General features: G+C 43.7%; 1 long non-coding RNA gene across 1 annotated transcript; it reads left to right on the top strand.

Moving 5' to 3' along the window:
• The first annotated feature begins 9,096 nt into the window (after window positions 1–9,096).
• On the top strand, window positions 9,097–36,902 carry LOC138651422 (uncharacterized). The gene is made up of 4 exons (XR_011315484.1): window positions 9,097–9,186; window positions 17,084–17,101; window positions 19,692–19,772; window positions 36,866–36,902. It is a non-coding gene; the product is annotated as an uncharacterized lncRNA (long non-coding RNA).
• Window positions 36,903–60,948: the final 24,046 nt, after the last annotated feature.

The raw sequence follows: 60,948 nt of genomic DNA, 5'->3' as shown, positions 1-60,948 counted from the left end.
CCACACTTGGAATTTTTTTCCCATTTTCCAGAACATGACATGGTAAAACCAATGGTATCGTTCAAAAGTAAAACTCGCCTTGCAAAAAATAAGTCCTCACATGGCCATATTGACAGAAAAATAATAACGTTATGGCTCTGGGAAGGAGGGGAGCAAAAACGCAAAACCGAAAATAGGTCCAGGGTTAAGGGATTAAAAAGTTTTTTAATCCCATATGACATGCTATCCCATCGAGGTGGGGTGGGCCCGTATGACCACCGACGGGATAGTACGTCATATGCGATGGGCCGCGCTCACGGGGGGAGAGCGGCCGATCGCAGCCAGGTGTCAGCTGACTATCGCAGCTGACATCCGACACTATGTGCCAGGAGCTGTCACAGACCGCTCCTGGCACATTAACCCCTGGAACACTGTGATCAAACATGATCCCAGCGTTCCGGGGGCATGGGGAAGCATCGCGCAGCGAGGGGGCTCCCTGCGTGCTTCCCTGAGACCCTCGGTACAAGGCGATGTGCTCACCTTGTATCGAGCGTCTCCTCCTTGCAGGCCCCGGATCCAAAATGGCCGCGGGGCTACTTCTGGGTCCTGCAGGGAGGTGGCTTACCAGCACCTGCTCAGAGCAAGCACTGGTAAGCCTGCAGCCCTGGATGTCAGATCGCTGATCTGACACAGTGCTCTGCAAAGTGTCAGATCAGCGATCTGTCACTATACAGTGATGTCCCCCCAGGGCAATGTTATAAGGTAAAAAAAAATATTCACATGTGTACAAAAAAAAATAAAAAAAAAATTATATATATATATATATATATATATATATATATATATATATATATATATATATATATATATATACACTAGATGGTGGCCCGCATCGGGTATTCTAGAATATGCATGTCCACGTAGTATATTGCCCAGCCACGTAGTATATTGCCCAACCACGTAGTATATTGCCCAGCCACGTAGTATATTGCCCAGCCACGTAGTATATTGCCCAGTTACGTAGTATATTGCCCAGCCACGTAGTATATTGCCCAGCCACGTAGTATACCGCACAGAGCCACGTAGTATATTGCACAGCGACGTAGTATATTGGCCAGCCATGTAGTATACAGCACAGAGCCACGTAGTATATTGCATAGCGACGTAGTATATTGCCCAGCCACGTAGTATACAGCACAGAGCCACGTAGTATATTGTCCAGCCACGTAGTATACAGCACAGAGCCACGTAGTATATTGCTCAGCCACGTAGTATATTGCACAGCGACGTAGTATATTGCCCAGCCTTGTAGTATACAGCACAGAGCCACGTATGATATTGTCCAGTGACGTAGTATATTACCAAGCCACGTATGTCACAGGTTAAAAAAATAAAAAATAAACATACTCACCTAACGATCCGAGGGCCCCTTGTAGTTTAACATACTCACCATTCTGGTCGCTGCTCCTCAGCGTCCCGTCTCTCCGCCTCCTGGGATCCAACGCTGTGCAGATGGGCGCGCGTTCCCAGGATGCTTCGCGAAATTACCCATATGACTTAGCGGTCTTGCGATACCGCTAGGTCTTCTGGGTAATTTCGCAAAGCATCGCTGGGAAAGGAAGATGGCGGCAGGCGCGAGCGCCTCAGTGGACAACGGAGGGTGAGTATAGCTGGTTTTTTGTTTTTTTACTATTTTTAACATAACTTTTTTTTACTATTGATGCCGCATAGGCAGCATCAATAGTAAAAGGTTGGGGACACACAGGGTTAATAGCGGCGGTAACGGAATGCGTTACCCGCGGCATAACGCGGTTCGTTACCGCCATCATTAACCCTGTGTTAGCGGTGACCGGAGGGGAGTATGGAGCGGGCGCCGGGGACACTGACTGCGGGGAGCGGAGCGCCGGGGACACTGACTGCGGGAGCGGAGCGCCGGGGACCATGACTGCAGGGAGCAGAGCGCCGGGGACAGTGACTGCGGGGAGCGGAGCGCCGGGGACACTGACTGCGGGGAGTATGGAGCGGGTGCCGGCCACTGACTGCGAGGAGTATGGAGCGGCCATTTTCTTCCGGACTGTGCCCGTCGCTGATTGGTCGTGGCTGTTTTGCGGCGACCAATCAGCGACTTGGAATTCCATGATAGACAAAGGCCAAGGCCACGACCAATGAATATCCGTGACAGACAGACAGACAGGACAGGACAGATGGAAGTACCCCTTAGACAATTATATAGTAGATATATATATATATATATATATATATTGTTCCCATAAATACATTTCTTTATCTAAATAATACCAAAAACAATAAAAGTACACATATTTAGTATCACCGCGTCCGTAACGACTCGACCTATAAGGCTGCCGTCACACTATCAGTATTTGGTCAGTATTTTACATCAGTATTTGTAAGCCAAAACCAGGAGTGGGTGATAAATGCAGAAGTGGTGCATATGTTTCTATTAGGCCGCCGTCACACATGCGAGTTTTACGGACGTAAGAGCGCAGAATCTACGTCCGTAAAACTCGCAAAAAATACGGCACAATTATTCTCTATGCCCCTGCTCCTATTTGCCGTATTTTACTGATCAGTATTATACGGCTTTCTACGGCCGTACAAAATCGCAGCATGCTGCGTTTGTCACCGTACTGCGCAAGAAATACGCCAATGAAAGTCTATGGAAGCGTGAAAAATACGGATTACACACGGACAAGCAGTGTGACTTGCGAGAAATACGCAGCGCTGTTAGAGAGAAAAGCCGGTAATTCAGTGCGGTGTACAGTAAAATCACACTGACAGCTTCCAGTCCAATAGATATAATAAATGTGTACACATAGAATAGGTATATATATATATATATGTCAGTGAGACACATATATGTATATATATTAATATTTATTCCAGCGCTATACAGCTTGAAAGCCGGTAATTCAATTACCGGCTTTTTCTTTCTCCTTCATAAAACCCGACATGATTTGAGACATGGTTTACATACAGTAAACCATGTCTTCTCTCCATTTTTTTTTGCAGATTCCACACTACTAATGTCAGTAGTGTGTTTCTGCAAAATTTGGCCGTTCTAGCTCTTAAAATAAAGGGTTAACTGGCGGAAAAAATTGGCGTGGGCTCCCGCGCAATTTTCTCCGCCAGAGTAGTAAAGCCAGTGACTGAGGGCAGATATTAATAGCCTGGAGAGGGTCCACGGTTATTGGCCCCCCCCTGGCTAAAAATATCTGCCCCCAGCCACCCCAGAACAGGCACATCTGGAAGATGCGCCTATTCTGGCACTTGGCCACTCTCTTCCCATTCCCGTGTAGCGGTGGGATATGGGGTAATGAAGGGTTAATGCCACCTTGCTATTGTAAGGTGACATTAAGCCTAATTAATAATGGAGAGGCGTCAATTATGACACCTATCCATTATTAATCCAATTGTAGTGAAGGGTTAAATAAAACACAAACACATTCTTTAAAATTATTTTAATGAAATAAAAACAATGGTTGTTGTAGTATTTTATTCAACGCCCAATCCAGTCACTGAAGACCCTCGTTCTGTGAGTAAAGAAACATAATAAACCAACAATATACTTACCCTCCGCAGATCTGTAACGTCCAACGATGTAAATCCTTCTGAAGGGGTTAAAACATTTTGCAGCCGTGGACCCTCTCCAGGCTATTAATATCTGCCCTCAGTCACTGGCTTTACTACTCTGGCGGAGAAAATTGCGCGGGAGCCCACGCCAATTTTTTCCGCCAGTTAACCCTTTATTTTAAGAGCTAGAACGGCCAAATTTTGCAGATACACACTACTGACATTAGTAGTGTGGAATCTGCAAAAAAAATGGAGAGAAGACATGGTTTACTGTATGTAAACCATGTCTCAAATCATGTCGGGTTTTATGAAGGAGAAAGAAAAAGCCGGTAATTGAATTACCGGCTTTCAAGCTGTATAGCGCTGGAATAAGTATTAATATATATACATATATGTGTCTACTGACATATATATATATATATATATATATATATATATATATATATATATATATATATATATATATATATATATATTCTTTTCTTTTTGGGACACATGGATCACTTCTATAGCGGTATGTTGGTTTTGCAAGCCTGCGAGAAAACCACGCAGTACGGATGCCATACGGATTACATACGGAGGATGCCATGCGCAAAAAACGCTGACACAGCCTGCCTACGGAGGAGCAACGGACCATTTTTTGGGGGACTTTTCAGCGTATTACGGCCGTAATATACGGACCGTATTGTTTTACGCTGTGTGTGACGCCGGCCTTATACTTTTCCTCTATTTGTTTCTCTCCTGGTTTTGGCTAACAAATACTGATGTTAAATACTGACCAAACACTGCTAGTGTGACGGCAGCCTAAAACTATCCTGCTAGTTAACCCCTTCAGTGAACGCGGTAAAAAAAAAAAAGGCAAAAAACAACGCTTTATTATCATACAGCTGAACAAAAAGTGGAATAACACGCGATCAAAAAGACGGATATAAATAACCATGGTACCACTGAAAACATCATCTTGTCCCGCAAAAAACTAGCTGCCATACAGCATCATCAGCGAAAAAATAAAAAAGTTATAGTCCTCAAAATAAAGCGATGCAAAAATAATTATTTTTTCTATAAAATAGTTTTTATCGTATAAAAGCGCTAAAACATAAAAAATGATATAAATGAGGTATAGCTGTAATCCTACTGACCCGAAGAATAAAACTGCTTTATCAATTTTACCAAACGTGGAACGGTATAAATGCCCCCCAAAAGAATTTCATGAATAGCTGGTTTTTGGTCGTTCTGCCTCACAAAAATCGGAATAAAAAGCGATCAAAAAATGTAACGTGCCCAAAAATGTTACCAATAAAAATGTCAACTCGTCCTGCAAAAAACAAGACCTCACATAACTCTGTGGACCAAAATATGGATAAATTATAGCTCTCAAAATGTGGAGATGCAAAATCTATTTTTTGCAATAAAAAGCGTCTTTCAGTGTGTGACGGCTGCCAATCATAAAAATCCGCTAAAAAACCCGCTATAAAAGTAAATCAAACCCCCCTTCATCACCCCCTTAGTTAGGGAAAAATAATAAAATTAAAAAAATGTATTTATTTTCTTTTTCCCATTAGGGGTAGGGTTAGGGCTAGGGTTAGGGTTTCAGTTAGAATTGGGAATTTCCACTGTTTAGGCACATCAGGGGCTCTCCAAACACGACATGGCGTCCGATCTCAATTCCAGCCAATTCTGCGTTGAAAAAGTAAAACAGTGCTTCTTCCCTTCCGAGCTCTCCCGTGTGCCCAAACAGTGGTTTACCCCAACATATGGGGTATCAGCGTACTCAGGACAAATTGGACAACGACTTTTGGGGTCCAATTTCTCTTGTTACCCTTGGAAAAATAAAAATTTGGTGGGCTAAAAAAACATTTTTGTGGGAAAAAAATCATTTTTTATTTTCACGGCTCTGCATTATAAACTATAGTGAAACACTTGGGGGTTCAAAGTTCTCACAACACATCTAGATAAGTTCCTTTGGGGGTCTAGTTTCTAATATAGGTCACTTGTGGGGGATTTCTACTATTTAGGTGCATCAGGGGCTCTGCAAACGCAATGTGAAGTCTGCAGACCAATCCATCTAAGTCTGCATTCCAAATGGCGCTCCTTCCCTTCCGAGCTCTGCCATGCACCCAAACGGTGGTTCCCCCCACATATGGGGAATCAGCGTACTCAGGACAAATTGGACAAGAATTTTTGGGGTCCAATTTCTCCTGTTACCCTTGGGAAAATACAAAACTGGGGGCTAAAAATTATTTTTGTGGGAAAAAAAATAAATTTTATTTTCACGGCTCTGCGTTATAAACTGTAGTGAAACACTTGGGGGTTCAAAGCTCTCACAACACATCTAGATAAGTTCCTTAGGGGTCTACGTTCCAAAATTGTGTCAATTTTGGGGGTTTCAATGTTTAGGCACATCAGGGGCTCTCCAAACGCAACATGGCGTCCCATCTCAATTCCAGTCAATTTTGCATTGAAAAGTCAAATGGCGCTCCTTCCTTTCCGAGCTCTGCCATGCGCCCAAACAGTGGTTTACCCCCACATATGGGGTATCGGCATACTCAGAACAAATGGCACAACAACTTTTGGGGTCCGTTTTCTCCTGTTACCCTTGGTAAAATAAAACAAATTGGAGCTGAAGTAAATTTTGTGTGGAAAAAAAAGTTAAATGTTCATTTTTATTTAAACATTCCAAAAATCCCTGTGAAACACCTGAAGGGTTAATAAACTTCTTGAATGTGGTTTTGAGTACCTTGAGGGGTGCAGTTTTTAGAATGGTGTCACACTTGGTTATTTTCTATCATATAGACCTCTCAAAATTACTTCAAATGAGATGTGGTCCCTAAAAAACAAAATGGTGTTGTAAAAATGAGAAATTGCTGGTTAACTTTTAACCCTTATAACTCCCTAACAAAAAAAATGTTGGTTCCAAAATTGTGCTGATGTAAAGTAAAATAAGTAAAAATGTTACTTATTAAGTATTTTGTGTGACATATCTCTGTGATTTAAGGGCATAAAAATTCAAAGTTGGAAAATTGCAAAATTTTCTAAATTTTTGCCAAATTTCTGTTTTTTTCACAAATAAACACAAGTCTTATCGAATAAATGTTACCACTATCATGAAGTACAATATGTCACGAGAAAATAATGTCAGAATCATCAGGATCCGTTGAAGCGTTCCAGAGTTATAACCTCATAAAGGGACAGTGGTCAGAATTGTAAAAATTGGCCCGGTCATTAATGTGCAAACCCCCCTTAGGGGTAAAGGGGTTAAGGGATTACATGTTCACATAGTAAGTGACACATCCCTGTAATCAGGATATTATGCTTCTCTCAGATTAAATAGCAGAAATCTGCTGACAGATTCCCTTTAATTGTTTAACACAAGTTTCCCTTCTTGAGAAACATTCTGTGCTCAAGTAATCAGTAATCGTTGGAGCTCCCAAAGAAATACACGAGGAGAACTAGGCATGCTTGGCCCCTCTCTATTCCCTGTCGAGCCCACTCTCCCTAAATACACAGGTCCCAGCAGTGAAGCCTGTTGATATGCCAGAAAAGTCCCAGGTAGGACATCTCTTAATGGAGAGGCAGATACAGTTAGGGCCAGAAATATTTGGACAGTGACACAATTTTCGCGAGTTGGGCTCTGCATGCCACCACATTGGATTTGAAATGAAACCTCTACAACAGAATTCAAGTGCAGATTGTAACGTTTAATTTGAAGGGTTGAACAAAAATATCTGATAGAAAATGTAGGAATTGTACACATTTCTTTACAAACACTCCACATTTTAGGAGGTAAAAAGTGATTGGACAAATAAACATAACCCAAACAAAATATTTTTATTTTCAATATTTTGTTGCAAATCCTTTGGAGGCAATCACTGCCTTAAGTCTGGAACCCATGGACATCACCAAACGCTGGGTTTCCTCCTTCTTAATGCTTTGCCAGGCCTTTACAGCCGCAGCCTTCAGGTCTTGCTTGTTTGTGGGTCTTTCCGTCTTAAGTCTGGATTTGAGCAAGTGAAATGCATGCTCAATTGGGTTTAGATCTGGAGATTGACTTGGCCATTGCAGAATGTTCCACTTTTTGGCACTCATGAACTCCTGGGTAGCTTTGGCTGTATGCTTGGGGTCATTGTCCATCTGTACTATGAAGCGCCGTCCAATCAACTTTGCAGCATTTGGCTGAATCTGGGCTGAAAGTATATCCCGGTACACTTCAGAATTCATCCGGCTACTCTTGTCTGCTCTTATGTCATCAATAAACACAAGTGACCCAGTGCCATTGAAAGCCATGCATGCCCATGCCATCACGTTGCCTCCACCATGTTTTACAGAGGATGTGGTGTGCCTTGGATCATGTGCCGTTCCCTTTCTTCTCCAAACTTTTTTCTTCCCATCATTCTGGTACAGGTTGATCTTTGTCTCATCTGTCCATAGAATACTTTTCCAGAACTGAGCTGGCTTCTTGAGGTGTTTTTCTGCAAATTTAACTCTGGCCTGTCTATTTTTGGTATTGATGAATGGTTTGCATCTAGATGTGAACCCTTTGTATTTACTGGCATGGAGTCTTCTCTTTACTGTTGACTTAGAGACAGATACACCTACTTCACTGAGAGTGTTCTGGACTTCAGTTGATGTTGTGAACGGGTTCTTCTTCACCAAATTAAGTATACGGCGATCATCCACCACTGTTGTCATCCGTGGACGCCCAGGCCTTTTTGAGTTCCCAAGCTCACCAGTCAATTCCTTTTTTCTCAGAATGTACCCAACTGTTGATTTTGCTACTCCAAGCATGTCTGCTATCTTTCTGATGGATTTTTTCTTTTTTTTCAGCCTCAGGATGTTCTGCTTCACCTCAATTGAGAGTTCCTTTGACCGCATGTTGTCTGCTCACAGCAACAGCTTCCAAATGCAAAACCACACACCTGGAATCCACCCCTGACCTTTTAACTACTTCATTGATTACAGGTTAACGAGGGAGACGCCTTCAGAGTTAATTGCAGCCCTTAGAGTCCATTGTCCAATTACTTTTGGTCCCTTGAAAAAGAGGACGCTATGCATTACAGAGCTATGATTCCTAAACCCTTTCTCTGATTTGGATGTGGAAACTATCATATTGCAGCTGGGAGTGTGCACTTTCAGCCCATATTATATATATAATTGTATTTCTGAACATGTTTTTGTAAACAGCTAAAATAACAAAACTTGTGTTACTGTCCATATATTTCTGGCCCTAACTGTATTTCACTGGTTCAGCCTGTACAGCCACACTGGGGCCCAGGAGGTAATGGGGGCCACATCCAGCTCCAAATGAGCTTCTGGACGGCAAAGGACCCATATGCTGTTCTTGCAGAGGGACCCTCTTCTGTCATTGATGAGTAAAAGTATACACGTTCAATGTCCCAAACCTAATTGTAAAATATGATTGTATAGTGGTTTCCACACAGAGGAGTCATCTGCTGGATGTGTCCTCGATCCCACATTAGTATAATCAGACGTTTAGCAATGTGTCGATAATCTGTTTTCTTACTTTAGGAGTGGACATGTTCATGGAGAATATAAGGACACACAAAGAGGAAATAATGTGGCAGATGAAACAGTCATTGGAGAAGTTTGCTGATTTAGGTAAAATGGAAACTCTCCTGTTATTTAAGGGGTTGTCCAGGGCTTGTGATTGATGGGGGTCCACACCCGGCACTAGTGATGATGAGCAAAGCTAGTGAGAATTTCTTATTTACTTCTTTACCGATATTCTACAAATCAATAACATTTTTTTTGCTGGATTAGTACCAGGTCCATGACTAGTACCAGGTCCATGACAAAGACCAGGTAAAAGTAGGCCGTCATTCAACTATAAATATTAATTGTAAGGGAGCGCAGTTTATTGAGGAAAATAAGTCTCTCTACATTTCTCATCCTGCTCCTCTGCCCAGTACTGAGCAGCTAGTCATATAGTGAAAACGTGGCTGATGTTATGAGAGTTTCCTTTGCACTAACAAGAAGCGCTCATTGGTTGTAGAGGAGTCTGTAACTTGTGACAGGCACCTCCTAAAACCAATCAGATTCTTCTCCTTTAAAGAAGAGGGAGGAGCCTAGTCTGCAAATAAAGGAGCCAATCCTTGTTGAATACAGTGTACACATCTCACATATTACACACATAACACACACTGCTCGCATATTACACTGCTCACATATTACACACATAACACACACTGCTCGCATATTACACTGCTCACATATTACACACATAACACACACTGCTCGCATATTACACTGCTCACATATTACACACATAACACACACTGCTCGCATATTACACTGCTCGCATATTACACACATAACACACACTGCTCGCATATTACACTGCTCACATATTACACACATAACACACACTGCTCGCATATTACACTGCTCACATATTACACTGCTCACATATTACACACATAACACACACTGCTCACATATTACACACATAACACACTGCTCACATATTACACACAACACACTGCTCACATATTACACACAACACACTGCTCACATATTACACACAACACACTGCTCACATATTACACACAACACACACTGCTCACATATTACACACATAACACACTGCTCACATATTACACACATAACACACTGCTCACATATTACACACATAACACACTGCTCACATATTACACACAACACACTGCTCACATATTACACACAACACACTGCTCACATATTACACACAACACACACTGCTCGCATATTACACACAACACACACTGCTCGCATATTACACACAACACACTGCTCACATATTACACACATAACACACTGCTCACATATTACACACATAACACACTGCTCACATATTACACACATAACACACTGCTCACATATTACACACAACACACTGCTCACATATTACACACATAACACACTGCTCACATATTACACACAACACACTGCTCACATATTACACACAACACACTGCTCACATATTACACACAACACACACTGCTCGCATATTACACACATAACACACTGCTCACATATTACACACAACACACTGCTCACATATTACACACAACACACTGCTCACATATTACACACAACACACACTGCTCACATATTACACACAACACACTGCTCACATATTACACACAACACACACTGCTCACATATTACACACATAACACACTGCTCACATATTACACACAACACACTGCTCACATATTACACACAACACACTGCTCACATATTACACACAACACACTGCTCACATATTACACACAACACACTGCTCACATATTACACACATAACACACACTGCTCACATATTACACTGCTCGCATATTACACACAACACACACACTACTCGCATATTACACACAACACACACTGCTCACATATTACACTGCTCACATATTACACACAACACACACTGCTCACATATTACACACATAACACACACTGCTCACATATTACACTGCTCGCATATTACACACAACACACACACTACTCGCATATTACACACAACACACACTGCTCACATATTACACTGCACATATTACACACAACACACACTACTCACATATTACACTGCTCACATATTACACACATAACACACACACTGCTCGCATATTACACACACAACACACACTGCTCACATATTACACTGCTCACATATTACACACAACACACACACTGCTTGCATATTACACTGCTCACATATTACACACAACACACTGCTCACATATTACACACAACACACTGCTCACATATTACACACAACACACTGCTCACATATTACACACAACACACTGCTCACATATTACACACAACACACTGCTCACATATTACACACAACACACACTGCTCGCATATTACACACATAACACACACTGCTCGCATATTACACACATAACACACATAACACACACTGCTCGCATATTACCCACATAACACACACTACTCGCATATTACACACATAACACACACTGCTCGCATATTACACACATAACACACACTGCTCACATATTACACACATAACACACACATTACACACATAACACACACTGCTCACATATTACACACATACACATATTACACACATAACACACACTGCTCACATATTACACACATAACACACACTGCTCGCATATTACACACATAACACACATAACACACACTGCTCGCATATTACCCACATAACACACACTACTCGCATATTACACACATAACACACACTGCTCGCATATTACACACATAACACACACTGCTCGCATATTACACACATAACACACACTGCTCACATATTACACACATAACACACACTGCTCACATATTACACACATACACATATTACACACATAACACACACTGCTCACATATTACACACATAACACACACTACTCGCATATTACACACATAACACACACTGCTCGCATATTACACACATAACACACACTGCTCACATATTACACACAATACACACTGCTCACATATTACACACATACACATATTACACACATAACACACACTGCTCGCATATTACACACATAACACACACTGCTCACATATTACACACATAACACACACTGCTCACATATTACACACATAACACACACTGCTCACATATTACACACATACACATATTACACACATAACACACACTGCTCACATATTACACACAACACACACTGCTCACATATTACACACATAACACACACTGCTCACATATTACACACATAACACACACTGCTCACATATTACACACATACACACTGCTCGCATATTACACACATAACACACACTGCTCGCATATTACACACATAACACACACTGCTCGCATATTACACACATAACACACACTGCTCGCATATTACACACAACACACACTGCTCGCATATTACACACATAACACACACTGCTCACATATTACACACATACACACTGCTCACATATTACACACATAACACATACACTGCTCGCATATTACACACATAACACACACTGCTCACATATTACACACATAACACACACTGCTCGCATATTACACACATAACACACTGCTCTCATATTGCACACACACCGCTCACATATTAGATGAAAACAGTACACATACCTCTCACATATTACACACATAGCACACAAACTGCTTATGTATTAGATTAATATATTGCACACACCTTTCACATATTAGATTAATACAGTACACATACCTCTCACATATTACATCTATACCACACACTGCTCACATATTAGATATACACAGTACACACCTCTCACATATTACACACAGCGCACAAACTGCTCGCGTATTAAATGAATACAGTACACACCTCTCACCTATTACACACAGCATTCACACCGCTCACATATTAGATAAATACAGTACACACACTTTTCACATATTACACACAGCACACAAACCGCTCACGTATTAGATTAATACAGTACACACCACTCACATATTACACATAGAGCACACCATTCACATATTAGATGAATACAGTACACACACCTCTCACACATTATTCACATAGCACACACACCGCTCACACATCAGATGAATACAGTGCACACACCGCTCACATATTACACACACAGCACACACACCGCTAACATCTTGGACAAATATAGTGCACTCATAACTCACATATTGGACACATACAGTACCCTCACTGCTCACATATTATATACATACAGTACCCTCACTGCTCACATATTATATACATACAGTACCCTCACTGCTCACATATTGGACACATACAGTACCCTCACTGCTCACATATTATATACATACAGTACCCTCACTGCTCACATATTATATACATACAGTACACTCACTGTTCACATGTTGGATGAATACAGTACATGCACCAATCACATCACACACAGCACACACTGCGTACATATTAGACATATACAGTACACGATGCATTGTATGATCACATATTAGATATATACTCACATTTTAGATAAATACTACACTCCTATATTACACACAACACTCACATATTAGATGACTGCAGTACACTCACTGCTCACATATTACACATATACCGCTCACATATTCAACAAATACAGTATACACTGCTGATATATTAGATGTATACAATGCTTACATAGTATACATATATGAAAACCACAACTTCATGAGAAGCATGCCCATATAACAGTTGAAAAATAAATAAAATGTAATCCAAAATTATGAATGGGCCAAAAAGGACATATCTATGGGATAATCGCTACCAAAAGATAAACAACCATAGAAAACAAACGAAAAACCACCCAACAAAATAATCATAGAAAATATAAATACTTTATTAAACATGAATAAAAAACGATATTAAATGAGGCCAGGGAGGGAAGAAGGAAAAAACTCAGGTCACTATGTGCACCATGAAACGGCCAGGGGTACAGGCATGCAGACCATATAAGTAATACCAGTCAATGGCTGAGTCCTAAATGGGAATTACTAGAGATGGCCATAGCAGGAAAACAATATCCAAATTGAAAGTGCATCTGGACATTACAACAGCAATAATTGCTATACGGATCCATCATAATTACCTGCACAGGCACAACAAATACCCTGGTCCACAGCGTGTACCCACCCCCACCCAGGGTGTGCACGCTGTGGACCAGGGTATTTGTTGTGCCTGTGCAGGTAATTATGATGGATCCGTATAGCAATTATTGCTGTTGTAATGTCCAGATGCACTTTCAATTTGGATATTGTTTTCCTGCTATGGCCATCTCTAGTAATTCCCATTTAGGACTCAGCCATTGACTGGTATTACTTATATGGTCTGCATGCCTGTACCCCTGGCCGTTTCATGGTGCACATAGTGACCTGAGTTTTTTCCTTCTTCCCTCCCTGGCCTCATTTAATATCGTTTTTTATTCATGTTTAATAAAGTATTTATATTTTCTATGATTATTTTGTTGGGTGGTTTTTCGTTTGTTTTCTATGGTTGTTTATAGTATACATATAGCATACATACTGCTGATACATAAGCCACATGGTGACCACCAAAACACTTTTGCCCAGGTTTGCATTAGAAGCATCTTGCACTCCATCATAACTATTTCCTAATACTACCCCTAACCATTGGGTCCATGATGGAAGCTACTGCTCTGATACTTTTTTCTTGCAGCTAATAATGGCATTATGTTTCTAACCTGGTTTTATCGATATACCTTGTATATATTTTCATTAATTTGTGTTTTCCCTAATTTGACCCCAACCAAACTAGTCCCAGAATGGGAGTCAATGCTCCCTTGGGAGTTATTGCTCCACTTAATTTAGAATATATTTTCTACTCATATTTTTCATATGACCCTTTTGGTGCAATCCATTTTAATTACTGCTATGTATCTATTCAATATCAGTATCCTGCAAATGAGTGCAATAACCATTTGTATCACTTGTCTCAGTACCCCTGAACCTAACAGAATCCCTAAACCTAAAGAAAGTGCAGCACTCTAAATCATAATTTAAAGGGATTATGCACCACATGGACAATCATTTTTTAAATGCTATAGTCCCCCAAATAAAATGTAAAAAAATGTCCTCGTTGCCTGCTGCATTGGCGCAGTTCCAGTGATGTCAGAGCAGGAACTGCTAGCGCTCATATAACATTGTTACAGGTTCTTCTCACAATATTAAAATATCAAAAAGTTAATTAATTTCAGTTCTTCAATACAAAAGTGAAACTCATATATTATATAGAGTCATTACACACAGAGTGATTTATTTCATGTGTTCATTTATGTTAATCTTGATGAATATGGCTTACAGCCAATGAAAACCCAAAAGTCATTATCTCAGTAAATTAGATTAATTCACGAAAAACACCTGCAAAGGATTCAGAAATGTTTAAAAAGGTCCCTTAGTCTGTGTCAGTAGCTCCACAATCATGGGGAAGACTGCTGACTTGACAGATGTCCACAAGGCAGTCACTGACACACTCCACAAGGAAAGTAAATTTTGCTTTTCATTTGGAAATCAAGGTCCCAGAGTCTGGAGGAACAGTGGAGGCCACAATCCAAGCTGCTTGAGATCTAGTGTGAAGTTTCCACAATCAGTGATGGTTTGGGGAGCCATGTCATCTGCTGGTGTAGGCCCACTGTGTTTTATCAAGACCAAAGCCAGCGCAGCCGTATACCAGGAAACTTTAGAGCACTTCATGCTTCCCTCTGCCGACAAGCTTTTTGGAGATGGAAATTTCATCCTCCAGCAGGACTTGGCACCTGTCCACACTGCCAAAAGTACCAATACCTGGTTTACAAACAACAGTATCACTGTGCTTGATTGGCCAGCAAACTCACCTGACCTTAACCTCATAGAGAATCTATGGGGTATTGTCAAGGGGAAGATGAGAGACACCAAACCCAACAATGCAGACAAGGTGAAGGCTGCTATCAAAGCAACCTGGGCTTCCATAACACCTCAGCAGTGCCACAGACTGATCGCCTCCATGCCACTCCTCATTGATGCAGTAATTGATGCAAAAGGAGCCCCAACCAAGGATTGAGTGCATTTACTGAACATACATTTCAGTAGGCCAACATTTCAGAGTTTACAATCATTTTTTAAGCTAGTGTTATAAAGTATTCTAATTTACTGAGATAATGACTTTGGGGTTTTCATTGGCTGTAAGCCATAATCATCATCATGAACAGAAATAAACACTTGAAATAGATCACTCTGTGTGTAATGACTATATAATAGATGAGTTTCACTTTTTGTAGTGAAGAACTGAAATAAATTAACTTTTCGATGATGTTCTAATTTTGTGAGAAGTACCTGTATGTCACGTGAGTGCTTGCATGTGTAGATCCTCAATCAGTAAATCCCAGACAACCCATTTAATTACCAATGTTGCTGTCTAATCCTCCTTGTATTGGTCTCATTATGCTTTCTCTCTCATTCCTAATTGTCTATTAATTTTTCTGTTTTGGATACTGATTACCTATATTTCCCTATCTATGATAACGTCTGCATGTCTCCTTTAGGTCACAGTAAAAACTGCCGCAGTGCTTCCAACACAGCATGATGCTACCAGAATGGTCCCAACATAGAATGATGCCCACACAGTGTCCCCAATACAGTATAGTGTGCACGCAGTAATAACCACCCATTATAACAGTGCCACAATACCCTCAACACAGTGTGATGTCCTCACAGCACCCCTAGCAAGTATAATGCCTCCTGTAGATCTCCAACACAGTATAATGTCCATAAAGTATACCCCCACAGTATGATGTCCCCATAGTGCCCCGAGCACAGTATAATGCCACCCATAGCCCCCAGCGCAATATAATGTCCCTAAACTACCCTTAAGCTGCATGATGTCCCTACAGTGCCCCCAGCACAGTATAATGCCCCTTTTGCGCTACACAGACAGGCTGGTTTCTTACATAGACTTTTCTGTAATATCTGCCAGTGGTTTGGAAAGTGAGTGCTTTTAGATTTGATTTAGTTTGTTGTACGATGAAGCTTAATGTCACATATGTTCTCTTGCAGCTTGTTCTGAGGATTGCTGTAAGTAACCGTTTTTATATATTGTTTCTGTGTAGACTTTCTTTTCTGACTTAAGAGATGAATGATACCCGGGCATACTTATCCAGCTAAAATGAATGTAGAGTTATGTAGTCACATATATATTCATAGAACTAATAAGTCAGGACATAATGTGCATCAAAGATTACCTACTGTAAAGGACAGGACAAGCAAACATGTTTCCAGTATCAACCAATACATATATTGTCACGTAGTGACAAGGGACTGTGGTCACCTACCCAGTCCTTCAAACTAAAGGTTCCCTAGTCTATCCCTGTCCCCCACATTACCCTAAATGGTGGAGACGCCGGGGTCTCGTACATAGCTATGCTTCTAATTTAACCCTTATCTAATCCCTCCACCACCCAGGGAGGTGAGGGCCCGAAGTGTATTCGAAAATACTAACCAGACAGACAGGGGTAAACAGACAAAGATAAAAGAAAACTACAATCACACAAATACACTCACAAAACAGAGTGGGAAACAGGAGAGGTATAGGAAGGGGAAACAAAATGTGAGAGGATAAGGATAAACACCCAAACCAACTCCATGCAGCAGTCTCCAGAAAAACTCTGAAACCGCCTGCTCCAAACAATGAACTTAATCATTCACCACCAAACCACGAAGTAGAACTATCACTGGCAAATCCCATATACTAGTGACCAGCATATATACCAGAGGGGAGTGACCTACACAGAACAGCTGAGATAATTCAGGATGGAGAGCTCCAGTAGATCAACTGAACTGATTTACCCTTGCCATGGCAGAGCAAGGAAAACCTGCACTGTTTAATAGGATAGTGAAGCAGTTCTAATACGTGCAGGAGTTTGTGTAACCAGACGCCGTGATCTTCTGGCCCCTCTCTGTTGCTATATTCCATACAGATGTGTGTTTTTCACATAAGAGTTTTATCTTTGTTCTTCTTGGATAGAATGTGTACCCATTATACACTATGGGGCTGTAAACATGTCTGAGAATTATGCCGACAGAGGAGCACCGAGATGCCATCCTACTTGCATCCTAGTGCTGTTCGTCTGTCATGATTGTGTTAAATATGCTTATTTCGCACATTTATTTAATCAGGACTCTTTACCAGATGTCTCATATATAATGTAGTGATTTATTGGATTGTCCACCAAAAAGCATCATTGCAGCAAAACATAAAAATAGGTGAAATAGTTACAAAGAGATTGTCCATTTGTCCATATCAAAGTTTATTCCCCATCTTTCCTGAGATTCTGAGTGATAAATGGCATCTGTCTCTGTCATGGAGTAGATGTCATCAAGAAGCACATGGCTACCAGCTGTTCATCCTATCTGTGTGAAATCTGTAGTCCATAGAGAGTGAAAGAGGAGGCCCAAAGTGACAGCCCCCAAGTGAAAGCCCCCCCCAAGAGCCGTGGCTATGTATGTCCCATAGAGCACGTGTTCTCTCTATATGGTGTTAACTTTTACTCTGAGCTAAATATACAGGAATAGCTTTTTATGTCAGCGAAAGGCAATGTGCTCAGTACAAAATTCAGTATAATAATAATTGAATAATTTATATTTAAGAGATTGTTTGTTAGAAGTTTGGAAATCTCTATAAGTTTTTAGTTTTGTAAGAGTAAAAAATTGATGAAACATCAATTGTAAAAACAGACTCTGACCAAACTCTGCTGAAATCACAATCCAAACCCTGATGATAAGCTGTCTATTTTTTTGGTTTGAAGAAAACTTCTTGACGTCTGAATGAAGTCTTGACATGAACGTATTTCTGGAGTGTTCATGTGGAGTAGTAATAATTGGTCACAGCCGTTATCTGCCATGATATCGCTATGAATGGCGCATGTCAGAGTGGGTGTCTGCCGTAACACATACATAATGATTAGCTGCAATATTATAGATTCAGAGCTTGGATCCAAGACATCTAAACCTTTTAAGACTTGGTCAATCCAAGTGGTTATTACAGAGATAAAAGGCTTTCTCAGTGGCTAGCAATCGGTTGCCATGTCTATATGCCTAATAGATTGCATAATACATTAAATTAGTTGATCGATTGCTTAATTCCATGGTCTTCTAGTGGTACTTAAAAATGTGTCCAAATTGTATATTTTCCTAATATCCGCTTACAATGCAAACTTGTAAAAATATTTAACTCAAAATAGTGCAGCGCAAAGATCTAATACATTTGGCAAAAACATACACCTTTATGTAGCTACATTGCCTTGGAAAATAAAGCTACAGCTTTGAAATGATAAAAATTCACATCTGTAAAAATGACACGTGCACTACCACTTCATCCACACAGAGGACTCTTGTGATCAGGGGAACCCGGAAGTCAGAACCCCAGAAATGATATATTTATCATAATAATAAATACACTTAATGTGTAAATGCAGTTAAAGGGTCAAAAAATTAAGAAAACCGTTTCTTAAATCAAAATAAATTTGGATTATACAAATAAAAAAGAATTTTCCCTTTATATAAAAAAATCATCTATAAAATGGAATGTGCTGTACAGGCACATATTAGCTAAGAAGATGTGAAACTGTTAGTATGTGTTTGTGAAATGTACCAACTGTGTTTCTAGCTGTAATCGAGGGACCGGTCCTTGACAGTAAGACGTGTCTTCGAATCAGAGCTCAGTGCTTCAAGGGATCTGTATGTGGAGGTAAGCTTCATTTTTTTTACTAGTTTTGGGTTATTCAGGTAATACATTATTGTTCCTTACATACAAATGCCCCGTTTTAGTAAAATGTTATTACTCACCAATTTACCATTAATAAAATGATGCTGAAGGCACATGATCTGGAAGTTCACATGACTACCGTGGGCATGAAAAGGTAATACTTGTTCAGCTCATCCTATCTCACCATGAACATGTACATTTATAGGGTTATTTACAAAATAACAAGTTATCCCCTACTTATGCATGCTGATCTCTTGGAGTCTGAGCACTGGGACCACCAGCATATACATCACACCAGTAATAATAATAATAATAATATTTTTTATTTATATAGCGCCAACAAATTCCGCAGCACTTTACAATTAAGCGGGGACATGTACAGACAACAAATTCAGTACAAGTTAAGACAAATTAAACAGTGACATTAGGGGTGAGGTCCCTGCTCGCAAGCTTACAATCTACAAGGAAATGGGGGGACACAATAGGTGAAAAGCGCTTGTTATTTCAGGTCTGGCAATTATAATAAATAGGGATTTTCATATGAAGCTGCATGATCCGGACATCAGCTCATGTGTTTAAGTGCAATAGTCAAGTATCAAGTGCAGTTATCATGTGCATGGAGGGTGTGGAGACAGATGAATAGTAGGGTGCAGATTCACATACAGATAATATTTGGAAGGAGGGAACAGGACAAAGTTAGTTTACGGAGTAGTTGATGTGGTAGGCTTGTTTGAAGAGATGGGTTTTTAAAGCGTGCTTGAATAGGTCGGGGTTAAGTATCAGTCTCATCGTCTGGGGAAGTGCATTCCAGAGAGCTGGCGCAGCACGAGAGAAGTCTTGGAGACGGAGGTGCGAGATTCGGATTATGGGGGATATTAGTCTTAGGTCATTTGTAGAACGGAGGGCACGTGTAGGGCGATAGACAGAGCTGAGAGAGGAGATACAAGGCGGTGCAGAACTGTGGAGAGCTTTGTGGGTGAGAGAGATGAGTTTATACTGGACCCTGTAGCGAATGGGTGGGTAGCCAGTGTAATGACTGACACAAGATGGAGGCATCGGTGAAGCAGCTGGACAGAAATATGACCCTGGCTGCCGCATTCAAGATGGATTGGAGAGGAGAAAGTTTGGAAAGAGGGAGACCAGAAGAGAGTTGCAGTAGTCCAGATGAGAATGAATAAGAGCGACAATAAGAGTCTTAGCAGTTTCAAAGGTGAGAAAAGGTCGAATTCTGGAGATGTTTTTAAGATGCAGATGACAGGAGCGAGTGAGTGATCGGATATAGGGAGTAAAGGAAAGTTCGGTGTCGAATTTGACCCCAAGACAGCGGGCATGCTGCTGGGGAGTTATGGTTGAACCCTCCAGGGTAATTTCGATGTTGGGTAGAGTGAGGTTAGTAGAAGGGAGAAACACAAGAAGTTCAGTTTTGGAGAGATTGTTTCAGATAGAGGGAGGATGTGATGTTAGAGACAGCAGACAGACAATCCTTGGTATTTTGAATTAGGGTAGGGGTGATGTCGGGGGAAGAAGTGTATAATTGGGTGTCATCAGCATAGAGATGAGACTGGAACCCAAATCTGCTGATTGTTTGTCCAATAGGGGCAGTGTATAGAGAGAAGAAGAGGGGGCCCAGGACTGAGCCCTGCGGAACCCTGATAGTAGGGGGACGAGGAGAGGAAGAGGAGCCGGCGAAAGATACAGTGAAGGAGCGGTCAGAGAGGTAGGAGGAGAACCAGGAGAGGGCTGTGTCCTTGAGGCCTATGGAGCGGAGCATGGTGAGAAGGAGCTGGTGATCCACAGTGTCAAATGCGGCAGAGAGATCCAGGAGAATCAGCAGGGAGCAATGAGTAGGGAGTACTATCCATTGTGTTATCAGATAGTACACCACCGGGGCGAGTGCTATGGGGTGGTGCTGATCTGATTTTTTTTTCCATGCCTATTCAGTATGAGAAAATAATCATAGCTGCTGAGAGTGGATCCACTAATCACATGACTCGCACCCATACAAGTCTATGGGTGCGTGTAAAAAATTGGACTGTACTCAGAAGTCATTCAGACTGATTTCCACAGACTCAGACAGTCTGCCAGACATCATCTCCTCAATGTGCTCTAGTTTTATCTTCCAAGAGAATCGGGTCAAAAATTGACACTTTGATTAACCCCTTCATGACCGTGGGATTTTTCGTTTTTCCGTGTTCGTTTTTCACTCCCCTCCTTCCCAGAGCCATAACTTTTTTATTTTTCCGTCAATTTGGCCATGTGAGGGCTTATTTTTTGCGGGACGAGTTGTACTTTTGAACGACATCATTGGTTTTAGCATGTCGTGTACTAGAAAACGGCAAAAAAATTCCAAGTGCGGTGAAATTGCAAAAAAAGTGCAGTTTTTGTTGGCTTTTTTGCTAGGTTCACTAAATGCTAAAACTGACCTGACATTATGATTCTCCAGGTCAGTACGAGTTCGTAGACACCTAACATGACTAGGTTATTTTTTATCTAAGTGGTGAAAAAAAATTCCAAACTTTGCTAAAAAAAAACAAAAAAAAAAACAAATTGCGCCATTTTCCGATACTCGTAGCGTCTCCATTTTTCGTGATCTGGGGTCGGTTAAGGGCTTTTTTTTTGCGTGTTGAGATGACGTTTTTAATGATAGCATTTCGGTGCAGATACGTTCTTTTGATCGCCCGTTATTGCATTTTAATGCAATGTCGCGGCGACCAAAAAAACGTAATTGTGGTGTTTCGAATTTTTTTCCCGCTACACTGTTTAGCGATCAGGTTAATGCTTTTTTTTAATTGATAGATCGGGTGATTCTGAGCGCGGCGATACCAAATATGTGTAGATTTGATATTTTTTTTATTGATTTATTTTGATTGGGGCGAAAGGGGGGTGACTTAAACTTTTACATTTTTTTTATTTTTTTTAACATTTTTTTCAACTTTTTTTTTTTACTTTTGCCATGCTTCAATAGCCTTCATGGGAGGCTACAAGCAGGCACAGCACGATCGGCTCTGCTACATAGCAGCGATCTGCTGATCACTGCTATGTAGCAGAAATGCAGGTGTGCTGTGACCGCCGACCACAGGGTGGCGCTCACAGCCACCGGCGATCAGTAACCATAGAGGTCTCAAGGACCTCTATGGCTACAATGGAGACGCATCGCCGACCCCCGATCATGTGACGGGGGTCGGCGATGACGTCATTTCCGGCCGCCCGGCCAGAAGCGGTAGTTAAATGCCGCTGTCTGCGTTTGACAGCGGCATTTAACTAGTTAATAGGTGCGGGCAGATCGCGATTCTGCTCACGCCTATTACGGGCACATGTCAGCTGTTCAAAACAGCTGACATGTCCCGGCTTTGGTGCGGGCTCACCGCGGAGCCCTGCATCAAAGCAGGGGATCTGACCTCGGACGTACTATCCCGTCCAAGGTCAGAAAGGGGTTAAACTCTGATCAGAGTTTAATCAAAGTGTCAGTAACATAATCAATCTGGTTCTGTCACATGAGAGAAAATACCGCCATGTGATCCGGCCTAAGAATTGCACTCAGCAGAGCTAGCTGACACTGGAGAAGATGTGCATGCTTCATTCCTTGTGTAAGGTATTGCCAGAAATCGCCAAGTGCTATACTTGACTTTCTCTTGCAGTCCGATGGACAATGAAAAAAGCATAGCTCCATTTGAAATGGGATTGCAGAGCCCCGTTCTTGGGGATCCAATGCTGTGGGTCACATTAAGGGGTTACCTACCTCATCTTGTGAAATGGGTACAATTGCACACTGTAAAAACAAGCAACTGTGCAATTTACCTCTTCTTAATAATCCCCTCAAAGAACAGAGGGATTTTTACTTCGCTAGTTTACTGCTGGTTGCCAAGGTTACCAGAAACCTTTGCAGTGTATCCATGGAATATGGCTGCTGTGATGCTGGCAGGATTGCTTCTAGCACAGTAGCGTTTACCAGCATCACTGCCATGTCAGTCTTCATGAGGGAATTATCCACCAGCAGGCAGGAAACAGGGAGGCAGAGGAGCGGCACGTTCCTCAAGACAGAGAATTAGAAAACTCCTTTAAATGTGGGACAGGAAATAAATAGGGTTTACATGTGGAGAGTCTTTACTCACCTTTAGGTCACAGGTAAATATACTTAGAGCCGGGGTTGGTAATGGCCCATCATACTTGGCCTACTTCTTTCTACATGCAGCGATGTGAATACTTTTCTGCCCAATGATGACAGAAGTATTCTAGGAGTGCTACCTTTATTGGCTAACCAGAAAATAATGTTTGCAAGCTTCCAGAGCACAGTGGCTCCTTCTTCAGGCAAGATTACAAATAGATTAATAAGAAAAAGGCACAACATTTAAGGGATATTACAGTAGGACATTTGTTCATGAGGTGGGAGGTGTAATGCCCCCTAAAGATAAGCCAAGGAAATCACATTAGGCATTTTCTTATCTGCAGTCCTTCTGGTGGAGGTGTGAGTTGTATCAGGTAGTGAGTCATAAATCCAGGTGAAATTTCTGCTGTATGCAGATGACCTCGTGCTGTTATCACCAACTGAGAAAGGCCTCCAAGATCATCTGAAAATCCTAGAGACCTTCAGCAGCACATGGGCACTGCCAATCAACGAGAAAAAAACTAATATCATGGTGTTCCAGAAAAGAAAGCAGAAACCCACTGGCAATCCTACCTTTATGATAGACAACCGTCCACTTACTGAAACCAACAGGTACACCTACCTGGGCCTAGAACTCAGCCAGTCAGGGAGCTTCAAGCTAGCCATAGAGTCACTAAAAGACAAGGCATCCAAAGCCTTTTATGCCATCAGAAGGCGTCTGTACCACCTCAAGGCACCAGTAACCGTATGGCTAAAAATTTTTGACTCCATCATTGCCCCAATTCTTCTATACGGTAGTGAGGTCTGGGGCCCAGTCTCATACCCAAACTGGTCAAAGTGGGACGCTGGGCCGACAGAAATATTCCACCTAGAGTTCTGCAAGCATCTTCTCCAAGTCCATCGGAGCACATCAAATAGCGCCTGCCGAGCAGAGCTGGGCAGATTCCCACTACACATCGCAATAAAGAAGAAGGCGCTGTCATTCAAGGCTCATCTACAAAGTAGCAGTCCCAGCTCCTACCATCACAAAGCCTTCCTACACCAGGAAGCCTCAGGAAGCCTCCCAAGGAAAAGTACCCAAAGCCAGTCTGACCAAGCCATCAACCCCCATGGCCTGACAAAAGGTGAAATCCAGAAAATGGTACACAAAGTCAAAGAGGAATATCTCAGCATCTGGAGGAACGACATAAACAAATCCCAGAAACTGACAATATACCGGAATCTACAGAGGGAGTACAAACTGGCCCCATATCTAGAGAAACTAGAAAACCCCAAAGATCGACAGATCCTGAGCCGGTACAGACTGAGCGCCCACAGCCTACTCATCGAATCCGGGCGGCACCGACAGAACTACAAGCCTCGAGAGAACAGACTCTGCCAGCAGTGCCCCCAGGAGGCCGTGGAGGATGAGGCCCACTTCCTGCTGAGGTGCCCCAAATACTCCGCAGTGAGGGACACTCACTTCAAGAGGCTGTCTGATCTCCTCCCAGATTTCACCTCCAAGGAGGAGGAAGAGAAACTGCTGATAATACTGGGGGAAGAGGAAAGTGCAGTGGCCGTAGCAGCGGAATATGTCAGTGCCTGCCACAGACTAAGAGGAGCCTGATATGTCATGGACTCCAGTACCCCAACACTGGACATATCCCTATCCCCCGACTAAAGAGCCCGATATGTCATGGACTCCTATACCCCACCCTGGAAACATCCCCTATCCTCTAAAAGGAATTTGATATTCCCTGGACCTCTATATGCCCCCCCTCCCCCACCCCCGTATTTTTACCATATGCTTTGGCAATGCTAACATGTACTTAGTCCTGCCAATAAAGCTCATTTGAATTTGAATTTGAATTTGAAAAAATCCAGGTGTTAAATGGAGTCCTAGTATCAAAGAATTGAACATCTTAATCAGTTTGAATTCCCAAATTCTTCTCTCTCTCTCTCTCTCTGTCGTCCTTAAAATTACCTTTTCGTATTAAGTATTATTTAGTAATATGCAACAGTGGGAATACCGCCACTTGTAGCGCGGTATTCTCACTGTTGCATATTGTTTTTTTTGTTTTTTTGTCGGATTGGGCACATTATCCGATTGGAATACCAGCGGCACTTGTGGAGCCCACACGTAGAGTTTTAGCGCCAGTGTATTTTATCGTTAAGTATTATTTAGTATTTTAAATCCGTCATACAATGTCCAGGTCCAGAGAAATGTTTTCCCACAGGCGTGTCCATTTCATTCCTGAATGTGTCTGTGTAGGTTCATCCTAGTTTGTAGTTTTTGCATGGTTTCCCCAATATAGATGCTTCCAGGGCACCTCGTACATTGTATTATGTACACCACGTTGGAGGATGTACATGAAAAAGAGTCCATGACCTTATAGTCCTGATTTGTGTTTGGTATGCAAACTGTATTTCTTGATTCTATGTGGGTACAAGTTTTGCATTTTTTGTTACATGAGAATGTGCCCATCACTGATTAATGTGTGTCAAACAGAAATCTGTCCCAGGAGCGCTGAAGGAAACTCAGACACCTGAAGAAGATGGTGTTTACCATTGAAACGCGTTGTGGCAAACGACATATGTTGTCTGAGTTTCCTTCAGCGCTCCTGGGACTGATTTCTGTTTGACACACATTCTTATCCTCCTTTGGAGGTATTCAGCTGGAGCTGCGGTGGTGCTCGACAACTCCCTTTCATCTCCCCTTCCCTGGGTCAATTCCTCTGCGCTCCCCTCTGACTGCTTTCACTTATCTTGCATCACTGATTAATGGACACTTCTGAGGGAGATTCCTTAAGTTAGGGGGCTGTTTGTAGGAGAGAAGTGGTAGTTCTGGGAATATTTTTCAGTGCATTGTCTCTGTGGAATATGGGTTGGATATCAGCACCAATTTGCCTTCAGATACTCATGTGGGGGTTGTATGTGACCACAAGAGGCACCCTGTTGTTGTCTGTTGTGAATTCTGTTGTCGGGCTCCCTCCTGTGGTCATGAATGGTACTTCTGTCCAGCTTGCTATTTTTATTGTTGTCTTGCTTGCTGGAAGCTCTGGGACGCAGAGGGAGCGCCTCCGCACCGTGAGTCGGTGCGGAGGGTCTTTTTGCGCCCTCTGTGTGGTCTTTTTGTAGGTTTTTGTGCTGACCGCAAAGTAACCTTTCCTATCCTCGGTCTGTTCAGTAAGTCGGGCCTCACTTTGCTAAATCTATTTCATCTCTGTGTTTGTATTTTCATCTTTACTCACAGTCATTATATGTGGGGGGCTGCCTTTTCCTTTGGGGAATTTCTCTGAGGCAAGGTAGGCTTTATTTTTCTATCTTCAGGGCTAGCTAGTTCCTTAGGCTGTGCCGAGTTGCATTGGGAGCGTTAGGCGCAATCCACGGCTATTTCTAGTGTGTTTGATAGGATTAGGGATTGCAGTCAGCAGAGTTCCCACGTCCCAGAGCTCGTCCTTTATTATCAGTAACTATCAGGTCATTCCGTGTGCTCTTAACCACCAGGTCCATTATTGTCCTGACCACCAGGTCATAACAGTACAGGTGGCCCAAAGTACTAATGCATCTCAATAGAGGGATAAGAGAAGTTCTGAGACCATTTTTTTTTCTTTGCACTGTGTTTTGTCTCTCTTTTCCCCTTTACCTCTGGGTGGTTCAGGACACTGGTGTAAACATGGACATTCAAGGTCTGTCCTCTTGGATGGATAATCTCACTACAAGGGTACAAAACATTCAAGATTTAGTGGTTCTGAATCCGATGTCAGAGCCTAGGATTCCAATTCCTGATTTGTTTTTTGGTGATAGATCTAAGTTCTTGAATTTCAAAAATAATTGTAAATTGTTTCTTGCCTTGAAACCTCGCTCCTCAGGTGACCCTGTTCAACAAGTAAAGATCATTATTTCCTTGTTACGTGGTGACCCTCAAGACTGGGCATTTTCCCTTGCGCCCGGAGATCCGGCATTGCGTGATGTTGATGCGTTTTTTTCTGGCGCTTGGATTGCTTTATGACGAACCTAATTCAGTGGATCAGGCAGAGAAAATCTTGCTGGCTCTGTGTCAGGGTCAGGATGAAGCGGAGATATATTGTCAGAAGTTTAGAAAGTGGTCTGTGCTCACTCAGTGGAATGAATGTGCCCTGGCAGCAATCTTCAGAAAGGGTCTCTCTGAAGCCCTTAAGGATGTTATGGTGGGATTTCCCATGCCTGCTGGTCTGAATGAGTCTATGTCCTTGGCCATTCAGATCGATCGACGCTTGCGTGAGCATAAAGCTGTGCACCATTTGGCGGTACTATCTGAGCATGGGCCTGAGCCTATGCAATGTGATAGGACTTTGACCAGAGCTGAACGGCAAGAACACAGACGTCGGAATGGGCTATGTTTTTACTGTGGTGATTCCACTCATGCTATCTCCGATTGTCCTAAGCGCACTAAGCGGTTCGCTAGGTCTGCCACCATTGGTACGGTACAGTCTAAATTTCTATTGTCCGTTACTCTGATTTGCTCTTTGTCATCCTATTCTGTTATGGCATTTGTGGATTCAGGCGCTGCCCTGAATTTGATGGACTTGGAGTATGCTAGGCGCTGTGGTTTTTTCTTGGAGCCCTTGCAGTATCCTATTCCATTGAGAGGAATTGATGCTACGCCTTTGGCCAAGAATAATCCTCAGTACTGGACCCAATTGACCATGTGCATGGCTCCTGCACATCAGGAGGATATCCGCTTTCTGGTGTTGCATAATCTGCATGATGTGGTCGTTTTGGGGTTGCCATGGCTACAGGTTCATAATCCAGTATTGGACTGGAAATCTATGTCTGTGTCGAGCTGGGGTTGCCAGGGGGTACATGGTGATGTTCCATTTTTGTCTATTTCGTCTTCCACTCCTTCTGAAGTTCCAGAGTTTTTGTCGGATTATCGGGATGTATTTGATGAGCCCAAAGCCAGTGCCCTACCTCCTCATAGGGATTGCGATTGTGCAATTAATTTGATTCCTGGTAGTAAGTTTCCTAAGGGTCGATTGTTCAATTTATCTGTGCCAGAACACGCCGCTATGCGGAGTTATATAAAGAAATCCTAGGAGAAGGGTCATATTCGCCCGTCGTCATCACCGTTAGCAGCAGGGTTCTTTTTTGTGGCCAAGAAGGATGGTTCTTTGAGACCTTGTATTGATTACCGCCTTCTTAATAAAATTACAGTCAAATTTCAGTATCCTTTGCCGTTGCTGTCTGATTTGTTTGCTCGTATTAAAGGGGCTAGTTGGTTCACCAAGATAGATCTTCGAAGGGCGTATAATCTTGTGCGTATTAAACAAGGCGATGAATGGAAAACAGCATTTAATATGCCCGGGGGCCATTTTGAGTACCTGGTTATGCCATTCGGGCTTTCCAATGCTCCATCAGTATTTAAGTCCTTTATGCATGACATCTTCCGAGAGTACCTGGATAAATTCCTGATTGTGTATTTGGATGATATTTTGGGCTTTTCGGATGATTGGGAGTCTCATGTGAAGCAGGTCAGAATGGTGTTCCTGAGCCGGCGGGTATTCTCAATGAGGGGGTAATTTTGTCTGCCATCACCCCTGATTTGCGGCGGGTGCTGCAAAAGTTTCAGGCTGATAGACCTGACCGTTGCCCAGCGGAGAAACTGTTTGTCCCTGATAGATGGACTAGTAGAGTTATCTCTGAGATTCATTGTTCAGTGTTGGCTGGGCATCCTGGAATCTTTGGTACCAGAGATTTGGTGGCTAGATCCTTTTGGTGGCCGTCTTTGTCACGGGATGTGCGTTCTTTTGTGCAGTCCTGTGGGACTTGTGCTCGGGCTAAGCCCTGCTGTTCTCGTGCCAGTGGGTTGCTTTTGCCCTTGCCGGTCCCGAAGAGGCCCTGGACGCATATTTCTATGGATTTTATTTCGGATCTCCCCGTCTCTCAAAAGATGTCGGTCATTTGGGTGGTTTGTGATCGCTTTTCTAAGATGGTCCATTTGGTACCTTTGTCTAAATTGCCTTCCTCCTCTGATTTGGTGCCATTATTTTTCCAGCATGTGGTTCGTTTACATGGTATCCCGGAGAACATAGTTTCTGACAGAGGTTCCCAGTTTGTTTCGAGGTTTTGGCGATCCTTTTGTGCAAGGATGGGCATTGATTTGTCTTTTTCCTCGGCTTTCCATCCTCAGACAAATGGCCAAACCGAACGAACTAATCAAACTTTGGAAACATATCTGAGATGCTTTGTTTCTACTGATCAGGATGATTGGGTGTCCTTTTTGCCGTTGGCTGAGTTCGCCCTTAATAATCGGGCCAGCTCGGCTACTTTGGTTTCGCCGTTTTTCTGCAATTCTGGTTTCCATCCTCGTTTCTCTTCAGGGCAGGTTGAGTCTTCGGACTGTCCTGGTGTAGATACTGTGGTGGATAGGTTGCAGCAGATTTGGACTCATGTGGTGGACAATTTGACATTGTCCCAGGAGAAGGCTCAACGTTTCGCTAACCGCCGGCGCTGTGTGGGTCCCCGACTTCGTGTTGGGGATTTGGTTTGGTTGTCGTCTCGTTATGTTCCTATGAAGGTTTCCTCTCCTAAGTTTAAGCCTCGTTTCATTGGTCCGTATAAGATTTCTGAGGTTATCAATCCTGTGTCATTTCGTTTGGCCCTTCCTGCTTCTTTTGCCATCCATAATGTGTTCCATAAGTCGTTATTGCGGAGATACGTGGCGCCTGTGGTTCCATCCGTTGATCCTCCTGCCCCGGTGTTGGTTGAGGGGGAGTTGGAGTATGTGGTGGAGAAGATTTTGGATTCTCGTGTTTCGAGACGGAAACTCCAGTACCTGGTCAAGTGGAAGGGTTATGGTCAGGAAGATAATTCCTGGGTTTTTGCCTCTGATGTTCATGCTGCCGATCTGGTTCGTGCCTTTCATTTGGCTCATCCTGGTCGGCCTGGGGGCTCTGGTGAGGGTTCGGTGACCCCTCCTCAAGGGGGGGGTACTGTTGTGAATTCTGTTGTCGGGCTCCCTCCTGTGGTCATGAATGGTACTTCGGCTGGTTCTGTCCATGGACTTCCTCTGGTGGGTGTTTCTGAGTTTCCTTCCACAGGTGACGAGGTTAATTCGTTAGCAGGCTGCTCTATTTAACTCCACTTAGATCTTTGCTCCATGCCACCTGTCAATGTTCCAGTATTGGTCTAGTTCACTCCTGAATCGTTCTTGTGACCTGTCTTCCCAGCAGAAGCTAAGTTCTAGCTTGTATTTCTTTGGTTTGCTATTTTTCTGTCCAGCTTGCTATTTTTATTGTTGTCTTGCTTGCTGGAAGCTCTGGGACGCAGAGGGAGCGCCTCCGCACCGTGAGTCGGTGCGGAGGGTCTTTTTGCGCCCTCTGCGTGGTCTTTTTGTAGGTTTTTGTGCTGACTGCAAAGTAACCTTTCCTATCCTCGGTCTGTTCAGTAAGTCGGGCCTCACTTTGCTAAATCTATTTCATCTCTGTGTTTGTATTTTCATCTTTACTCACAAGCATTATATGTGGGGGGCTGCCTTTTCCTTTGGGGAATTTCTCTGAGGCAAGGTAGGCTTTATTTTTCTATCTTCAGGGCTAGCTAGTTCCTTAGGCTGTGCCGAGTTGCATAGGGAGCGTTAGGCGCAATCCACGGCTATTTCTAGTGTGTTGGATAGGATTAGGGATTGCGGTCAGCAGAGTTCCCACATCCCAGAGCTCGTCCTTTATTATCAGTAACTATCAGGTCATTCCGTGTGCTCTTAACCACCAGGTCCATTATTGTCCTGACCACCAGGTCATAACAGTTGTCCTCCCTTGCTCCGCTCTCAATCCAGGAGGCTGCTTCTTGCGATCCTCGTAGCTTTGAGGATCTGTTCATTTATTACCAGTGGTCTGGATGGTATCCTTGTTGTAGGAATGTATTCCTCAGTGATAGCAGCTGTAGTAGTAAAGATGTTCAGAAGTAAAGATGTAAAGAAACCTATTTCCAGAACATTTGAATTGCAACAAATATGCACCATATGCATTTGTATAACTTATATCCTGGCTGCTGCATTCACTCACATCCACCGTCGTTGCACAAACTCTTTACACTCCATCCTTATCAGCCCCTCTATGTGCAGCACTCTCTTCACAATGCAAACTGCACAGATCCCTTTAGTCCTACTATGCTACACAATAGATGCTTTCACAAATCACTTAACCATCTGCTCACTCTATCTATCCTTCTTCTAGTCGCAGGAGATATCTCTCCCAACCCTGGCCCTTAATGTTATAGTCAATTAAACCCCTCAGCTACTACACTTAGAAACCCCTCAAATCTCATTAATATTCCTTGCATACCTTCTGTCTCTTTTAACTGTGCCCTCTGGAATTCTCACTCCGTGTGTAATAAACTCTCCTTCATCTTTGACTTCTTCCTTTCTGATTATCTTAACTTTCTGGCTCTTACTGAAATCTGGATCCAGCAATCAGACACCACAGACTCTCCTGCTCTCTCATATGGTGGACTACATTTCTCTCATACCCCAAGATCAGACAACAGACCAGGTGGAGATGTTGGTCTGCTCCTATCAACCAAATGTACCTTTCAGGTTATCCTCCTAGTATCCTCACTTATCTTACCTTCTTTTGAGGTACACGCTGTCACTCTACAGCCCTTTGTCCCTGTGAGTGGCTGTTGTGTATCGCCCTCCAGGCCCCTCCAATCAGTTTCTTGATCACTTTGCCCCCTGGCTTCCCCATTTTCTATCCTGTGACATCCCCACCCTTATCATGGGAGACTTGAACATCCCCATTGGTTTTCTCATCTCCCCTTCTCCCACTCACCTTTTATCTCTAACCTCCTCCTTTTGGCCTTTCACAGCTTACTAACTCTCCTACGCATGAAGATGGAAATTCCTCTTACCTGGTCTCCTCCCGGCTCTGCTCGTTGCATGATTTTACCAACTACCCTCTTCCACACTTATAGAAATATACATGTCATTAGCAACCAGAAACTTATGAAGAATTTGCAGTCATCATTGGCCTCAATCTCCTCCCTCTCAGTACTGACTCTGAACTGAAACATTATAATGAAACACTGCAAAGTGCCCTAGATAAAACTGCACCCTCCTATACATAGAACAGCTCGGCACAGACGGCGACAACCCTGGCACATGCTGCAAACACCTTTCCTACAGCAGTGCTCTAGGTGTGCCTAAAGTCTGTGGGGAAAATCTAACCTGGCCAAAGATTTCATCCATTCTAAGTTTCTGCTTAAAACATACAACTCTGCTTTTCACCTCTCCAAACAAAACATACTTCAACCCCCTCATTACCTCACTATCCAACAATCCTAAATGTGTCTTTGACACTTTTAATTCTCTCCTCAATCCAAGAGTGCAGGCCCCAACCACAGATCTCAGCGCTGACAATCTAGCAATTTTTTTGCTTTTTAAATTGACCATGTTCGACAAGATATTTTCTCCCAATCCCCTCATACTGTGCACTGTCCTCCCTCCTCCACTGCATCTACTGTAGCTTACTCTCTCTTTGAACCAGTCACAGAAGAAGTGATCAGACTCCTTGCATCTTCTCGCCCTACTACTTGCACCAGTAACCCTATTCCCTCACATCTCCTCCAGTCCATTTCCCCAGCTGTCACCACTCACTTAACAAAAATATTCAACCTCTCTTTCTCTACTGGTATCTTCCCTTCTTATTTAAACACACCATCATACATCCATTACTGAAAAAAACATCCCTGGACCAGAACTGTTCTGCAAACCATAGACCTGTCTCTAATCTTCCCTTCATCTCTAAACTCCTGAAATGCTTGGTCCTCACCCGTCTAATCCACTATGTCTTAGATCATTCTCTTCTTGACCATCTACAATCCGGTTTGCACTCTTTACACTCTACAGAAACTGCCCTCACTAAAGTTTCTAATGATCTACTAGCAGCTAAATCTAATGGTCACAACTCCTTGCTGATTCTCCTGGATCTTTCTGCAGCATTCAACACTGTGGATCATCAGCTCCTCCTCACTATGCTCCGCTCCTTTGGCCTCAAGGACACCGTTCTCTCTTGGTTCTCCTCCTATCTCTCTGACCGATCTTTCACTGTATCTTTTGCTGGTTCCTCCTTCTCTCACCTTCCCCTTACTGTCAGGGTTCCTCAAGGATCAGTCCTAGGCCCCTCCTCTTCTCATTTTAAACTGCCCCTATTAGACACAATCAGTAGATTTGGTTTCCAGTATCTCTATGTTGATGACACCTAATTATACACATCTACTCCTGACATCACACCTGCAAAACACCGGTGATTCTTACCGCTGTCTCTAACATCATGTCCTTTCTCTGTCTGAAACTGAACCTGCCAAAAACTGAACTCCTTGTGTTTCCTCTCTCCACTAGCCTACCTTTGCCTGACATTGGATTTCCGTGTGTGGTTCTACCATTACTCCCCAGCAACACGCCCGCTGTCTTGGGGCCATACTTTATTCAGAGGTTTCATTCACCCCCCACATCCGATCACTGGCTCGCTCTTGTCATCTACACCTCAAAAACATTTCTAGAATTCAATGTTTGTTTGTTTTTTACTTTCAACTTTGCAAAAACTCTTAGTGTAGCTCTTATTCATTCTCATCTGGACTATTGTAACTCTTTACTAATTGGCCTCCCTCTTACTAAACTCTCCCCTCTCCAATCTGTCTTGAATGCTGCAGCCAGGATCATATTCCTCACCAACATTACACTGATGCCTCTACCCCGTGCTATAGAAATAAAATTATTATTCAATTATTTGACAGTAGGACTTAATTTAACACTTGGATTTATGACTCACTACATGGATACAACTCACAACTCCACCAGACAGACTCCAGATAACTAAGAAGAACATTCCCACTACCTCTCTATTCATAACAAAATGCATAATTTGATTTCCTTGGCTTATCTTTAAGAGGCATCACCCCTTCCACATCATGAAGAAATGTCCTGCGGTAATATCTCTTAAATGTGTGCTTTTGTCTTATTGATTCATTTGTAATCTTGCCTGAAGAAGGAGCCCCTGTGCTCTGAAAGCTTGCAAACATATATTATTTTCTGGTAAGCCAAGAAAGGTATCACTCCGAGAATACTTTTGTCATCGTTGGGCATAAAAGAATTGACATTGATTTTTCTGGCTAACACGTTACCACATTATAATTTGTAATTGTACAGTACAGACCAAAAGTTTGGACTCCCCTTCTCATTTAAAGATTTTTCTGTACTTTCATGACTATGAAAATTGTACATTCACACTGAAGGCATCAAAACTATGAATTAACACATGTGGAATTATATACTTAACAAAAAAGTGTGAAATAACTGAAATTATGTCTTATATTCTAGGTTCTTCAAAGTAGCCACCTTTTGCTTTGCTGACTGCTTTGCACTTTCTTGGCATTCTCTTGATGAGCTTCAAAAGGTAGTCAGCAGGAATGATCTTCCAACAATCTTGAAGGAGTTCCCAGAGATGCTTAGCACTTGTTGGCCCTTTTGCCTTCACTATGGGGTCCAGCTCACCCCAAACCATCTCGATTGGGTTCAGGTCTGGTGACTTTGGAGGCTAGGTCATCTGGCGTAGCACCCCATCACTCTCCTTCTTGGTCAAATAGCCCTTACACAGCCTGGAGGTGTGTTTGGGGTCATTGTCCTATTGAAAAATAAATGATGATCCAACTAAACACAAACCGGATGGAATAGCATGCCGCTGCAAGATGCTGTGGTAGCCATGCTGGTTCAGTATGCCTTCAATTTTGAATAAATCCCCAACAGTGTCACCAGCAAAGCACCCCCACACCATAACACCTCCTCCTCCATGCTTCACGGTGGGAACCAGGCATGTAGAGTCCATCCATTCACCTTTTCTGCGTCGCACAAAGACATGGTGGTTGGAACCAAAGATCTCAAATTTGGACTCATCAGACCAAAGCACAAATTTCCACTGGTCTAATGTCCATTCCTTGTGTTCTTTACCCCAAACAAGTCTCTTCTACTTTTTGCCTGTTCTTAGCAGTGGTTTCCTAGCAGCTATTTTACCATGAAGGCCTGCTGCACAAAGTCTCCTCTTAACAGTTTTTGTAAAGATGTGTCTGCTGCTAGAACTCTGTGTGGCATTGACCTGGTCTCTAATCTGAGCTGCTGTTAACCTGTGATTTCTGAGGCTGGTGACTCGGATAAACTTATCCTCAGAAGCAGAGGTGACTCCTTGTCTTCCTTTCCTGGGGCGGTCCTCATGTGAGCCAGTTTCTTTGTAGCGCTAGATGGTTTTTGCCACTGCACTTGGGGACACTTTCAAAGTTTCCCAATTTTTCGGACTGACTGACCTTCATTTCGAAAAGTAATGATGGCCACTCGTTTTTCTTTACTTAGCTGCTTTTTTCTTGCCATAATACAAATTCTAACAGTCTATTCAGTAGGACTATCAGCTGTGTACCCACCAGGCTTCTGCACTACACAACTGATGGTCCCAACCCCATTTATAAGGCAAGAAATCACACTTAACCTGACAGGGCACACCTGTGAAGTGAAAACCATTCCCGGTGACTACCTCTTGAAGCTCATCAAGAGAATGCCAAGAGTGTGCAAAGCAGTCATCAAAGCAAAAGGTGGCTACTTTGAAGAACCTAGAATATAAGACATATTTTCAGTTGTTATACATTTTTTTGTTAAGTATATAATTCCACATGTGTTAATTCATTGTCTTGATGCCTTCAGTGTGAATGTACAATTTTCATAGTCATGATAATACAGAAAAATCTTTAAATGAGAAAGTGTGTCCAAACTTTTGGTCTGTACTGTACATCACAACGTGCATTTGTTATCTGTTAAAGTATGAGACCAATATTATTATGACTGCAGAGTTTTAAATTCAGAGAGTTGCTTCATTTTCAATTTTAGATATCCTGGAACAGCCATATACTTTTCATATAAATAACGTGTTGTGTATAGATTAATTTTTTGTGTGTGTCCTGTATTTTCTCATAGAGCCAGATGATCTACAGACAGAAAAGAAAGAAATAGCCCTCTTTCTATCTCTAATTTTGGAGATTGTCATCATGTTCGCCATTATGATATTGTAAGTTGGTTTGTAAAACCAGAAAAATGTTATAAATCTGTTTCTAATTTTACTGGGCCTAAAAGTATAGTCTAAAGCAGGGGTGGGGAACCTCAGTCTCACGGGCCATTTACGGCCATGATAACCTTTTTCTCCATCCCCCGGGCAGATTCCTGGGGACCACAGTGCTTGGGCTGGTAGCAGTGTTTTGACGGCCACCAGCCTTTTAATCTAATCTTTCTCAGTGAGCACGTGCATGCAGCGTTCATTACTTAACACTGAGGGGCATGCAGTGAAAGATTACACCCTGACACCAGTGCCAGCCTCAAGACTTAGGGTACCGTCACACTATACGATTTACCAACAATCACGACCAGCGATACGACCTGGCCGTGATCGTTGGTAAGTCGTTTGTGTGACAGCTCTCCAGCGACCACACGACAGCTCTCCAGTGACCAACGATGCCGAGGTCCCCGGGTAACCAGGGTAAACATCGGGTTACTAAGTGCAGGACCGCGCTTAGTAACCCAATGTTTACCCTGGTTACCAGCGTAAAAAAAAAAAAAAACAGTACATACTTACATTCCGGTGTCTGTCCCTTGCCGTCTGCTTCCCGCACTCACTGACTGCCGGCCGTAAAGTGAAAGCACAGCACAGCAGTGACGTCACCGCTGTGCTCTGCTTTCACTTTACGGCCGGCAGTCAGTGAGTGCGGGAAGCAGACGGCAAGGGACCTGACGGACACCGGAATGTAAGTATCTAGTGTTTGGTTTTTTTACATTTACGCTGGTAACCAGGGTAAACATCGGGTTACTAAGCGCGGTCCTGCGCTTAGTAACCCGATATTTACCCTTGTTACAAGCGAACGCATCGCTAGATCGGTGTCACACACACACCGATCTAGCGATGACAGCGGGAGATCCAGCGACGAAAGAATGTTCCAAACGATCTGCTACGACGTACGATTCTCAGCAGGATCCCTGATCGCTGCTGCGTGTCAGACACAGCGATATCGTAAGGATATCGCTGGAACGTCACGAATCGTACCGTCGTAGCGATCAAAATGGCACTGTATGACGGTACCCTTACTTTGCACTTTGTTAGCACACAATTTTTACTGCCCCTGAAGGATGGTTTAAATATCCAAATTTCCCTTGGCAGAAAAAAAGGTTCCCCACCCCTGGTCTAACAAAAGAGCAAGGAAAAGAACTATGCATATAGAGTGCACTCCTAAAATACAGTCAAATTACAAAATAAATAAATTTATTGAAAAAGACAGAAAACACAATAAAAGCATATTAAAACACGAACAACACCACCAATGGTCCTATAATAAATCAGCATATAGAGACGACCTTAAGGCACCATAATGTGTAAGTACTACCACATATATGCACAAAAAATGGCTTATCTATATACATAATTGTCTAAGGGTCACTTCCGTCTGTCTGTCTGTCCTTCTGTCACGGTTATTCATACGCTGATTAGTTTCGGCAGCTGCCTGTCATGGCTGCCGCGACCAATCAGCGACAGGCACAGTCCGATTAGTCCCTCCCCTACTCCCCTGCACTCACTGCCCGTCGCCCGCTCCGTAATCCCCTCCACTGACCGCTCACACAGGGTTAATGGCAGCGGTAACGGCCCGCGGTGTAACGCACTCCGTTACCGCTGCTATTAACCCTGTGTGTCCCCAACTATTTACTATTGATACTGCCTATGCGGCATCAATAGTAAATATGTCATGTTAAAAATAATTTAAAAAACAATAAACCTGTTATACTCACCCTCCGCCGCCTTTCTCGCTCCTCGCCACGTTCCCGGGACTGCTCCATTGCAAGCGGCAGCTTCCGCTCCCGTTCCAGGGCTGGTGTGGGACAAGGATCTGCCGTGACGTCACGGTCATGTGACCGCGACGTCATCATAGGTCCTGCTCACACCAGCCCTGGGACCGCAAGCTGCCGCTTGCAATGGAGCAGTCCCGGGAGCGTGGTGAGCAGAGGGAAAGGCGGCGGATGGTAAGTATAGCAGGGCTTCAATGGGCTATAGGTGAAAGAGAAAGCATACACCAAATATGGATCAGACCAACGGATACAAAAGATAGCAGGGAATATTAAAATATATAATTTTATTGTTGTGCAACAGCAGCCAAGACAAAAATAGAAATTAGAATATTACATAGAATATATATATATATATATATATATATATATATATATATATATTATCTACATACATAATACATGTGTACTTGTATTAATTTTTGGGCACATAAAAAACCTCAACTATAAATTAAATGGGCAGGTCAAAAAAAAAAAAAACGTCCGAAACGCGCGTCGGGGTGCACATCCTCACACATCTTGGCGGTCCTGGTGATATCCCCCCAGTCTTTGATAGTAAGTAATATCTGTTCATTCATATATTCATCACTGTCCTGAATGGACAGTACATGGTGTATCTGGCATACCTTATTATAACTAGCACGCTGCACTTTTCTTTTATAACATTGGCCGTATGTGAGCTTTCACATGTAATATTGTTTACTAGCACAGTGCACTTTCCTATAGGGTCCTCCCACTTCTATTTACACTTAGCACGTTTTTAGCCAGTTAGATCTGTATGTGCTAGTCGTTCTGTGGACAGACATAGATATATACTCTTTCATTCTTAACATATATTGCTTGCCTTTCACTTACTGGGGTATCCAGATCATATAGTGTTATATCTTATAAAAATTTTTTTTTTTTTTTTGACCTGCCCATTTAATTTATAGTTGAGGTTTTTTATGTGCCCAAAAATTAATACAAGTACACATGTATTATGTATGTAGATCTATATATATATATATATATATATATATTTTTTTTTTTTTATATATTCTATGTAATATTTTAATTTCTATTTTTGTCTTGGCTGCTGTTGCACAACAATAAAATTATATATATTCCCTGCTATCTTTTGTATCCGTTGGTCTGATCCATATTTGGTGTATGCTTTCTTTGTTCTTGTAGTGGTGTCACTATAAATCTTTGACACAGGTGGTGACTGGGTATAGTAGTGATACTGTGCATAGGGCATACCCACTATTCAGTGGTAATATTGTGTATATATATATATACCTGGTATTTTCTCCTGTGTTTCTTTTATGGGCTATAGGTGAGTATATGTTTTTTGGTTTTTTTTTTAAGTCTCTATACCACGTGGCTCTGTGCTGGGCAATATACTACGTGACTGGGCAATATACTACATGGCTTTGCTGTATACTATGTGGCTGGGCAATATACCATACTACGTGGGCTGTGCTATATACTATGTGGCTGGGCAATACGTGACTGGGCAATATACTACGTGGCTGGGCAATATACTACGTGGCTGGGCAATATACTACGTGGCTGGGCAATATACTACATGACTGGGCAATATACTACGTGGCTCTGCTGTATGCTATGTGGCTGGGCAATATACCGTACTACGTGGCTGGGCAATACGTGACTGGGCAATACGTCACTGGGCAATATACTACGTGGCTGGGCAATATACTACGTGGCTGGGCAATCTACTACGTGGCTGGGCAATATACTACGTGGCTGGGCAATCTACTACGTGGCTGGGCAATATACCTTACTACATGCGCTTTGCTATATACTATGTGGCTGGGCAATACGTGACTGGGCAATATACTACGTAACTGGGCAATATACTACGTGGCTGGGCAATATAGTACGTGGCTGGGCAATATAGTACGTGGCTGGCCAATATAGTACGTGGCTGGGCAATATACTACGTGGCTGGGCAATATACTACGTGGCTGGGCAATATACTACGTGGCTGGGCAATATACTACGTGGCTGGGCAATATACTACATGACTGGGCAATATACTACGTGGGCTGTGCAATATACTACGTGGCTGGGCAATATACTACGTAGCTGGGCAATATAGTACGTAACTGGGCAATATACTACATGGCTGAGCAATATACTATGTGGCTGGGCAATATACTACGTGGACATGCATATTCTAGAATACCCGATGCGTTAGAATCGGGCCACCATCTAGTTCTTATATAAATGTGCAAAAAAAGGCAATAAGTATAGTCTGGGCGTCCCCAGAAAACCATATAGTAAAGGGGTACCCCCTGTATAGATGAAGGAGCTAATACTAGCTATAGGGACACAATACGCCTAATGAATCACAGCAGAAAGTAAGCAAAAACTATCTAAGAGGCGACTCCTATGTGTAAGGAAGCAAGGCTACCAATATAGCAGAAATATCAGCCCAATAAATAATATGGAGACGCTTAGGGTTCACACGCCATCAAAAATGAAAGAATGGGGGAAAATCTATGCCAAAGGGATAAGCCGAGAGGCTGCATGTAGAAAAGAGATCACCATGTCAGGCGGTCCAGTACGTGGCGTCAGCCGTTAAGAGATCAAGGGGGAAATAGTCCCGGGACCAAAGTAGTGTGGGGGAAGCCCCTGGTCTAACAGCTTGATGGATAATAAAGTGGCACATTCATGTATAAATCTATACAGCTGCTCCGAGATGTGATGATGTTACCACCACATTACAATCTGAATGCTTAGCAGAAAAGGTGAACAAGAATGTACGAGTATAAAAAGAGAGGTCTCATGAGAAATGTTCATATTTGTGAAATATTGACATTTTCATTGCCCAACAAGTACTTACTGCTATCAACCATAAAAGGAATGCCAAGTCATTTACATTTATATAACTACTGTGGAAATGCTTCTCACTTGGGTGCATGGTAAGGTAGCACAGGAACCATTTCCATCTAAATGTCCATGCTGGTTTATTGGTGCTTCACAAATCATGCCACAAGCAAAGGAAAATAATTGGCCTTTCAGTGCAGGCAAAGCAAAGTAAACAGTTCTTAATAAAGTCACTTTAGAGACAGTCCAGGGCATACAGGCTGGATTACACACAGGCAGGATCCAGTATACCAGCCTAGTCTGGAGATAACACACAGGAGGCCTTCTTAACTCCACACACACTGACCATGTGTCAGACAGACTCCATTTTACCTCATGAACCACACCCATGGGTGGGTATGTGTGCAGCCAGACCCACCCATCTCTCAGGCTGCCCATAAAACCTGGCCCAGATATACAAATCAAGCCTCTTAGTACTATATGCACTAGAGAATTACCCCAGGTATAGATCACAGAACACAACCACCTCCGTGATACATACCTCTTGTCAACTATGTGTCTGGCAGCCACCTTGTAGACATCCCCCCTCTGCCTAAAGCTGTGGGGCTTGACAACTTCTACCACTAGACACTGGATTCTCGAGAAGGCTTCGGCATTACCATGTAGCTTCTCGGCTCTGTGTTCTGCTTGGAAGCTGAAATCCTGCAGTACAAGAAACCAGCGGGTAACTCAAGCTTTTTTTCCCCTTTTACTTCCTCAATCACCTGACTTGGGAATGGTTGAATAGTAATTATAATTTTTGCCCTAACAGATAGTATTTTAACATTTACAACACCCAGCTTATGGCCAAGCATTCCTTTTGTACAATGGAATAATTTTTCTCACATGCCTACTTAGGTACAGAACGGGGTGTTCCTCCCTGTTTATCTCCTGAGAAAGGGCTGTTCCTAATCTGACTTCTTAGGCATCAATCTGGAGTACAAATTCCTTCTTAAAGTGGGGAGCAACCAGAACCGTCTGCTTACACAGAGAAACTTTCAGTTCTTGAAAGTACTTGCGCTCCTGAGCAGGCATACTTCTCTGCCCTGACCAGGGCACAGCAAAATACTGCAGTGCGCAGGAGCACAATGCTGGTGAGGACGGCATCACAAGAAGAATGGGGGGCAGTGACACCCCTTGGACCGGATCACCCAGCAGGCGAGTATAATAAAAGGTCTGTTTCTTGTCTTGCAGGTTGCATTGGGGGCAGATATACAGCATTATAGAATGCTGTATATCTGGCCTGACAGGTGTTGGTCTTATCAAGTATTTATACAGTGAAGGAAATAATTATTTGATCCCTTGCTGATTTTTAAGTTTGTCCACTGACAAAGACATGAACAGTCTATAATGTTAAGGGTAGGTTAATTTTAACATTGAGAGATAGAATATCAAAAATAAAATCCAGAAAATCACATTGTATAAATTATATAAATTTATTTGCATTTTTGCAGTGAGAAATATTATCTATAATTAGATATTGTAGATATGTTCCCATCTAGGTTCCCATCTTGTAGATATTTCCCCATCCACATCCTCATATTGTAGTTATGTCCCCATATTGTAGATATGTCCCCATCCAGGTCCTCATATTGTAGTTATGTCCCCATCCAGGCCCTCATATTGTAGTTATGTCCCTAGGTTTTAGAGGAGGAAAATAGAAAAAAGTGAAGCAAAAGATGTGGTCAATTCTGTACTAATATCCCCCATCCTGGTATATATGTCCCTAATCCAGGTATGCATGGCCCCCTCATCCCCATCCTGATATGCATGAACCCCTCATCCCTATCCTGGTATGCATGGCCCCCTCATCCCTATCCTGGTATGCATGACCCCCTCATCCCCATGCTGGTATGCATGGTCCCCTCGTCCCCATGCTGGTATGCATGGCCCCCTCGTCCCCATGCTGGTATGCATGGCCCCCTCATCCCTATCCTGGTATGCATGGCCCCCTCATCCCCATGCTGGTATGCATGGCCCCCTCATCCCTATCCTGGTATGCATGGTCTCCTCATCCCCATCCTGGTATGCATGGCCCCCTCATCCCTATCCTGGTATGCATGGCCCCCTCATCCCCATGCTGGTATGCATGGCCCCCTCATCTCCATGCTGGTATGCATGGCCCCCTCATCCCTATCCTGGTATGCATGGCCCCCTCATCCCTATCCTGGTATGCATGGCCTCCTCATCCCTATCCTGGTATGCATGGTCTCCTCATCCCCATCCTGGTATGCATGGTCTTCTCATCCCTATCCTGGTATGCATGGCTCCCTCATCCCCATCCTGGTATGCATGGCCCCCTCATCCCCATGCTGGTATGCATGGCCCCCACATCCCTATCCTGGTATGCATTGTCTCCTCATCCCTATCCTGGTATGCATGGCCTCCTCATCCCTATCCTGGTATGCATGGCCCCCTCATCCCTATCCTGGTATGCATGGCCCCCTCATCCCTATCCTGGTATGCATTGTCTCCTCATCCCTATCCTGGTATGCATGGCCCCCTCATCCCTATCCTGGTATGCATGGCCCCCTCATCCCTATCCTGGTATGCATTGTCTCCTCATCCCTATCCTGGTATGCATGCCCCCCTCATCCCCATCCTGGTATGTATGGTCTCCTCGTCCCTATCCTGGTATGCATGGCCCCCTCATCCCCATCCTGTAATGTCCTAAAAAGTCAGCTGTGAATGAAACTGCAACTTTTTGAAATACAATTGTACCTGACTTATTGAGTGCCGAAGGTTATCATTCTGTATTAATGAGAAATGAATATTTACTGCTCTGAATTGTATTGAATGTGTGTTTAAGGGCGCACAATGTTGAAATAAAACACTGCCGTCAGCTGATCCCCTTAACCGGGCAGTGCTGCCAACGGGTCTACAGTGCCTGAGGGTCATGAAGCAGCCTCAGGGGCCGCATGTGGCCCACAGGCCGCTTGTTGTAGACCCCTGATATAGTGGTAGACATCAGTTCCACAGAACATTTCAGTGATTATGGTTCTGGTATTTACATTATAGTGACTTACGGCTGATGTTCGTTCTTTTTGGGGTCGTTCACTTTTCTTGTTTTTTTTCCTTCCATCTGGTCCAGACAAACATCTCAACTTCTTCCAGCCACAACTGCAGAGTTTATAAGAAAGAATATTTGACTTCTTACATTTCCAGCAACATATGTTCCCAAACCCCCGAAATTCACCATCCTGGGTGCACGTATTGGGTGGAATAGTGACCCAATACTTCAAAAATTGTGTCATTACTATGATTACTCTTTCCCCAAAAAAATGCTACACAGACAATATGCCAAATAGAGAGTGCTCCTAAAAAATAGTGTCCCATGAAAAGTATTAATGACCTCACTGTGCTACCTAAAGAGTAATAAGGCCATGAATGCATTTTTGAATGCTATGTCTAAAGTGTCCCTTAAAGCAATAAAATGTGCCAATAAAGTAACAATATCCCCTTAAAAATTAATAATGCCCTCCTGAGTACCCAATTAAAATTAATATTCTCTCCTTTTAAACAAAAAAAAGTCCTCTTAGTGCTCACACAGCTCTGTATACATAGTATTATGGTCATCTCCATATAAAGTATGATGATGTCCACAGCCCCCTAGATACATTATTAGGCTCTCCAGCACCCAACATACAATATAATGGCCTCTACAGCACCCTATACACATTATGATGTCCTCACATCATCCTATATACGTACAGTATGATAACCCCCACCGCTCACGATATAGACTCTGATGGCCCCAAGTGCTTCTTATATATATTATGATGTCCCCACTGCCCCAATATACAGTATTGTTCCCTGTATACATTATCATGTCCACACAGCACCCAATATGCAGTATTATGTCTCCCATATCCCCTATTTTCAGTATAATGGCCCCCACAGCTCACTATATGTAGTATGATTAGTATGATGGCCAGACTGCCCTCTTATATTTAGTATGATGGACCCACAGTCCCCCCTACTTATAGTAAGATGGCCACATAGCTCTCTCTCTATACAGTATGATGACCCCACAGCTTCCTATATACAGCAAGATGGCACCATTGCTCCTTAGAAACAGTATAGTGATTCCACAGCCCCATTTTTAAAATATGATGACTCCAACTGCATATATATATATATATATATATATATATATATATATATATATATATATATATATATATATATATATATATATATATATATATATATTCATATTCAGTGGGGCAAAAAAGTATTTAGTCAGTCAGCAATAGTGCAAGTTCCACCACTTAAAAAGATGAGAGGCGTCTGTAATTTACATCATAGGTAGACCTCAACTATGGGAGACAAACTGAGAAAAAAAATCCAGAAAATCACATTGTCTGTTTTTTTAACATTTTATTTGCATATTATGGTGGAAAATAAGTATTTGGTCAGAAACAAAATTTCATCTCAATACTTTGTAATATATCCTTTGTTGGCAATGACAGAGGTCAAACGTTTTCTGTAAGTCTTCACAAGGTTGCCACACACTGTTGTTGGTATGTTGGCCCATTCCTCCATGCAGATCTCCTCTAGAGCAGTGATGTTTTTGGCTTTTCGCTTGGCAACACGGACTTTCAACTCCCTCCAAAGGTTTTCTATAGGGTTGAGATCTGGAGACTGGCTAGGCCACTCCAGGACCTTGAAATGCTTCTTACGAAGCCACTCCTTCGTTGCCCTGGCGGTGTGCTTTGGATCATTGTCATGTTGAAAGACCCAGCCACGTTTCATCTTCAATGCCCTTGCTGATGGAAGGAGGTTTGCACTCAAAATCTCACGATACATGGCCCCATTCATTCTTTCATGTACCCGGATCAGTCGTCCTGGCCCCTTTGCAGAGAAACAGCCCCAAAGCATGATGTTTCCACCACCATGCTTTACAGTAGGTATGGTGTTTGATGGATGCAACTCAGTATTCTTTTTCCTCCAAACACGAAAAGTTGTGTTTCTACCAAACAGTTCCAGTTTGGCTTCATCAGACCATAGGACATTCTCCCAAAACTCCTCTGGATCATCCAAATGCTCTCTAGCAAACTTCAGACGGGCCCGGACATGTACTGGCTTAAGCAGTGGGACACGTCTGGCACTGCAGGATCTGAGTCCATGGTGGCGTAGTGTGTTACTTATGGTAGGCCTTTTTACATTGGTCCCAGCTCTCTGCAGTTCATTCACTAGGTCCCCCCGCGTGGTTCTGGGATTTTTGCTCACCGTTCTTGTGATCATTCTGACCCCACGGGGTGGGATTTTGCGTGGAGCCCCAGAACGAGGGAGATTATCAGTGGTCTTGTATGTCTTCCATTTTCTAATTATTGCTCCCCCACTGTTGATTTCTTCACTCCAAGCTGGTTGGCTATTGCAGATTCAGTCTTCCCAGCCTGGTGCAGGGCTACAATTTTGTTTCTGGTGTCCTTTGACAGCTCTATGGTCTTCACCATAGTGGAGTTTGGAGTCAGACTGTTTGAGGGTGTGCACAGGTGTCTTTTTATACTGATAACAAGTTTAAACAGGTGCCATTACTACAGGTAATGAGTGGAGGAAAGAGGAGACTCTTAAAGAAGAAGTTACAGGTCTGTGAGAGCCAGAAATCTTGATTGTTTGTTTCTGACCAAATACTTATTTTCCACCATAATATGCAAATAAAATGTTAAAAAAACAGACAATGTGATTTTCTGGATTTTTTTTTTCTCAGTTTGTCTCCCATAGTTGAGGTCTACCTATGATGTAAATTACAGACGCCTCTCATCTTTTTAAGTGGTGGAACTTGCACTATTGCTGACTGACTAAATACTTTTTTGCCCCACTGTATATATATATATATACACCGTATTTTTCGGACTATAAGACGCACCGGACTATAAGGCGCACCCAGGTTTTAGAGGTGGAAAATAGGGAAAAAAATATTTGAAGCAAAAAAATGTGGTAAAATATTTAATAACATACTATTATATATAATAACACCACATATAGTAGTATGTTATTATGTTGGAAGCTGCGGGACCAGTGTGGTGTCTGTACAGTACTATATGAAGACGCTGGAGGGTGAGTATAAGAATGGGGGCACAGGGCTTATATTTAAAGCACCACTCCAGCACTGCAAAATAACACTGGAGTGCTGCTTTAAAATCCAATGGGAGAACTATAACTCCCGGCATGTCCTGGGAGTTATAGTTCACTAAAGAAGTGGCAGGGCGCTTTATTGTGTTTTGGAAAGACTAACCTCTTAATTGTGGCAGCCAGCCACACTTTATTGAGGTAAAAGCATCCCATGACTGCACACAGAGCCCTCCCTCTTGTTGCCTTTCCACAGCACAGGTAATGGAAGCCAGCAGATTCCAGTGTTGGAGTCTGAAGGACCTGTGATGATGTCAAGAAGAGGGAGGGCTCTGTGCTGCCATGTGATGCTCCAGCCCGCCCACTTCTAACATCATCACAGGTCCTCCTTGTGCACACTGCACAGCACTCAGCTCCAGCCCAGGAAGGTACAGCGATCTCCTCTCCCTCGGACCCTGCTGCTGCTGCCTCCTCTCCCCCGGACACACGGATCTCCCCAGCTGCTGCAGGAATCAGCGCTGGGGAAGCCATGTGTGTCCCTGCTTAAGTGCAGTATTCATTTGCCTCTCCTGGCTCACTGCTCAGCTGATAGGTGGGCGGGGAGTAGCTAATGAATATTCACTGCACTTAATCATCGGGACCACATGGTTTCCCCAGCACTGATTCCAGGCAGTGGGGACATCCTGAAGTGGGATAATAGTGCGATCCCACTCACTGCTGCCCCCCTCCCCACATGCTACATCCATACCATAAGACGCACACACACTTTCATCCCAAATTTGGAGGAAAAAAGTGCGTCTTGTGGTCAGAAAAATATGGTATATAGTGTAATGGCCCCACAATCCCCCTGTACAGAGAATGATGTCACCACATCTCTCAGTATATAGCATGATGGCCCCACAACCCCCTATTTACAATATTATGGCTACCATAGCCCTCCATATATAGTATTGTAAAGTGCCCGAGTCAGGTAGTCGTGGCGGAGCTGCTGCTCCCACTTGCTCTGGAACTCTACATACAACATGTGTCCCCATCCTAGAGTGTTGCTGTGTGGGGGGTGCATCACACTTATTTCTGGTCCACAGGCATCCATAGGCTCTAGGTTTTCCTCTACTGGAACCTTGGCAGCAATCAATCAAGGAGGATACAGAATTCGTAAAAACAAACATTTACTTGACAACTGGCAGTCTTTACAAGCAACCAACAGGCATTAAGGGTAAGGCCAAATGGTTGTTGTCTTTCCCACAGGTACCGGACACAACTTCCGCCTTGGTTCTCAGTATGGGTAGAGATCCCTCTTGCTAACTTCACTAGCACTAGGAATTCTTCACCACAAGCATTGCACCTGGATTGCATTGCCTCCCGTCTCTTACAGCTTGAGTCCATCTTTCCCTGTTGCTTCACAGGCTGAATGCGCCCAAGGGACCCAACATCCATTTCGAGGTTCCCAGGCAGGCAGATGGATTCACACGGAAGGGTTCTTTGGCAATCCACTGCTCCCAGTATTAGATTATAATTATTATAATATATTTAATTTTATTAATATTAATTGTATAACTTAATACTGAGCAGAATTAAAAATGCTGACATCTCTCTATATATCTTTGGAACCCGTGCACAGCCCCTTCTGTATATCATATGAGCCCCCAACAGCCCCTTATATGCGGCATGAGCCCCACACAGTCTCCCCCCATATGCGGCATGAGCCCCACACAGCCTCCTCCATATGCGGCATGAACCCCACTCAGCTCCCCCATATGCGGCATGAGCCCCACACAGCTTCCCTATATACAGCATGAGCCCCACACAGCCTCACTATATACAGCATGAGCCCCACAGGCCTCCCAATGCACAGTATGAGCCCCACACAGCCTCCACATATACTGCATGAGCCCCACACAGCCTCCCCATGTACAGCATGAGCCCCACACAGCCTCCCCATGTACTGCATGAGCCCCACACAGCCTCCCCATGTACTGCATGAGCCCCACACAGCCTCCCCATGTACTGCATGAGCCCCACACAGCCTCCCCATGTACTGCATGAGCCCCACAAGCCTCCCCATGTACAGCATGAGCCCCACACAGCCTCCCCATATACTGCATGAGCCCCACACAGCCTCCCCATATACTGCATGAGCCCCACACAGCCTCCCCATGTACTGCATGAGCCCCCACACAGCCTCCCCATGTACTGCATGAGCCCCACACAGCCTCCCCATGTACAGCATGAGCCCCACACAGCCTCCCTATATACTGCATGAGCCCCACACAGCCTCCCCATATACTGCATGAGCCCCACACAGCCTCCCCATATACTGCATGAGCCCTACACAGCCTCCCCATGTACTGCATGAGCCCCACACAGCCTCCCCATGTACTGCATGAGCCCCACACAGCCTCCCCATGCATTGCATGAGGCTCACACGGCCTCCCCATATACTGCATGAGCCCCCACACAGCCTCCATATATAAACAGCATGTCAACCCCGTAGCCTCCCCATGTGAAGCATGTCGCCTCCATATGCAGCACCATGTGCTGCATGTCACCCCCACGTGTGCGGCACCATGTCGCCCCACGTGTGCGGCACCATGTCGCCCCACGTGTGCGGCACCATGTCGCCCCACGTGTGCGGCACCATGTCGCCCCACGTGTGCGGCACCATGTCGCCCCACGTGTGCGGCACCATGTCACCCCACGTGTGCGGCACCATGTCGCCCCACGTGTGCGGCACCATGTCACACTCCCATATCCTCCCCATGCCCACCCAATCGGCCCATACATACGAGAAAAAACACACCACATACCTCTTTCCCGTTCCCTGGCGTTCTGCTTGCGGGCGCAGCACAGAGCCGCACATGGAGACAGCGAGAAGGCAGGCACCGTGCAGCCCGTGGACCTTAAATTTCCAGCCTCACGGCTGTCTCGGTCCGTGAGCCGTAGTGAGACAGCCAAAGGGCTGGATGTGGCCCTAGACAGTGACATCTTATGACTGGGACACAGTACTGAAGCCTCGAAGGCAACTAACAATTGTTATCACAAGGAAACATTATTCACATTCTATGCCACTGCAGCATTTATGTCTTCAGGGGCAACTAATTAATACTTTAACCAACCGGTCTTACACAGTCTTACTTACCTGCTTTTCTTTGTGACCTTTCATCCGCATTTGTTGTATCCCTTATTCCTGGGATACTCTCTCATTTACCTTAGGCTAGGTTCACATTGCGTTAATGGCATCCGTTAGACGGACTACGTTACACCGCGGCATAACGCGGTGGTAACGTAGTCCCTAATGCCGCCATTAACTCCAATGTCGGACGCATCGCTAGCGCACGCTCACAATGGGTGTGCGCTAGGGATGTGCCGTCATTGAGTGACGGACCCCGAGACGCGGGCTGCAGCGTTTCCGGGTCCATCACTGCTAGCGCAGATAGAGCTAGCAGATGCTCTATCTGCGCTAGCTCGGTGCCAATACCGGCACTTGCGTTAATAGCAGCCCGTTCACGTATGTGTTGAACGGGCTGCTATTAACGCAATGTGAACCCAGCCTTACTCCTATTTCCTTACAGAATCTATTATCTTCTTTGAGGGTTCTTGTTAGTTAAGGATATCTCCTTTTTTTGTACTATTGGATTCAGGATATGTAAACTGTTTTGTATAGACTGATTATCTGCAGTGCACTACATCTTAGCGCACCCCGATGCACATAGTGGAGGGGTCTGGGGGCCTCTTTTACATGGCCCTCCAGTTGTCACTTATCCTTAAGCCTCTTTGGCTTTTTTAATTGTTTTTAAATGTATTTCTTGTCTTGCTTGTTTTTTTGTACTTTACTTTTTGTGTTTACTAATGGTGATCCAAGCCTGTTTGCGCACTCCTTTTTTTTCTTAATTGCATTTTTGTTAGTGTGTGGCCAGTGATCCTGTACATCTATATCGTAGTAGTGCCCTCAGTTCATCTGTCTTCAGGGGGAACATGGCAGCTGGTCCATTTCCTTAGAGTATGATGGCCCCACAATCCCTCTATATACAGTATGATGTCCACACAGTTCCCAGTTTACAGTATGAATGCTTGTGGATCCTGGCTGTATCTGTATCACTGGATTGAATTGTATTGGTATCATGTTTGTACTGATGTAACTAGAGGGAACCAGGGTGTTAGTCCTGACCGAGCTCACCCACTAAACAGTCTGTAGACACCCGTCCTCCTTGTACTTGCAATACAGGACTGACACCGCTTTTTCCCCAGTTACCTTCTCTTCTGTGGTCACCGCAGTCCAGGCAATGAGAGTCCAGGGATGCAACTGTTTTCCAACAGGGAAGTAACTTTTAATGACCGATGAGAGGATGTAGGCAACAAAGACAATTTCAACACTGGATTCCTATTCTCTCCCTGACACTTGCTATGGCCGTACCCACAACGGCTGCAGTAGCTGAAGTTCACAGAAGTCCACTCGCTGGGATCTGGGTGCTTAAAACCCCTTCAGCGGGGGGCGCTTTCATAGTCCTGGAGACCCGTGTTGCATTCCTTTAGTCCGTAAGTCCCTCTTAAGGTCCTTGATAAGTCCCTCTTAAGGTCCTTGAGTTCAGGGCAACAGATCTCTCCCATCCGGGAGTCTGGCAATGCCCGTCTGCAGCATATGTCTGGCTTCAATCAAGGTGGCCGGGCTACTGACTGGAAGGAGCAGTTTCCTATCTCGTCACAGCTGCTGACCCAGCCCACAATATTAACTAGTTCTGTCCCTGCCTCTAGTATGTGCATTACAAACACAGCACATCTAACAGTACAAGACACAGGAGGATAACATCAAGGTACAAAACACACAACCATACATAGACATTTTACATTAATACATACTACCAGATACATCAGGTCAAATATAAAGCAGTGTTATAACTTACTAGATGGTGGCCTGATTCTAATGCATCGGGTATTCTAGAATATGTATTTATGTATGTATATAGCAGCCACATAGTATATAGCCCAGGCCATGTAGTATATAGGAGCCTTGTAGTATATAGCAGACAAATACTACGTGGTCTGTGCTATATAGTATGTGGCTGCTATATACATATTGTAGAATACCTGATGCGTTAATACAGGCCACACAATATATAACAGTGGCCACGCAGTATATAACACAGCCACGTACTATATAACACAGCCCACGCAGTATATAGCAGCCACGCAGTATATAACACAGGCGACGTAGTATATAACACAGGCCACGCAGTATATAACACTGGCCACGTAATATATAGCACAGCCCACACAGTATATAGCAGCCACATAGTATATAACACTGCCCACGCAGTATATAACCGTGGCCACGTAATATATAGCACAGTCCACGCAGTATATAACACTGCCTATGTAGTATGTAGCAGCCACGCGGTATCGAACACAGCCCATGTAGTATACAGCATTGTGGGCACCAACAGTGGCCACGTAATATATAACACAGCCCACGCAGTATATAGCAGCCACGTAGTATATAACACTACCTATTTAGTATATAGCAGCTACGCGATATCTAACACAGCCATGTAGTATACAGCAGTGTGGGCACCATATCCCTGTTAAAAAAATAATTAAAATAAAAAATAGTTATATACTCACCCCCTGGGATCCACCGGAGCTCCGGCGATAGGCGCGCGGCTGCCGCCATCTTCCGTTCCCAGCGATGCATTGTGAAATTACCCAGATGACCGCTAAGTCTTCGCAATGCATCGCCGGGAACGGAAGATGACGGCCGGCGCGAACGGCTCGGAGGACTACGGAGGGTGAGAATAGCAGGTTTTTTGTTTTTTTTATTATTTTTAGCATTACATTTTGTTTATTATTGATGCTGCATAGGCAGCATCAATAGTAAAAAGTTGGGGACACACAGGGTTAATAGCAGCGGTTACGGAGTGCGTTACCCACGGCATAACGTGGTCCATTACTGCCGGCATTTTAACCCTATGTGAGCGGTGACTGGAGGAGAGAAAGCGGGAGCCGGGCACTGACTGCGGGGAGTAAGGAGCAGCCATTTTCTTCCGGACTGTGCTCGTCGCTGATTGGTCGTGGCTGTTTTGCCATGACCAATCAGCGACTTGGAATTCCATGACAGAGGCTGCGACCAATGAATATCTTGTGACAGACAGACAGAAAGACGGAAGTGACCCTTAGACAATTATATAGTAGATTTACATAAAAGGCACGGGGGTCACATGAAAGGAGGGGAGGGCACAACTGAGGGGACCTGCCACCCCTTTACACATTTCAATGTGGCAGTTGTCATAGACCAGTGCAGGGAAAGAAGTTAGAGGCTGGAGCCCTATATCTTTCATCCTAGCAACGCCTCTGCCCTGAACTGGAAACTCACCTCTCCATAACTTGTTGCGTCCCTGTGCGGTCGGCGGGCGCGTCAAAACAACGCATCCGCATACATCCGCATGTCCTGCGTACACAATGTTAAAGATAGGTACGCAGGACGCATGCAGAAGTATGCGTAAGTATGCGGGGCTTAATGGAGGACGTACGCAGCCCTCCGCAAAGCCCCTGAACGCTAAAGTGAACTTGGCCTTAAACTGTGAAATGCTTAGCTCAGAGACTCAGAGTAATATGTAGACCTTAATTCAACAGCAATATTAACCAATTGTTTTCTTTAGGTGTTACCATTATTATAAAATGATGACCACACAAATAAAAGAAAAAATACTCAAACTCATGTGGAGGAAGAAAACAGAAGGTATAGAGGAGGGAAGCAGGCATATATGACCGGAGCCACCCATGAACAAGATGTACATTATTGTCTTATGTATCCTGCCAAAATTAAAAATGCAAAGAAGTTGAACAAGGTGTTTGAAAGAAAATGAATATGTGCTATGAAAGCTGCTTTGTGAAAGAATGAGTTATGTATCCAAGGGCTTCCAAATTTTATCAGGCAACCTAACCCCAAAGCAGTAGTGACACGATCACTGACTGCCAAAGTTGTGTTGCCCACGGGCGAACATACCGCCGATGCAAATGCATCAGGGCCCGAGGGAGGAGGAGAGCCCCTGCAGGCAGGGGAATACTGCCCATAGCGGCACAGTATGCAGCTGCTATGGGGCCACTGAGCCAATATTACAGGTGGGAGTGAGGGGACTGGTGTCATGCAGCATCGGGCCCCTCTCACTCACTCCTGTAATCATGCGACTACCAGGCAGGGAGAGATGCAGGTCAATGAATGCTTTCCCCACCAGACTGATGAGAGCGTTCACTGGCTGCCGTCTCTGTCCTCCTGCATGGCGCATCCCAATGGTGAGTACTCACCTGTAATCAGGGGACCAGGGCCATACAGCACACTGGGGACATCAGTGGCGGATGAGCAGGACTTACCTTGTGTCCTCACCTCCCTCCACTGCTCCATTCCCACTAGTGTCAGCTATGTTGGCAGTCTTCTATTCACTGACGTCACTGACACTAGTTGTCACCTGACTGCAAGTCTGACTGTGCTGGAACTGAATACTAATGGTTGGAGATATATATATATATATATATATAGCTTACATAAAACTCTTCACGGCCGGGGGTGCAGATGTACAGAGTGCGGCAAGCCTGACGACGGCCGTTTCGCGCCAACCTGGCGCTTCCACGGGTCAGTGAGTGAACGTTCAGGGTGACGGAGGAAGTAGGTGCACGGAGGTATTGCTCCTCCCCCCACCAAACTCGCCCCGCCACACCTGGTGCAAACCTCATATACAAAATACATTAAAACAACTTTAAAAACAATGATAACTTTGTGCACAAAACACTTTAACAAGTATTGCTCTGGACTCTAAACATTATACATGGAAAATGCTGATAAGACACTAACTCGCCCTAATCCATCTGATCCTATCAAGACCAATCGCATATTTACCGATCGTAAAGCGAACGGGCCATTATATTCTCAACACCGCTCCCATGACCTGCATCAGGAAAAAACCTTTTTATAATTCCACCTACTTCTTCTTACGTACATAAGGTGCAAATAATTAACCTATGTTCAGCGGAAAAATGAGAAACTTATAAGGAATCTAACCATCTCCTTAAATATATCTAAACCTGTTCACAGGAAAATAGACATATCTATTCGATCGTTTAACCCTAAAGGGCCCATGGCACATGTGTCCATAATCCACCTAGCCTCCTTCCTAAGTAACATATTGTGCAAGTCCCCTCCTCGACCGGGCAGGGTCACCTTTTCGATTCCTGCAAATTTCATGACTGAAGGATCATCTCCATGGGTATCGTGGATATGGTCAATCAGCCTCGGTACCCCTTTCTTGGTAGTTTTATAGATCTATAGTGTTCATGAAAACGTACGTAAAGGCATCGTATCGTTTTACCTATGTAGAATCTCCCGCACGTACAAAATACCACATACACGACATATTTTGTTTTGCAGGATATGAACTCGTTAACAGTATGCTTAATAGAACCTATATTTAAACTTTGCCCTGTGACATGGTATTGGCAATAAGAACAGTGCCCACACCGATGATTCCCCCTGGGTACATTTTTTTCTAACCAGTTATTATTCTCCACTGATACTCGATTGCGAACCAGTATATCTCTTAATCTTGTACTTCGCTTACTAGAGATCAACGGGCCACTGCTGACTATTTCCCCCAGATCCCTATCTTTTTCTAGGAGATGCCAGTTTTTTCTAATTGCAGACCGTATCTGTCGGTCTATAGGGCCATACTGAAAACAAAATGTAAATTGATTAAAACCCGGACCCTTCTTATTTTGTGCCCCATTTTCATTTAATGTTCTTGTCTTAGCCGCCTGTAATACTGTTGATGGATAACCCCTTCTTTTTAATCTCTAGCATAATTCACCTGACTGGGACTCAAAACCTTCCTGTGTACTGTTGACTCTACGTACCCGTAGCAACTAGCTATACGGTAACGATTGTTTTGTGTGGGGTGGGTGGTAGCTGTCATAGTGAAATATCGAGTTGGATGCCAACGGTTTGCGATATAAAGACGTGCTTAGAACCTCTTCTACGGTCTGCAATTACCACCCAGGCTTGGGTAAGGAAAGCACAGAGGAAGTGCACGGCGCCGTACTGGCGGTCACAGCAACTGGACGCTGTAATGTGTGATTTGTGCTGTAGGATAAGTCGGGCGCTAGATAGCAACCATACACCTTCCGCGAACAGACATTCAATAGGGAAGGGGTATCCAAGGACGACTTGCACTCACAACAAACACACGTATGCAAATGTACACTAGACCTGCCAAGAGGACCAATGGAATGTGCTGCAGGGCCTGAGCACATGACCCTCGATCTCCAACGGGAGATCTTGCCCTGGGCATGCTCAGTGTGTGCAGACAAGGACTTAGTCCCAGAGAAGTCTGCTCGCTGCTGACCAGCACTGGCTTTAATGGCAGAAGCTGAAGAAGCAGCAGTAACTCTCTGTACAGAGTGAGACTGAGCAAGACGCTGGGACCGACGTCCCTGCTGAGCAGACTCCACTGCGGCTGGATAAGAATGGGAGACCGCAGCGGAGATGGCTCGAGATTCCCCCTGTGCAGAAGCAGGAACTCGAGACCTAACACAAGGTTTGAAAAAAAGATTTTACTTGAAATAATAATTTTCTCCCGCAAACTTTGCTTTCGTCAAAGAATGCTCCCTTTGCAGTAATTACAGCATTGCAGACCTTTGGCATTGTAACAGTTAATTTGCTGAATTAATCTGGAGAAATTTCACCCCATGCTTTCAGAAGCCCCTCCCAAAAGTTGGTTTGGCTTGATGGGCACTTTTTGCGTACCATGCGGTCAAGCTGCTCCCACAACAGTTCAATGTTGTTGAGATCTGGTGACTGCGCTGGCCACTCCATTACAGATAGAATACCAGTGACCTGCTTCTTCTCTAAATACTTTGCGCTTTGGGTAATTGTCCTGTTGTAGGGTGAAATTGGCTCCAATCAAGCGCTGTTCACATGTTTTGGCATGGCGTTGCAAAATGGAGTGATAGCCTTCCTTATTCAATATCCCTTTTACCTTGAACAAATCTCCCACTTTACCAGCACCAAAGCAACCCCAGACCATCACATTACCTCCACCATGCTTGACAGATGGCGTCGGGCACTCTTCCAGCATCTTTTTAGTTGTTCTGTGTCTCAAAAATGTTCTTCTGTGTGATCCAAACACCTTAAACTTGGATTCATCTGTTCATAACACTTTTTTTTCCAATCTTCCTCTGTCCAATGTCTGTGTTCTTTTGCCCATATTAATCTTTTCCTTTTATTAGCCAGTCTCAGATATGGCTTTTTCTTTGCCACTCTTCCCTGAAGGCCAGCATCCTGGAGTCGCCTCTTCACTATAGACGTTGACACTGGCGTTTTGTGTGTACTATTTACTGATGCTGCCAGTTGAGGACGTGTGAAGCGTCGATTTCTCAAACTTGACTATAATGTACTTGTCTTGTTGCTCAGTTGTGCAGCTGGGCCTCCCACTTCTCTTTCTACTCTGGTTAGAGCCTGTTTGTGCTCTCATCTGAAGGGAGTAGTACACACCGTTGTAGGAAATCTTCACTTTCTTGGCAATTTCTCGCATGGGGTGGCCTTCATTTCTAAGAACAAGAGTAGACTGTCGAGTTTCACATGAAAGTTTGATGAAACCAACAAATATAATGCTCCAGATTCTCAAGTAGCTCAAAGGAAGGTCAGGTTTATAGGCTCTCTAATCAGCCAAACTGTTTTCAGCTGTGCTACCATTCTTGCACAAGGGTTTTCAAGGGTATTCTAACCATCCATTAGCCTTCTTACACAGTAAGCAAACACAAAGTACCATAAGAATACTGGAGTGATGGTTGTTGGAAATGGGCCTCTGTACACCTATGAAGATATTGCATTACAAACCAGACATTTGCAACTTGAATAATCATTTACCACATTAACAATGTATAGAGTGTATTTCTGAATCATTTAATGTTAGCTTCATTGGAAAAAAAATGTACTTTTCTTTAAAAAATAAGGACATTACTAAGTGACCCTAAACTTTTCAACGGTAGTGTATGGAATCAAAATGTACAAACTGTGCAAGAGTACTTCAGAGAGTACCAACTCTGCTGCATCACCATCAGCCCCAGCGGACTCTGAAGCAGCGTTGGCTAACACCTTTATTGCCGAGTACCACAGGTGGCTGCACAAACAATTCCCCAATAAACTTTATTCAATTCTCCTTTCACTACATTGACTACTTTATTGGATTCCCAGGGCCACGGACCAGGTCACTGCTGCCGTGACCACATCCCTTTAAGAACTGGCCCAGTACCGAGTATTCCCACGGCCCTGGTGGGCACTCCATAGCGACAACATGCTGGTGGTCAAGTATAAGGGCAAAAGGGATATCTTTTTCTTGACAATACATGGTGATGGCAGTGTCCCCACCGCTGTACGAGGTACTTCTACACAGGTCCCCAAGCCAGAATGTCTCCTGGGATACAATAACAACAGGAGGGGAGTTGATCTCTCTGGTCAAGTCCTCCAGCCTTACAGTGCCATGTGCAAAACAAAAGTGTGGTACAAAAAGCTGCTCATGCACATTGTACAGATGGCAAAGTATAATGCTTACGTGCTATCATGATGTGTATACCAGACCAGCACATTGCTTCAGTTTTGGAAGGTAATGATCAAGGACATAATATTTGGAAGTTAGAAGGGAGAGGGCCCCAGTACCTCTGGAACTGAAGGAGCCCGAATAGTACCAGGGCAACATTTCCCAGGTGAGGTCTCGCAAACTGCAGAGAGAGGAAGGTTGCAAAAAGAGTGCCGAGAGTGTTACAAAAGTAGAATAAGAAAGGACACCATTTCATACCTCCCAACCGTCCCAGATCTGGTGGTGGTGCAGTCCCGAGTTTCACAGTCTGCCCCGCGATCACGGGCGGGACAGCAGTTTTCCCGCACTGAATCTCGGCCTCATCGGGACTGCCCCACTGGATCTGGGAGGATTGGGAGGTCTGCGAATCATCACACCACATATATGGCTTCTCTGTAAACACAGGACCTGTGATGAGGTCACAGGAGGGGAGGAGTCAGGCGTCACATGATCGGGGCCTCCGTGTTTGCATGCAGGACTGCTGGTTTTCATGGTGCTGGATGAGGGTAAGTACAGTACAGACCAAAAGTTTGGACACACCGTCTCATTTAAAGATTTTTCTGTATTTTCACGACTATGAAAATTGTACATTCACACTGAAGGCAACAAAACTATGAATTAACAGATGTGGAATTATATACTTAGCAAAAAAGTGAGAAACAACTGAAATTATGTCTTATATTCTAGGTTCTTCAAAGTAGCCACCTTTTGCTTTGATGACTGCTTTTCACACTCTTGGCATTCTCTTGATGAGCTTCAAGAGGTAGTCACCGGGAATGGTTTTCACTTCACAGGTGTGCCCTGTTAGGTTTAATAAGTGGGATTTCTTGCCTTATAAATGGGGTTGGGACCATCAGTTGTGCTGTGCAGAAGTCTGGTGGATACACAGCTGATTGTCTTACTGAATAGACTGTTAGAATTTGTATTATGGCAAGAAAAAAGCAGCTAAGTAAAGAAAAACGAGTGGCCATCATTACTTTAAGAAATGAAGGTCAGTCAGTCTGAAAAATTGGGAAAACTTTGAAAGTGTCCCCAAGTGCAGTGGCAAAAACCATCAAGCGCTACAAAGAAACTGGCTCACAAGAGGACCGCCCCAGGAAAGGAAGACCAAGAGTCACCTCTACTTCTGAGGATATGTTTATTCGAGTCACCGGCCTCAAAACCTAGGATAACAGCAGCTCAGATTAGAGACCAGGTCAATGCCACACAGAGTTCTAGCAGCAGACACATCTCTACAACAACTGTTAAGAGGAGACTGTGCAGCAGGCCTTCATGGTAAAATAGCTGCTAGGAAACCACTGCTAAGGACAGGCAACAAGCAGAAGAGACTTGTTTGGGCTAAAGAACACAAGGAATGGACATTAGACCAGTGGAAATCTGTGCTTTGGTCTGATGATTCCAAATTAGAGATCTTTGGTTCTAACCACCGTGTCTTTGTGCGACGCAGAAAAGGTGAACGGATGGACTCTACATGCCTGGTTCCTACCGTGAAGCATGGAGGAGGAGGTGTGATGGTGTGGGGGTGATTTGCTGGTGACACTGTTGGGGATTTATTAAAAATTGAAGGCATACTGAACCAGCATGGCTACCACAGCATCTTGCAGCGGCATG

Source organism: Ranitomeya imitator, chromosome 10, assembly GCF_032444005.1.
Source record: "Ranitomeya imitator isolate aRanImi1 chromosome 10, aRanImi1.pri, whole genome shotgun sequence".
NCBI lineage: Eukaryota > Metazoa > Chordata > Amphibia > Anura > Dendrobatidae > Ranitomeya > Ranitomeya imitator.
The sequence above is the reverse complement of the archived record's forward strand: the minus strand, read 5'-3'. Positions and strand labels throughout refer to the sequence as shown.